The sequence below is a fragment of the Pelophylax lessonae genome, assembly GCF_965119305.1.
Source record: "Pelophylax lessonae genome assembly, chromosome: 11".
Classification (NCBI taxonomy): Eukaryota; Metazoa; Chordata; class Amphibia; order Anura; family Ranidae; genus Pelophylax; species Pelophylax lessonae.
Window position 1 is genome coordinate 157,603,433 of NC_138778.1, and position 72,089 is coordinate 157,675,521.

The 72,089-nt window shown below is 45.2% G+C and overlaps 1 protein-coding gene across 2 annotated transcripts; it reads right to left on the reverse strand.

Annotated features, from left to right (window-relative positions):
• Positions 1-12,599: 12,599 nt before the first annotated feature.
• LRRC3C (leucine rich repeat containing 3C) lies at positions 12,600-51,115 on the reverse strand. 2 transcript variants are annotated; one of them, XM_082271408.1, is made up of 2 exons: positions 50,796-51,115; positions 12,600-13,714 (listed from the first exon to the last, which is right to left on the reverse strand). In XM_082271408.1, the coding sequence occupies exon 2, from the start codon at positions 13,628-13,630 to the stop codon at positions 12,848-12,850; it is 783 nt and encodes a 260-aa protein (XP_082127534.1). In that variant the 5' UTR covers positions 13,631-13,714; positions 50,796-51,115; the 3' UTR covers positions 12,600-12,847. The 2 variants fall into 2 exon arrangements, with proteins under 2 accessions (XP_082127534.1, XP_082127533.1); XM_082271407.1 differs by having other exon boundaries at positions 50,792-51,115.
• Positions 51,116-72,089: the final 20,974 nt, after the last annotated feature.

Below are 72,089 nucleotides of genomic sequence, written 5' to 3' on the forward strand. Positions count from 1 at the left end.
AATCTCAACCAGGGTTCTGTGGTACCAAAGGTTTCTCTAGAGGTTGCTAGGTGTTCCTTGATCTCTGGCTGATTGGCCTCCCATTTGATAATACCTGCACAGTTTTGAGGCCAACACCACTTGGCAGAACCAGCTGCATGACACCAGTGATCTTGGGTCTATAGGTCTTTTTAGCTGCCTGTAAGTGGGTCATTCCCACTGGCAGCCAATGTAAGGGGCATTTTTCCTACTGGTAAATCAATACTTAAACTTAACCCAGGAGACATTCCATTTTTACTAAAGTCAAAAAATAACACTCAATTTATCTTAAACCTTAGTCCTATGGTTTCCACTGACGTTTTCACAGAGCTCCTTACATGGAGCATGGGTTGATCTGCTTTATGAACTGTGTCAGTAGGTCAGTGGATGGTGTCCATAAGTAGGGCAGTGGACTTGTCAGTAGGGCAGAGATTAGTGTCAGTAGAGCAGTGGACAGTGTCAGTAGGGCAGAGATTAGTGTCAGTAGAGCAGTGGACAGTGTCAGTAGGGCAGAGATTAGTGTCAGTAGAGCAGTGGACAGTGTCAGTAGGGCAGAGATTAGTGTCAGTAGAGCAGTGGACAGTGTCAGTAGGGCAGAGATTAGTGTCAGTAGAGCAGTGGACAGTGTCAGTAGGGCAGAGATTAGTGTCAGTAGAGCAGTGGACAGTGTCAGTAGGGCAGAGATTAGTGTCAGTAGAGCAGTGGACAGTGTCAGTAGGGCAGAGATTAGTGTCAGTAGAGCAGTGGACAGTGTCAGTAGGGCAGAGATTGGTTTCAGTAGGGAAGTGGAAGGTGTCAGTGGATTTTTGTTTGTATTTTTTTATGTATTTGTTATTTTTTACAATTGTATTTTTTTATTTTTTACTATTTTTTTTTTTTTTTATTTGTTTACAATTTGGTAGGAGACCCATTAGTCCTGGTTCACACTAGGGCGACCTGTGAGGCGACCTGGTCGCCTCACAGGTCGCCGCAGGTCGCCTCCCATAGGGAAGCTGCGGACCCGTTCTAATAGGAGCGACACTAGTCGCTCCGACCTAGAAAAAGGGTCCGGAGCTTCTTTGGGGCGACCAGGAGGCGACCGCCATAGACTTCAATGTTATGAAGTCTGTGGCGGCCGCTCCGAGGTCGCGGCGCGCTGCTCGCACCGCGATCTCGGAGGTCGCCCCGGGAAGTAGCGTCGCGTGTATGTGAACCGGCGCTTAGGGGGCTTTGGTGAAATAGCAGAGATTCCCCATCCCCAGTTCTTTTCTCTGTAGCCTCAGTTGCCATGGGGCATTCAGCAGGGGAAATCTTTGTCTCACAGGGTGATTAGGGTGTGCCCAGGCACATCTGTCACTCCCCGTGTGCATGCCTATGATTGGAACTGTAGTGTATGTAGTGCAAACTGTTGGCGCTATAAAAACCCGGTGTATATGGGTGGCACAGTGGTGTAGTGGTTAGCACTTTCACCTAGCAGCAAGAGGGTCGCTGGTTCAAATCCCAACCACGACACTACCTGCCTGGAGTTTGCATGTTCTCCCTGTGCCTGCGTGGGTTTCCTCCGGGTACTTTGGTTTCCTCCCACACTCCAAAGACATGCTGGTAGGTTAAATGGATCCTGTATAAAATTGTCCCTACTATGTATGTATGAATGTAAGTTAGGGACCTTAGGTTATAAGCTCCTTGAGGGCAGGGACTGATGTGAATGTGCAATGTATATGTAAAGCGCTGCGTAAATTGACAGCGCTATATAAGAACCTGAAATAAAATAAATAATATGAGGAATTGCTTTTTACTTTAATGCAGCTGCTTTTTCATGTGAAAGGAATATAGAATAGACTTGTTTTGGAAAATCTTTACGGCACTCGGATAAGTAAAACAAGTCACTAAACTGCCAACAAGGCAGATTGGTGTGGTTTAATATACCAAGGCCTGAGCAAAAAAATAGACATATTTCTTGAGCAGGTAGGTTGTGCTCTCTGTGTGTTTTCCAAGGCTTCATTTTCAATTCTGCTTGATGTGTATCTTTAAAGTGATGCCTTTAATCAAATTTCAAGGACATTGTAACTGATATTCAGTACAGGTCAAATTTTCAGCTAAAAAGCCAATAAATGCGTACAATCTTGTTGTCGGGTCAGGGTTGCTCTTTGCAGCCCTCATTCAGAATGGTGTAATGATGTCGGACATTTATTGATGATTTTTACACATCATCGTTATGACTTGAGAAAGCAAAGGCTGTGTCACTGTGATCATCATCCCCTTCATAAGTTCCAACCACTTCTGTGCTCAATGATAAAGCTGAAGGTTGGGCATTACTGTTCACATAAACGCAACTTCTTGTGAAGATCAAGAAAGAAAATGTGTCAAAACTTGCAATCTCTATTGGATGTTCCAGGTGAAAAAGAGACAATGCAGAGGGACAGGAACCAAGTGTTTTATAATCGCCTGAACAAGGACCTCTATGGCAAGATCCCCAGGCATTGTTATAATAAAAGCGGCAGATTAAAAATATTGAAAATTACTTTTAAAATTCCATTAACATATTAAAGCTTATGTTAGGTTTTAATTTTGAGTTTCTGCGAGTCTTAAAATAATTTTGTACTTTAGCTTTTGACCTTTAGAAATAGCTCATTGCCTGGTTGTCTGTGGAGTCATGGTGCCAAGGCAAGCATCCAGATCTGGGTTGCCAAACTGAAAACAGAAGTCCTAATGTCCTCACGTTTCAAGTCAGAGATTACCCCAACACAACAGTCAAAGAATTAATATTTTTTGGAGAAGAAATGAATAATGATAGCCTTTTATTTCTTTCTGTACAGGTTGCCTTTAAGCCCCCTCCTGCTGTTCGTGTTTCTTCTGCCCGCAGTAGGCAGCCACCATGAGTCAACATGCAAGAAATTATGGAAAATGAGAGACCTTCTTTCCAAAAAAATGCTACAACCTAGACATGCGCTGCCTGATAGAGCTGGTTACTATTTTATAAGTTTTACAGACCAATCATTTATGGATAGCTGTGACACCTTATAGCTTTGGGGCAGAATCATGCATTTTCGGCCCAATAGAATGGGGGCACCTGAAAAACGCTTGAAAAACATTTTTCTGCCTTTGTACTCCAAGTCGCGTGTACAAACATGCAAAAAAAAAAATAACACCTCTAACTCACTTGGCTACACCCATGCTCAAGTGTGAATGGGGGCTAAGGACTGATCTCATTCTGCCAGACATGGCCAGGTAAAGGTGAATTGTGCATTTGAGGAAAGCTACAAGGCAGCAGAAAACAATGAAAACAGATCCTTGGTGTTATTTTCTTAAATCATTTTGAAGGGTGGTGTGGTTAAAGTGGTTGTAAACCTTTACATAAATGTATACCCATTGACGTGACTGGCTTCAGGTGATAAATAGAGATGAAAAAAAATCCTCCCACATAAGTTTCTTTCTTTATCTGGGGTCCCCTCTTCTCTAAAGCCTTCTAAATCACACAAATCAAAGGCTTTCTCTGAGCTCCAGCAGGCAAGGGGCAGAGATCTAATGTCACACACTGCACAGCCTTCCAGAGGAAGCTTAGTGTAATTTGAGATCTAAATGCTAAATGGAGGAAAAGGACACACCCCCTCTACACAGTCTCATAGGGAAACATGCACAGCTAAGGCAGTGAATAATCTTCTGTGGAGGTGTGCTGGAGGGGAAGCTGGGCCATCTCCTGAGATTCTGTGATGTCGAGATAACCTGTAAGAAGACAAATACAGACAGGGGAGTGCGGGGAAATCGCACTTGGTGCTTTGGATTGAGGCTGGTACACACTACAGAGGAATATACCCTTCATTTTACATTTCAGAGGTTTACAGTCACTTTAACATACAGCCACATTGGCATTACAATGTACAATATGGTAGGTTTGGCAGCCTTGATGTGAGAAGCATGTGGTATAATCCAGAATGCCCTTTAGAGAACTGTACTCTGCCACAGATCTTGCAGTTATGTAGACTCATTTTCTGGCTATATAAGGAAAATGCTTTCATACCCATTACGATGCCACACAAAAACACAATATACTCAGAACACATTAAAAAACATAAACACCACAATTCCATTTTTAATTTCAATAAAAAATATCTATTTATTAATATATCTAATAATTAAGGCAAGAATCTTTCATTATTAACTGGTTTCGCACATTTTCTTCTACACATAGAACACATCCTCAGCAGAACCTAAAATGTTATGTATACCTAAGAATAGATGCCAACAGAGCTGGGTTTCTATATAATGTACAGTAATCTTGTTACATTAATATGTCCCTAGCAAGTCTTTCCAGGATACGATTAAGTTCAGCCCATAATCTGCTGAAACTGTGACCAGATCCCTCCATTACTTACAAACTTCAAGAGGTTTACCCATTAAAGTTTTGGTGTGTATTGTAAAGATATATAGTACCCATTTCTATTGGTTAATGTATGCTGCTCCCCTCCAATAAAGGGCATAATTCTCCAATGTGGGGGGTGGCTGCTTATTCTTGCCTACTGCGGAAAGTTGACTGGTCTTCAAGGACATTGGTAACTAATGACCAACCCCAGAGTTTGCCTCTCTGCCTCATGTCACTGGCATAACCTAAAGCAGAACTAAACCCTCCTATCCTTTACAGCCAAGGAAGCTGCCATCTTAGACTCTGTTTGATCTGACGTTGCAATGCAATCAGTTATGACACCAACTCTTTGATGGCTTGGCGGTTCGGTTAAAAGCAAAAGCATCCATGACATTATCATTTAGGGCATACCTTGGGAAAGAGATACGTCGATGTGTTTAGTTCTACTTTAAGTTGCAAATATGTTTGCTACATAGATCAGTAACCCAAACCTACCAGACTATGAGGCTGACATTTTTTAGGGCTAACCCAACTGTGCAGCATTAACATGTGCAGTTTGCTTTACCCAAAGAGGAGAGCAGGGTGTCTTTGGGATCTTCAACCGGCATGAGAACAACAACCAATTCAACTTTCCAACAAACAATAGGTAAGGACAGAACAGCCCTAGAACTAGGTTAAGGGCACTCCATTAGGAGGGTACTATTTATCCCATAGCAGAGGGTGCATCTTTATAATACTCAAAAATGTTTCAGTTGAGAACAATCAAAATAAACCCATTCTCTAGAGTCCACCATGGAAGTCTGAGATCAGAACTGTGCTGGAAAAGTGGGGAACGCTGAGAGAACATCTTATATAACCAATTGATATAATCATTTTTCTGAGAGAGAGAGAATCTGTTTCCAGTTACTTGAAGGAGTCAGTCAAGCATTCCTAATGACACCCAATACAGGGTGCTTTGCAGTATACAGCTTCACAGTTTTTGGTCAATATCGGCATTCATTTGATTATAAATTGCTTACAAAATTCTGTAAATGTTGTACAAAGGTTGAATCCCCCGTAACCCAGTGATGTCCATTACCATTCATGCTTAAAGGCTTGGGTTTGTGTCACCATCCATATTAAGCAGTGTATATAACGGGCTGTAAATATTATGTAAATTTTATGTAAATCTATTAGTTCCGTTTAGGGTATAAAAATCTGTTAGGAAAGAAATAGAAATTACTTACTAAATACAAAAAATAGTTTGCAGTACTGACCTCTGGTGCCTGCTGTTTGTATTGCGCATTATGAAAAAGCTGGATAATGATGTTAGCCTGAAGTTAGGGGTTATCTGTATGGTAAAAAGTCAATACTGCAGAGAAAGTGCACTTATGTTTATTTATGATGGCCCGTGTATAATGAAAGAAACTAGGCATGGGAAGACTCAGGTGAATTATCTACTGTGACATGAATAATTCTATTAACAATGATCAGGCTAAGCCACAGGTCATGTATGAATAACAGCCTGTTCTCCAGCCTTTGGCAAGCTATCCTGTGGTTTGTAGATCCCCCTGTTGTCCAATTGCTTACTCCTGACATATACGCTTTTAATTGAATCAAGTTTATTTGTATAGTGATGGTGAGGTACAAAACATATTTAAAGCCAAACTCCTGTCTTGCAGTAAGGCTGCATCTGCACTCAAGGGTTATATGCTCATTAAAGTGTCACTAAACCCACATCATACTAAATAATCAATAAATGGTATATTACATGCTGTTCATACTCACTCTGGGATTTGTTTTCTCTATTCTACAAAAAAACTGGTTGATCCTGCTGCTCTCTATCTCCACCTTCTGTTCATGTCCCCAATTAAGCTAGAGATTTTGCAGCTGAGGTGGCAACTCTGCACATGCTCAGTTTTCAGTGAGTTACTTTGCTGAGCATTTCCTCCCTTTCACATCTGAGCAGCCCATGTGACTATAGAGGGTGTGTATACACAGTGTGTGGGTGTATACACAGTGGTAGAGGACAGCCCACTCCCTCCCTCCTCCTCTATGCCAATTAACCATCTCTCCAATGGGGGTGGGATATTACATGTAGATTGATAAAGGCTTCATCTCCCTCATATTCTAAGACACAGGCTGGAGGGGCATGACACAGCCTGTGACTGGCAGAAATCCACCCACACAATGTTATTTTCACAAAATAATAAAGACTTAATTTCAAATACTGTATTTTCTGGCGTATAAGACTACTTTTGAACCTCAAAAAAATCGCCCAAAAATGGGGGGTCGTCTTATACGCCGAGTATAATATCTCCAAGGTAACCTAAGTATAAGTATTACTGGTAGATGAAAATTAGGGGGGTCGTCTTATACGCCCAGTCGTCTTATACGCCGGAAAATACGGTATATATTTGTATGCCAATTTAAAACTGTTTATTTATAGTACACTGAAGAAAATTATAAAAGCAACACTTTTGTTTTTGCCCCCATTTTTCATGAGCTGAACTCAAAGATCTAAGACTTTTTCTGTGTAAATCACAAACCTGTCTGAATCTGTGTTAGTGATCACTTCTCCTTTGCAGAGATAATCCTTTCACCTCACAGGTGTGGCATATCAAGATGCTGATTGGACAGCATGAGTATTACACAGGTGGGCCTTAGGCTGGCAACAATAAAAGGCCACTCTAAAATGTGCAGTTTCATCACACAGTGCAATGCCACAGATGTCCCAAGTTTTGAGGAAGCGTGCAATTGGCATGCTGACTGCAGGAATGTCCACCAGAGCTGTTGCCCATGAATTGAATGTTCATTTCTCTAGCATAAGCTGTCTTCAAAGGCGTTTCAGAGAATTTGGCAGTACATCCAACCGGCCTCACAACCGCAGACCATGTGTAACCACACCAGCCCAGGACCTCCACATCCAGCATCTTCACCTCCAAGATCGTCTGAGACCAGCCACCCGGACAGCTGTTGCAGCAATCGGTTTGCATAACCAAAGAATTTCTGCACAAATTGTCAGAAACCGTCTCAGGGAAGCTCATCTATATTCTCGTTGTCATCATCGGGGTTTCAACCTGACTGCAGTTGGTTGACGTAACCGACTTGAGTGGATGAATGCTCACATTCGATGGCGTCTGGCACTTTGGAGAGGTGTTCTCTTCACGGATGAATCCCGGTTTTCTTAGATCTTTGAGTTCAGCTCATGAAAAACAGGGGCAAAAACAAGTGTAGCGTTTATAATTTTGTTCATTATATTTATTTATTTTTACTCTAATTTTGATCTTGTGACAAATAGCAGAGGAGTAGAAGTTCCTCCTGCTTATGTTTCACTGCAGACAGGTTGGGAAGGAGCTGGGTCATGTGACAGCTGTATATCGATTAGGAAAAAGGTACTTAGATTTTTTTTTTTTTATTAAAATAATTACAGTTGCATCATCCACATACAGAAATAGAAGGGATGATGTCTAGGGGACATGAAAATCAGTTTTTATTTGCCAATCCTCCCCTCCCCTGGCAGATGATGCTCCCCTATGCTCCAGCAGTGGACTGTTCCTCTGCGTCCTTATGTCCAATGCAGGGCATCTGGCCACCAGAACCCTGCAGAGGGAGGAAAGGCTGTGGGGACCGGTCTTGCAGCTCGGGAGGGTCAGGTAAGTAAAATAGTTTTCCTAGTTTACTAGACATAAAAGACCATTTAACCCTTGCAGCACAGGGGCAGCCTCACAGCCACTGAAAGATTGTATTTGTTTAATTTCCCGGCGATTGGCTTTATGTTTATCTAAAACCTAATTTTTTTTTTCTCGGATGGGGGGGTTGTAACCCCTATCTATTTTACTTTTTGATGTCTACATCCCCACTTGGGTGATTCACACTCTCTTGAGTGAGGATCACTTAAAAATTTGAGTCATCACTAGAACAAGAATGGACAGGAAATCTTCCGTCACAATTGTTTTGCTGACAACTCATCTCATAAATGAGTTCCTTCATTTTGGAGAGATATCCTTTCACTTCTTGTTGTGTCTGGCGGACAGAAAGGAAGGTTCCCAATGGGGATGACAGATATCAAAAAATGTGGCAGGGGTTTTGTCCATTCACCTCTCTATTAAAAATAAGACAACATTTTGGGTTTAGATATACTTTATCCTGTTGTCAACCACCAAACGCTTATGTATGGAATCAGTTTGGGCTTTTATTAAGACCCACCGCACATATGCATCCATGGGCAGCTGAACTTTATGTGCTGAGAGCTTAGAACAGACAGGGACCAGTGATACTGGGAACTTAGCACAGAGCAGGCTGCATCTAAAGAGTAGAAGGTGGCCCTAGTGATGTCAGTAAGCAGATGGCCAATGTAGACCAGTTGATGAGTGAAGGAGAGCCAAGCACTTCACTTAGGGTCACCATACATGTTACAATATGGCCGTACAATCCTTAACTTTAGATCTACCAAAACTATGTAATATAAGAGCCTTCCTAAACTATCCAATCAATCTGTAGCCAATCAGGCAGGCCTTTGCATTACATAGGTGGTAATAAGTTGTATAATCAAAATGTAATGGTGAACTTTAGGAAAATGAAATACACTAAACACCTTTTGGAAATGAAGGACAGTAGACAGATCCCACAATGGCAAGAAGATGTAGACATGTGTAATGGTGCAATAATGAGAGTCTCTGTACCACTCTAAGGATACGTATATTCTGTTTTAGAGAGGCAAAGCTTGTTCACAGGTCAGAGTAACCAGCCGGTTGGACCTCCCATTAGGGTACCCAATGATAGCCCAAAAACAGGGCATTCCAAATGTGACAGAGACAGGAATTAGTAACACATATGGGGATACACCATTTAGCAATGACACTTTCATTAAATGGCATGAAGAACTATATATCTAAATTGACTGAGCTATTACAATCATTTTTTTGCTATAATGACTGTTATTTTCAGCAATGAGAGCAACAAAAGTCACATGGCTGGAAATATTGTTACAGCAAATAATCTATGTATAATAGCTTAGACAATTAAAGCAGTATTAAACCCAAAATCAAATACATTGAAGATATTGTAGCTTAACATTGCATAAACATGGTGGCTCCATGTAGATCCACTATTCTATGCTCAGTGTTTTCATTGTTAGTACCACTAGAATCAATCCAACTGTGTACATGCCACACAAGTAACCACACAAAAGGTAATTTCACTGTTGCAAATAGCCCCAATGTTTTAAACTGACTAATGTCAACTTTGGAGGTGTTTGGTTGGGTTGCTTTACAAATACCAAACAGAATAATATCATGCTGAAGGCATGGGTCCTATCTCTTGAGTAAACAGTGGCAGGCACAAGGATCTAAATGGCCCACTGAATGGCTCTGTGGCCAGATTCACTGAGAAAAAAAATATCGACCCAAGTTAGGGGGTCGATGGCAGCATTAAGCTTATTTATAAAGGCTATAAAGTTAGTTTTTGTACATTTCGTTAATGCCCAATAAAGGATCCCCAAATGAAAACTATTACAGTAAATATAAATATCAGTTTTCATGTAACCCTGGCTTCTACCCCATTTATCAATCAAACAGAAATATGTGTAACACATATGTCAGGTAAGTAACCTACAATAGAGGCAAGACTAGTTTTAGTTAACTGATAGACAGGAGAGAACTTAAGCTGAAGTAAACCCTCCTGTCCTTTACAGCCAAAGAAGCCACCATCTTGAAGAGGTTGTAACCCTAAAAAAAAAAAAAAAAGAGATCCTGTTCTTTTAAAGAAGGTTAAACAGCATAGTGCTTGTGCTGTCTAATCTGTCCCTTTCTATGCTGTAAAAAACCTGGTTGATCCTGTCATGTGCATGTGTCCACCCGTGTAAATTGACCACGGTAATCATGGCTGCTCTTTCATGATACTGTGCTTCTGTCATCCTGCAGTCTCTCCTATCTCCCCCCTCTCCCTCTCCCTTCCTCCTGCCTGTCAGCTCCTGTGTGTGAGTGATCTCCTTCCCGCCTCTCCCTTCCTGCCGCTGTTAGTGGCAGTAAAGTCAGAGTAGGATTGCTGCCAGCCCCTATGTTATACCAAGGTATACTACACTATGTAAATGTTTGTTAAAAATTATGCTGCCTCCATGCGGTCACGTTACCTTCCGCCGCTCTCCTTGCCCGATCTAAGGGCTACAGTGGGAGGGGCTGAGCGGACAGCACAGTGGTCATGTGACCTCCTGGCTGACATCAAAGAGGAATCTCAGCCCCTCCCGCTGTAGCCCTTAGATCGGGGGAGGAGAGCGGTTGGAGGTCATGTGACCGCACAGAGGAAATGTGAAAAAGGGTATTTAGCAACATAATTTTAAACAAACATTTACACCGTGTAGTACACCTTGGTATAAGAGGGGCTGGCAGCAATCCTACCCTGACTTTACAACCACTTTAACCTCTCTTTGATTTGCAGTTGCACATGTGACCAGGTATGACAGCAGCCATATGATGTCTTGACAACTTAGGTGTGACAGTTATCAATCATGGCATGCCTTGAATGTAACTGCTTTAAGGAAACCTTTAAATCAATGGGTTTCGTTAAGCTTTAAGCACACATGTATCAAGCTAGAGGAAGGAAATAAAGATAAGCTATGGGCTCTATTTAATAGCATAGCTCAGTGTGCAGTTGGCTAACTGGCAATTAGAATGTATTGTTTGTTGTTTAAAGCTGAACTAAAGCCACAAAAATATTATTTAGGTATATTCCTCAATAGCCACAAAGGATATAAATCTACTTTGTGTGCACCATCTGCCTTAGCCAACCCAGATATTGCCAAAAAAAAAAAAAATAGCCAAAAGTAGCAGTGACATTATCAATGTACTGCACAAAGCCTGTGCTGAGAGCAGAGCTGTAGAAGGGACCAGGCAGACTCATCCACTACAGACAGAATGCTACAAGAGGGGGTGGAGACAAGACCAATCATCCTGCACAAAGAGAGATATCAGCAATGACTGGTCTTTGCTATAAGAAGTTCCTGCACAGAGGCAGTTTCATGCTAAGTAATTGCACAGATATGGAAAAAGTACACAAAGCACACCAAGATTCAAGTAAGAATACACATGTCTCTTGTATTTAGGCAAAATTTGCTTATCCCAGAGTTTAGCTTTAATGTGGTCAGGTCAGGTCAGTGAAAGATGATTGGTTGTTATATATGTTTTGCGCTTTGGCCTAGAGAAATGCCTATAATTAGCAATATTTATGATTTTAGTGCTTTGCAGTGGGGTAATCTGTTTAATGTACCTGTAGTATGCATCAGTATTAACTTTCGGGGGATTCTAAGGGGATCCATATAATTACAGTTGTATTCTGTTCATAGAGTTCAAGAAGGGAAAAGTGCAGAAGAGGCTTCTTAAGTAAGGCAAAAAGCATCAAGTATTTTGCAGTAACCCAGATAAACTAACCAGTTTTTTCTGTTTTGGAATTTTTAAACCAGTGGTCTCCAAATTGTGGCCCGGGGGCCAGATGCAGCCCTTTGCTTGCCTTTATCCATAATTTGGGGTACTTTTTCTCCCACTAATACTAGACACTACTCCTTCCACTGACACAAACAATGGGACATAATTCCTGCTTTTGACATCAGCAATGGAGCAATATTTCCCCCATTGACAGCAATAATGGGGTACTATTCCATAAACTAACACCAGCAATGGGGCACTATTCCTTCCACTGAAACCAACAATGGGGTACTATTCCTCTCACTAAAACCAAAGATACATTGTTTACTACCACTGGCGCCAGGACAATTTCTCCTCCCAATGGCCACAGTAAGGCCCCCTAAAGCCTGAAGGACAGAAGACTAGCTCTGTGTTTAGAAAGTTTGGAGACCCCTGTTTTAAACTAATCAGTGGTAAAATCTTATTGGTCACTTCTGCTTACTACATACTGCAGATCATAAATGCTCTTTAAACTGCTTAAAACAGGGTTGGACAGATGGACATAGGACTTCAAACGTAATAAAAGGCCTACAGCACTTTATAGCTTCCTTCCATTTTCTCATTAAGTAGGATAGGCCAAGTTGGAAAGTGTGTGCATGATAACAGGTATGGAAATCCAGGTATGGAAATTAATGTACTACTTTCTAAGGTATCCCTAAGCAACCCTAACTTGCCCGAGAGTCGCATTGGGAAGCTTGATGAGAGGGGAATCAGAACATTTATGGCCAGAATTTGCCCAGTAGGGTTTTTTTTTTGTTTTCTTTCTGCTCACTTGAAATTTAACTTCTTTCATGTTATAGATTATACAATTTTTATAAGCTAGGTGTTTATCAAAATATTTACCAGAGTCAAGGAACGTCCTTACCAAAAAATTGTATGGACTGTACAAAGTGATTCATCAATCACTATTCGTTTTTACCACCTGGATATTTCAATAAGAGGATATTTAAGCCAAAATGTATTAAAGTTTTAAAAAGCAAAAGATAAATAAGTTTATACTTTATCTGAGTGACCTGTCCATAAATATAAAGTCCTATGTTCTGTCCCCAGATCAAACCACAGTGCTAAGTGTTGAGGGCTCCTCTGTGTGCCTCTGCTTGCTAGGCAGTGATTTGAGGTACTCCAGATGACGTCGGGCATCCTCCTGGTTCTGACGTACATAATACACCAAGTAGGAAATGACCATGGCGAACCAACCAAACATCGTAACAAGCATTGCCACATCCGTGGTTTTCTTATAAACATTGCACATGTCAATTTCTTTGACCACTTGATGGAAGGGCTTGCCAGCATATTCCTCCAGTACAGAACTAGCACACACAATTCCACTGGAAGAACCAGGGTCCAACTCTATTATCCTTATGAGTTCTTGAAGATCACAGTCACACATCCAAGGGTTGCCAGAAAGATTTGTTCTTGCTTTCAGGTTAGCAAAGACCTCCTTGTTGACAGACACTAGTTTGTTGGAAGACAGGTCTAAGGAGGATAAATGGTCACTTAAGCTCCTGAAAGCTGTAACATCCAAACGACCCAGGAAATTGTGGGACAGGTCTAACTCTATAAGAACAGGGAGATTGCGGAAAGCATCTGAAGGGAGGTAGGTGATCTGATTGAAGTCTAGGTACAGTCTGTTGGTGTCATTGGGAACGTCTTTGGGTACTTCTGTAAGCTGAGCATTGCTGCAACGTAAAGTCTTGTAGCCATCCTCCTGAGAGGCATGACAGCCCTTGGGGAAAGTCGTAGCTGACTGGAAGCAGAGGGACATAAGGACCAAGCTGTGTAACAATAGCCATGTTGCTAATGAGCGCTGGAGGTACCAGTCCAAGAAAGGCATGGCCGGCCAGCAGCATACTCAAGAGAGAGGTGGTCGGAAAGATGAGGATCTGGACTTTTGGATTATTGGGTGTTTATATGATGCCTGAAAAAAAAGGAACCAAAGAATAAGTATAATAGCATGCATGATATGATAAAGCTTGCACAAAACAGGGACCCAAACCTCCTCCTACTACACAGGCTAATGACATTACGAGATATCAGGACACATACTTCTCCCATCCTTTCAATGCAATGGTATTCAGTACGGACATGTACCTCTCCTAATGCATTGATATCAGAGAACATACTGTATGTCTCCCCTCCTCCTAATGCACTGATATAAGGACACATACCTCTCCCATTCTTCTAATGCATTGATATCAGAACAAATACTTCTCCACTATTCCTAATGCACTAATAAAAGGACACATACTTCTCCCATCCTTCTAATGCAAGGATATGAGGACATTAAACTCCCCACTCTTCATAATGTATTATTATATGAACATATACCTGTTTTACTCTTCCTAAGATATTGATATCAAGACACATACATTTCCCTCCTTCCATTGATTTTAGGACACGTACAGTGGGTACGTAAAGTATTCAGACCCCCTTAAATTTTTCACTCTTTGTTATATTGCAGCCATTTGCTAAAATCATTTAGGTTCATTCTTCTTCCTCATGAATGTACACATAGCACCCCATACTGACAGAAAAACACAGAATTGTTGACATTGTTGCAGATTTATTAAAAAAGAAAAACTGAAATATCACATGGTCCTAAGTATTCAGACCCTTTGCTCAGTATTTAGTAGAAGCCCCCTTTTGATCTAATACAGCCAGGAGTCTTTTTGGGAAAGATGCAACAAGTCTTTCACACCTGGATTTGGGGATCCTCTGCCATTCCTCCTTGCAGATCCTCTCCAGTTCTGTCAGGTTGGATGGTAAACGTTGGTGGACAGCCATTTTTAGGTCTCTCCAGAGATGCTCAATTGGGTTTAAGTCAGGGCTCTGGCTGGGCCATTCAAGAACAGTCACTGAGTAGTTGTGAAGCCACTCCTTCGTTATTTTAGCTGTGTGCTTAGGGTCATTGTCTTGTTGGAAGGTAAACCTTCGGCCCAGTCTGAGGTCCAGAGCACTCTGGAGAAGGTTTTTGTCCAGGATATCCCTGTACTTGGCCGCATTCATCTTTCCCTCGATTGCAACCAGTCGTCCTGTCCCTGCAGCTGAAAAACACCCCCACAGCATGATGCTGCCACCACCATGCTTCACTGTTGGAACTGTATTGAACAGGTGATGAGCAGTGCCTGGTTTTCTCCACACATACCACTTAGAATTAAGGCCAAAAAGTTCTATTTTGGTCTCATCAGACCAGGGAATCTTATTTCTCACCATCTTGGAGTCCTTCAGGTGTTTTTTAGCAAACTCCATGCGGGCTTTCATGTGTCTTACACTGAGGAGAGGCTTTCGTCGGGCCACTCTGCCATAAAGCCCCAACTGGTGGAGGGCTGCAGTGATGGTTGACTTTCTACAACTTTCTCCCATCTCCTGACTGCATCTCTGGAGCTCAGCCACAGTGATCTTTGGGTTCTTCTTTACCTCTCTCACCAAGGCTCTTCTCCCCCGATAGCTCAGTTTGGCTGGACGGCCAGCTCTAGGAAGGGTTCTGGTCGTCCCAAACGTCTTCCATTTGAGGATTATGGAGGCCACTGTGCTCTTAGGAACCTTAAGTGCAGCAGAAATCTTTTTGTAACCTTGGCCAGATCTGTGCCTTGCCACAATTCTGTCTCTGAGCTCTTCAGGCAGTTCCTTTGACCTCATGATTCTCATTTGCTCTGACATGCATTGTGATCTGGAAGGTCTTATATAGACAGGTGTGTGGCTTTACTAATCAAGTCCAATCAGTATAATCAAACACAGCTGGACTCAAATGAAGGTGTAGAACCATCTCAAGGATGATCAGAAGAAATGGAAAGCACCTGAGTTAAATATATGAGTGTCACAGCAAAGGGTCTGAATACTTAGGACCATGTGATATTTCAGTTTTTCTTTTTTAATAAATCTGCAACAATGTCAACAATTCTGTGTTTTTCTGTCAGTATGGGGTGCTATGTGTACATTCATGAGGAAGAAGAATGAACCTAAATGATTTTAGCAAATGGCTGCAATATAACAAAGAGTGAAAAATTTAAGGGGGTCTGAATACTTTCCGTACCCACTGTATGTCTCCCTTCCCACTGATACTCAGATGTCAGGACACGTATCTCTCCCTATCGCCTAATGCAGATATCATGACAAGTACCTTTCCTCTCATACTAGTATACAGATACCCAGACATATACCCTTGTTTTCCCCATAATACACAGATGTCAGGATAGTTACTTCCCCCTTCTCCTAATACACATATTAGGTAGGTGCAGTGTGGTATGGTAGACAGTAAACACACAGAGTCTCCATTTGCAAAGAACGTTTTATTGAAACAGCAGGTTAACAGTACAAAACAGGCCAGGTGGGGAAGCCCACTCATCCGGTGCCACTTACATCTCTGCAGCAGAATGACAGCAGTCTGAAGCCAAGGGATGCCGACAGAATCTGTCCCGAGGAGCGAACTGCGGCCTGGCCTTCCTAGAGGGGAAGCTTCCTAGAAGGTAGACGCGGTTCCTACTCTCTCCCTACTCCTCCGGAACCTCTCGCTATCGCTGGCACTGTCTATTAGAATATAGCACGCCAAACCCAGGAGTCAGAGTCTTAAATAGACTCTGCTTGACCCAATATGGCCTCCAGGGTCTATTGGGGCATGTGCATCCAACCGGATCACTGCCCCTGATGACCGAGGAAGTCAGAGAATTTCTTCTCTCAACTTTCTCTCCAATTTGCATTGCCGCTGTGGCGGAGTCCTCCCGCCGACTCCACCTTCAGTGGAGAATACAGACTGCACCTGCCTACACACAGATGTCAGGACACTTACCTCTAACCGCCTCCTAATAAACAAACTTTAGGAACGTATTTCTTAATTTCTCCTAATACACAGCCCAGATAGCAAGAATAAGTTGCCACAATTTTGTGGCAGTGTTGAATTGTAAGTCTGTTAACTTGCTGCACATTTTCACTGGCAAGTTATACACTTAGGCTTCATTCACATGTCAGCGTATTGATCGCGGGCAGAATCACCGCAATTCTGCCCGCGATCCGGAAATCATTGCAAATCGCAGGACGATTTGCGCCTGCCGAATGGCGGTAACATCGCACAAAAAAAAACGCGGGACGCATGACGCCCAAAAAAGGTACAAGAGCTTCTTTGGGGCAATTTTTTTTGCGCGATGTTACCGCGATTCGGCAGGCGCAAATCGTGGCAACATCGCACAGTGTTTGGGGTGCTATTGCAAATCACGGGCAACGCACAGGCGTTCCCACGATTTGCAATGATTTCCCGCGATCACTACGCTGACATGTGAATGTAGCCTTACAGAGGATTTGAAGCACAAGTTCTAGTTGACACTTTTCCAATTTGTAGCAAATTTGTGTGGCAAGTCTCTACAAAGAGCAACGTTGCAATGGGGAGTCTACAGCAAGAGCTCTGCAAGTCTACAGCATGAAAATTCAGCCACAGTGACCCCTGTGGTGGGATGACTATTGCACAACATAACTAAACCAGAACTTGCAGCAGACTTTCAGAATATTTGCAAAGAAAGTTGATCTGGAGTCATGCAATGCGGACTTGCTGCAATTGTGCAACAAACGTGTGAAGCCTGTCAAGTCTAGCAATAGCTTAGCAAGTCATTTTCAAACTTGCAGCCCAATTGCTTGCTATCTGGGGGATACAGGTATCAGGCCACCTCTCTCCTCCCAATACACAGATTTCAGGAAACCTTTCTTCTGTAAATACACAGGTCCCTTTCACTTCCTCCTAATACACAAAGATCAGAACATATGCTTTTTCACCTCCTCTGAGCACATCCAGTTACGTGTGTGTCCCTTTTTTCATCTGCCATATGGATGAGATACAAGTATTTTCCTATACTATGATTAGATTAGACATTTATTTTCCAAGAGGGGAAATATTTATTAAGTATTTTCAAGCACCAGCGGCAACTGACAACATGATTATGTAGAGGTAGATTTTATATTACATAACCATAACAAAGCCTTGGTTCACCCCTCAGAAGATTTACTAACCGATTTGTATCTCAGGTGATTAGCAAAGGCAGTTTGGTATACAGAAAAAACATATTGCATCCATTGCACAGTTCCTCAACAGAAGCAAATTAGATATACCGCAACTCACTAGCAGAGCTGGATATAAGGTGGGCATTATTAGTTAGGAAATGTATTTCTATGTACTCTGATATTCGATTCTGTTCTCGGGCAAGCTGTGACTGAATGTCAGCTACATTTATCCATCAAAATAAAAGAAGCCTGTCATTCATGAGGAGAAAGTAAAGCAGCTAGCTGCTTTAGCTCCCATGTTGCCTCAACAAGCCCTTGGAGCCCATACATGGGCCAATTATTGCCAAAGACTGGATCAGTGGTCTCCAAACTGTAGCCCAGAGGCCAGATGCGGCGCTTTCCTTGCCTTTATCCGGCCCTTGAGACACTTTTCCTCCAACTGCCACCAATAATGGGATACTATTCTTCCCACTGGCACCATCAATGGGTCGTTTTTTTCCTCCCACTTATACCCACAATTCATCCTACTAAAACCAATGATGGGTTATTGTTTACTCCCACTGACACTGGCAATTTCTACTCCTATATGCCACAGTCTGGCCTTCCTAAAGCTTGAAGGACACTAAACTGGCTCTTTGTTTAGAAAGTTTCTGTTCTTGGGCAAGCTGTGACTGAATATCAGCTCCATTTATCCATCAAGACAAATTAAGCCTGTCATTCATGAGGAAAAAGCAAAGCCATAAAGCAGTTAATTGCTTAAGCTCCCATGTTGCCCCAACAAGCCCTTGGAGCCCATACCTTATCTGGCCCTTGGGATACTTTTCCTCAAACTGCCACCAATAATGGGATACTATTCTTCCCACTGACACCATCGATGGGGCTTTATTCCTCCCACTTATACCCACAATTCATCCTATTAAAACCAATGATGGGGCATTGTTTACTCCCACTGACACTGGCAATTTCTCCTCCTACTGGCCACAGTCTGGCCCTCCTAAAGCCTGAAGGACACCAAACTGGCCCTTTGGTTAGAAAGGGTGAAAACCCCTGGATTAGAAAATAATAAATCAGATAGGGTGCTTACTTTTTTTTGTTGCCATCATCCCTATACAGTACATTTATGACAATAAACCACTCTTGTTTGTGGGACTTTACAGCAATGCAAATATATAAACAAATTTACAAAAATCTCTGCAATCTTTGCAATAATCTTTGCAATAAAATGGTTGTTCATTCATATAAAGTACAACATCACAGTATAAACCAATAAAGTGAGATATTCCTACATCTGTTGTCAACACTGGACCTAATAGGCCCTCCAGTTGTTCAGGAACTACAATTCCCATCATGCCTAGTCATGTCTGTGAATCTCAGAATTTTACAATGTCTCATGGGATGTGTATTTTCACAACAGCTAGAGGGCCGTAGTTTGAGGATCCCTAGCGTAAACTAGGGATCGACCGATTATCAGCAAAGCCGATATACCGAGGGCCGATATGCACTTTTCCCGATATATCAGAATCGGCCACCAAGGCGGCCGATATTACCGATATTTTGGAAAGTGCTTTTACCGGAGTGATGCCTGCAGCTAGAAGCATCACCCCAGTACCAACGTCCATAGCCGACTGTCGGCTGTCTTCTAATGACAACCAATGCGGCTGAGACCCGGGCAAGAGACCCGGGCATCTTACCTGCACGGCCGCCGGAGACCCAATCAAAGCCGCATTCGGCTCTGATCGGGTCTCCATGCAAAAACCCGGAAGTGATGTCATGACATCACTTCTGGGTACTGGCGTCAGATTTTAAAAAGTGACAGCATTCAAAACAGTCAAACTTGGCATTTTGAATGCTTTTAAGTGGTGAGGAGGGGTTTGGGGTCTTTTAGACCCCCCAGATCCCTCCACAAGAGTACCTCTCAAGTAAAAAAATTAAAAATATTTTTTTTTTTAAATGTACGAAAATATCGGCCCATATCGGCCGATACCGATATGTGATGACCAAAATATCGGTATTGGTATCGGCAATGAAAAAAAGATATCGGTCGATCACTAGCGTAAACCAATCAATATACGCATATTGGGATTTCTTTTACCAAAAACATGTAGCAGAATACATACTGGGCAAAATTTCTGAAGAAATTTGATTTTTAAAACTTTTTTATGGGATATGTTTTATAGTAGAATGTAAAAAATATAGTTTTTTCCCTCAAAACTGTTATTTTGTTAATAGCGCAAAAAATAAAAAATTTAGTGGTGAGCAAATACCACCAAAAGAAAGCTCAGTTTGTGGGGAAGATTTATATAAATTTTATTTGGGTACAGCGTTGCATGATCACGCTATTGTCAGTTAAAGTAACGCAGTGCCGTATAGCAAAAAATAGCATGGTCATGAAGGGGGGTAACTATTCCAGAGGTCAAGTGGTTAATACAGTTCTCAAACAAGAGAAATATGTATTTCTGCAGCTAGGGGGCACTGCAGAGGAAAGGCTCCAGTTTAGATTGCTTGTGGGCTTTATCATGTAGCTCCTACAGTTGGGTGATTGTTGGGATACAGTAGATGATAGTTTCTGTCCTCTTAGGCCTTAGCTGACAGGTAAGAGGGTACATTTTACTGACAAATTCGTTTATCTTATTTAACCTTTAAATGATTCCTAAAAAGCGGTTGTAAACAAAAAAAAAAAGTGGCCGGAGTTGTGATGACATCACTCCCGTGCATGCGTACGAGAGCTGTGAAGATCTGGCACAGTATGCTGGACTTTCAGAGTGCATGGGCCGCTGATGTCAGTGGCTGTATGCAGGGTGAATATCTCCTAAACGGTGCACATTTAAGAGATATTAATTTTACCTACAGGTAAGCCTTATTATAGGCTTACCTGTAGTTAAAAACAGCAAAGCAGGGTTTACAACTGCCTTAATGTTCTCATTCATCACCGTCAGTAAATTGGATTCTCTTTTCTGATAGAAAAGCTTCAATTTGAAAATATTGTGAGAAGAAATATTCTTTTCCAAATGCTACAAAGATGACAAAAGTTGCCCTAAAGACACTATAAAATACATTATGTAATGAAATGATGAGGACCAGAATAAAAGTGCGAGTAACCTTTCCCTCCAGATTTCCCATTTCAGAAACACTCTTTCTGCTGCTTCTGGATCATCACAAAGGGCTTGATTTACTAAAGCTAGAGAGAGAAAAATCTGGTGCTGCCATGCATAGAAACCAATCAGCTTCCAGTTTTTTTTTTTTGTCAAAAGATTAATTGAACAAGCTGAAGTTAGAAGCTGATTGGCTGCCATGCACAGCTGCATCAGATTTTGCACTCTCCGTTTTTAGTAAATCAACCCCAAAATGTTTAATCACAAGCATCTTCAAGTAAGGAAGTGTTGCAAATCACGTCCTTCCAAAAGAACACACTCCCAATATATGCTTCAATAACTGAAAATGCATATTGGCAGGAAGCTTTTAAATTAATATGTGAGAAAAGGGGTGGTTACCTGTTCTCCTGTATAGTTGAGATGTTCCTAACATATACAACCCTTTTTATTCTATTCGTAATAAAAAATAAAAGTTTAAAAATTAAGTTTAGTTTATTTACTGAATAAGCTATACTTTTATTTTAAGCATAATACTTTTAAACATATTACAGTTCACCTTCCCAATGTAACAAAAGGACTTTCAATTTGTAAAACTACTCCACATTGAATTTGTTTTTCAATTTTTCCCAAAAATTTCATTTTGTTTACAGGAAAAAAAAAAAAAGAACATTTTTTTTTCCCCATGACTTAAAAATGTCTGTGAATTTTACAACTCTATTGACAACAGATTTAGGAATATCTCAGTTTATTGGTTCATACTGTGATTTTGTACTGTATATGAAAAATCTGTATGGTTTTATTAAATAAATATATACAAGCTGCGCTAGATGATAAATAATGGATATCGAAATACGTGCAAATATAAACACAATAATGTGAATAAAATAATCAAAAAATGACCAATGACTTCAAAATGAGTGAATAAATAAATAATATAGTGACAGTCCATAAAAAGTCCTAGTAAAGGTGACACAATGTGCACATTATAAGTAAACTAATGAATGGTGCTGTGTGATGATAACCAATGCCAGTGCTCAATCCGCCACCAATTGCTTACCAGAAGCAAAATAAATTGAGGCTTGTCAATCACCAGACGAAATGGCTATCAAAAAACGGCAGGGCTAGACCAATGAAACCTGTGGGATGTCCACAACCGGAAATATGCAGACCGTGTCACCAATAGCAACACTAATCCAACCTCAGACCAGCGGGTGAATATAGCAACCATCATGGAAGACGCAACATAGAAGGCTCCATAGTGTATACCGTTGCACCGTTTTATTAAAATAGAGTAGAGAAACTTAGATAAAAGCAGAGTGTTCGCGCTAAAAATCAAAACAGCCAACCGGCTGGAATGTCCGCCCATCCTTCCACGTTACGTGGGTGGTTTTATTAGCTTATAAAATTGTGTACAATAAAAGATTGCAGACATTTTTGTAAATGTGTTCATATATTTTGCGCTGCAGTAAAGTCCCACTGGGGTTTATTGTCCTATATTGCCAAAGACTAGGTCATTTTGGCCCTAAATGGATATGTCATTTAAAACTGGTATCTCTGGAGGGTTACGCCACCCACAACATATATCTGTTGAGATTGCAGCACAGATCACTCATTTTTTGTCGTCCTATTGGGCACAGGTAAGTGGCAACGGGGCTTTTGGGTATGGGTTCCAATATTTTTGTGGCAAGGGAAATATGGCACCAAAAATTTAAGTGATGCCAGCTTTTGGGTCTAAGCTAACTAGTTAAGGCTTAGTGTCACAATTTAGGAGATTGTGTTAGAGCAACTTTTCTTAACCTTTTATAAAACAGGGGAACCCTTGAAATAACGTTCAGGGAATCCCTTGTTAAAATTCACTATATCTAAAGCTTATGGTACATTAGTGTAATGGTCACTGGGAAGAATGTTCCTTACATTTGAGATTTTTGGGAATAATCTCCCCTTACAGATAGCTAAAAAGATCAGCGGTGTCAGTGGTTACAAATCCAAGAAGCAGGAATTACTAGAAAGGTGCGGAACGATAAAATTAGTTTTGTTTCATTTCGATCTGTTATTTAAATAATTTAATTTACGTAAACCCCTAAATTAGTTTTCGGAATTAGTTTTGTTTATTCATTTTCAAATTTGATTTAATTATATTAATTGTATTCTTTTCAATTATTTTGTATTTTATTTTCAATTCTATTCCATTCTATTCTTTATATTCTATTCCTTTTTTTCCATTACATTTGATTCTATGCTTTTTTTTCTATTCTATTCTGTTCTTTTACTGTATTCTATTCTTTTCTATTTTATTCCTTCATTTTCTATTCTATTTTATTCTATTCTTGGTAAAGGGTTAGTTTACTTTTACAAAAAAACTGCCTATGCAGATAAGGGGGCATCTGTATATAAAAGCAAACAGTGCAGCAATAACGTTGAATAATGCCCTTGCCATAGGTGTAGGTAATTTACATACCTCCTAAAGCCTGAATGAAATACTCCCAGGATGTTGCTAAGTGAGGCCTAGTCCTTATTGCTCACCTCCACCATCACAGGACTGAGTTTCTTCTCTGATTCAACACCCCTCCCATGCTCTTTCTCTCCCCTGACGCAGTAGTTTTGAGCTGCGTGTTTGAGAGCTCACTCCTGTGATTGTTGGGAGGAGCATAGTTACATAGTTACATACAGTGGGTACGGAAAGTATTCAGACCCCCTTAAATTTTTCACTCTTTGTTATATTGCAGCCATTTGCTAAAATCATTTAAGTTCATTCTTCTTCCTCATGAATGTACACATAGCACCCCATACTGACAGAAAAACACAGAATTGTTGACATTGTTGCAGATTTATTAAAAAAGAAAAACTGAAATATCACATGGTCCTAAGTATTCAGACCCTTTGCTCAGTATTTAGAAGAAGCCCCCTTTTGATCTAATACAGCCAGGAGTCTTTTTGGGAAAGATGCAACAAGTCTTTCACACCTGGATTTGGGGATCCTCTGCCATTCCTCCTTGCAGATCCTCTCCAGTTCTGTCAGGTTGGATGGTAAACGTTGGTGGACAGCCATTTTTAGGTCTCTCCAGAGATGCTCAATTGGGTTTAAGTCAGGGCTCTGGCTGGGCCATTCAAGAACAGTCATGGAGTTGTTGTGAAGCCACTCCTTCGTTATTTTAGCTGTGTGCTTAGGGTCATTGTCTTGTTGGAAGGTAAACCTTCGGCCCAGTCTGAGGTCCAGAGCACTCTGGAGAAGGTTTTTGTCCAGGATATCCCTGTACTTGGCCGCATTCATCTTTCCCTCGATTGCAACCAGTCGTCCTGTCCCTGCAGCTGAAAAACACCCCCACAGCATGATGCTGCCACCACCATGCTTCACTGTTGGGACTGTATTGAACAGGTGATGAGCAGTGCCTGGTTTTCTCCACACATACCGCTTAGAATTAAGGCCAAAAAGTTCTATTTTGGTCTCATCAGACCAGAGAATCTTATTTCTCACCATCTTGGAGTCCTTCAGGTGTTTTTTAGCAAACTCCATGCGGGCTTTCATGTGTCTTACACTGAGGAGAGGCTTCCGTCGGGCCACTCTGCCATAAAGCCCCGACTGGTGGAGGGCTGCAGTGATGGTTTGCTTTCTACAACTTTCTCCCATCTCCTGACTGCATCTCTGGAGCTCAGCCACAGTGATCTTTGGGTTCATCTTTACCTCTCTCACCAAGGCTCTTCTCCCCCGATAGCTCAGTTTGGCCGGACGGCCAGCTCTAGGAAGGGTTCTGGTCGTCCCAAACGTCTTCCATTTGAGGATTATGGAGGCCACTGTGCTCTTAGGAACCTTAAGTGCAGCAGAAATCTTTTTGTAACCTTGGCCAGATCTGTGCCTTGCCACAATTCTGTCTCTGAGCTCTTCAGGCAGTTCCTTTGACCTCATGATTCTCATTTGCTCTGACATGCATTGTGATCTGGAAGGTCTTATATAGACAGGTGTGTGGCTTTCCTAATCAAGTCCAATCAGTATAATCAAACACAGCTGGACTCAAATGAAGGTGTAGAACCATCTCAAGGATTATCAGAAGAAATGGAAAGCACCTGAGTTAAATATATGAGTGTCACAGCAAAGGGTCTGAATACTTAGGACCATGTGATATTTCAGTTTTTCTTTTTTAATAAATCTGCAACAATGTCAACAATTCTGTGTTTTTCTGTCAGTATGGGGTGCTATGTGTACATTCATGAGGAAGAAGAATGAACTTAAATGATTTTAGCAAATGGCTGCAATATAACAAAGAGTGAAAAATTTAAGGGGGTCTGAATACTTTCCGTACCCACTGTACATAGTTACATAGTTTGTGAGGTTGAAAAAAAACATCAGTTCAACCTATGATGTGTGTGTGTGTTTGCTGTTAACCGTACATTGTATATCCCTTTATGTTGTGGTCTTTAAGGTGCCCATCTAATAGTTTTTTGAAACTATAGATGCTCCCCGCTGATACCACTGCTTGTGGAAGAGAATTCCACATCCTTACTGCTCCGACAGTAAAGAACCCCTTACGTATAGAAGCAGTAATGACAACACTACACTTGACTTAACAATGACCTGGGAGTTTTACAGTTACGCTGTACTGGGAGGTATATAAATGGCCTACACCTATAGCATGGGCATTATTTAACTTTAGCCAGAGCTTCCCAGTTTATTTTTATCTACAGATGCCCACTTATCCGCCTAGGCAAATTTTTGGTAAAGATCTAACCCTTTAAGCAAACTATGCACACTGCCATTTGATACAATCACCCAACAACATCCCCCCAAAACAGTACCATACAGTAGGGATGCACTGATACCGATATCGGTGCCAATACCAAGTATTTTCATTAGTACTTGTACCCATGAAAATGCTCCTGATACCAATACTTTATGGTGCGATTTGCATCCATACAAAATGAATGGGCGTAAGTTGCACCACAAAGAATCACATGCAATTTGAACAGGAATGTGGTGGGATTCCTGTCTGAATCGAATGCGGTTTCCCGCACTGCTCCTGTGTGAACCCAGGCTGAAATCACTATGACAAGCCTGAGTTCACACAGTAGGGGTGGGGAAACGTTATTTCTGTTCTTTTAAAGTCTTCTTGGCAAACCAGTTTTTTTACATCCCCCTTTGTCTTTGTTCCTTCCCCTTTCCTCCTTCTTCCCTCCCTTCCCCTTCCCACCTGGCTCCCATTCCCCTCCCCTCCCCCCTCTTCCACTTTCTTTTTAATTCCCCCCCCTCCCTTTTTATTCTCCTTTCTTTCCCCGTTCCCTAGCTCTCTTTTATTCCCTTCCTTCTCCCTCTTCTTCCCCTCCCCTTCTCCCCCTTCCTCTCTTTCCCCCCTTTTCCCCTCCTGCCCCCCCCCCCCCCTTTCTGTTGTCTTCAGTCTGACAACACTGAAGAAATTACTCTTTGCTACAATGTAAAGTAGTGAGTGTACAGCTTGTATAACAGTGTAAATTTGCTGTCCCCTCAAAATAACTCAACACACAGCCATTAATGTCTAAACCACTGGCAACAAAAGTGAGTACACCCCTAAGTGAAAATGTCCAAATTGGGCCCAAAGTGTCAACATTTGGTGTGGTCACCATTATTTTTCAGCACTGCCTTTTGGTGCCCCCTGCTTCCTACTGTTTCAACTTACTCTGGTTTATATCAGTGAGCTAACAGTCCCTACAGTATATCTTTGTTATAGCCCTGAGGGCACTGCACCCTTGTGGGTTCGTCTGTCTTTGCCACTCCATGTCCGCCGTGGGGGAGATTGGGCTGTGCCCTTGCACCCACCTCTCAGGTACACAAGTCCACAAGGGTAAGCAGCTATTTTGATATGATGATACTTCTATTATAAGCATTTCTAATATATTTTCTTGTGTTTGACTGTCATTATATCTTGTTGCAGAGATTTTTTGCCTTTTTCTCCTGAAGAAGCAGATCTATCAGCGAAACATGTGCTGGAGCATTTGGACAACCTCATGTGGTTTACCACTTTTAGGGGGGCTATACTATTGGTGACCACTGTATATTGTATATTTAAACCAGTCACTAATTGATTGATGTGATTTTATCATGTAGCTATGTAAATGAATTTAAAATATATATATTATATATAATATATATATATATATGACAAAGTTAAAGGTAGGTGGAGGATCCTTAAGAACGATTTCAGGGACTTAGGTAATAGATTGAGGAAAAGGACCTCCAAGGTGGTTTTCTCTGAAATACTGCCTGTACCTCGAGCCACACAGGAGAGGCAGAAGGAGATTAGGGAACTTAACAAGTGGCTGAGGAATTGGTGTAGGAAGGAGGGGTTTGGGTTCCTGGAGAACTGGGCTGACTTCTCAGTCGGCTACCGGCTCTTTAGTAAGGATGGGCTGCACCTTAATGGGGACGGTACAGCTCTTTTGGGGAGAAAGATGGCCACCGAGTTGGAGGGGCTTTTAAACTAGGAGACGGGGGGGAGGGCTCAGAAATAGAATCAGTCAGGAGGGAGCAGAGGACTGAAGGCAGTTGTAGGGTCAATAGCGACAGTAGGTCAACAACATCAATTGGCGGGTCTGTGCGGGAGAACAGCAGACCAAACAGAAATAAACAAAACCGCCAATCACGTTTAACTTCCGTAAAACTAAGAGGGGTATATGCTAATGCCAGGAGCCTAGCTAATAAGATGGATGAGTTGGACATGTTAGTACATGAGGAGGACATAGACCTTGTGGGAATAACGGAGACTTGGTTCGACCCCTCACATGACTGGCTGGCCAATATCCAAGGGTATTCGGTGTACCGGAAGGACAGGGTTGGTAAAAGAGGGGGAGGGGTATGTCTCTATGTCAAGAACAATATAAAGGTGCTAGAAAGGAGTGACATTACGGATGGGATGAGCATGGATTTAGAATCTGTGTGGGTTGAACTCGATAGGGAAGAAGATAAGGGAAAAGTAGTTGTGGGGGTTTGCTATAGGCCACCTAACCAAGGGGAGGAGGTAGAGCTGGAATTTTTAGCACTAATAGGTAAAGCGGCAAAACTAGGATCAGTCATCATATTGGGGGACTTCAATTATCCCGACATTGACTGGGAAGAGGGGACTGCACACTCGCATAAGGCCCGGCTATTCACGGAAACCTTACAGGATAACTACATGTCGCAGTTGGTGGATTCCCCTACTAGAGAGAATGCTATCCTGGATCTATTGATCACTAATGACCCAGACATAATCTCGGAGGTAGGAGTCCAGGACAACCTGGGCTCTAGCGATCACAGGATGATCACATTTAGTATAAATAACAATATAAAAAGGCAAGTGGGGAACATAAGAACCCTAAACTTCAGAAGGGCAGACTTTCCAAAATTGTACTCATTGATGGAAAGGGTAAACTGGGACCAAACCCTGGGATCACTGACCACAGAGGAAAAATGGGAATGCTTTAGAACAATATTAAGCAAAGGCATCTTGCAGTGCATTCCTATGGGGAATAAATTTAGAAGAGACAAAGCCAAACCTGGCTGGCTAAACCGTAGCGTTAAAAAACTTATTAGGGGAAAAAAATTGGCCTTCAAGAAATATAAATCAGAGGGCACCGTATCGGCCTTCCAGCAATACAAGGAGGAAAATAAGAAGTGTAAACACGAAATCAAGATGGCTAAAATCAACTTTGAGAGACAAATAGCGGAGGATAGTAAAAAAAACCCAAAGAAATTCTTTAAATATATCAACAGCAAAAAAACTAGGGCAGAGCATATTGCACACATAATTAGCGATGATGGGAGGATGGTTACAGAGGACACTGAAAAAGCAACCGTGCTGAATTCTTTTTTCTCGTCAGTCTTTACGCAGGAAAAGGAAGGGTACACTGACCATGACTGTATGGTTAGTAGTAATACACAGGACTTGCCACTATGGCTAACAGAGGGGGAAATCAGGGAAAGACTGGATAAACTTAACACAAACAAATCACCAGGCCCGGATGGCGTACATCCGAGAGTGCTCAAGGAACTCAGTATGGTTATATCTAGACCACTGTTCCTGATCTTTGCTGACAGTATTAGGACAGGAGATGTACCAGGGGATTGGAGGAAGGCTAACGTGATTCCGATATTCAAAAAGGGCCAGAGACATATCCCGGGAAATTATAGGCCTGTCAGTCTGACATCAATAATATGTAAACTTTTGGAGGGGATGATAAGGGACTATATCGTAGAGTATGCTAAAGACAAAAACATCATCAGTAGTAACCAGCACGGGTTTACAAATGGGCGATCTTGTCAAACCAATCTCTTAGCATTCTACGAGGAGGTAAGCTGTGAGCTAGATAGGGGGAGACCAGTGGATGTGGTGTACTTGGATTTCGCTAAGGCGTTTGATACAGTTCCCCACAAGCGCTTAATTTATAAAATAAGGTCTGCAGGTATCGACAGCAGGGTTTGCTCTTGGATACGGAATTGGCTAAAAGGCCGTGTCCAAAGGGTAGTAATAAACAGCGCATACTCAGACTGGTCTGAGGTAGTAAGCGGGGTGCCCCAGGGCTCAGTCCTGGGACCAACCTTGTTCAATTTATTCATAAACAGCATTGAGGACGGGATCAGTAGTTCGTTATCAGTTTTTGCAGATGACACAAAATTGGCCAGGGCAATAACTGCACAGCATGAAGCAGATATCCTACAGAATGACCTGGACAAAATTACCGAGTGGGCAACGACATGGCAAATGAGGTTTAATGTGGAGAAGTGTAAGGTTTTGCACTTGGGGACCAAAAACATAAAAACACAATACACGTTAGGAGGGGAACCCTTGGGGGAATCAAAAATGGAGAAGGATCTGGGAGTCTTAGTTGATGATAGATTAGGCAACAGCATGCAATGCCAAGCGGCAGCTTCCAAAGCCAACAGAATATTAGCATGCATAAAGAAAGGGATGTATTCCAGAGATAAGACTATAATCCTTCCACTTTATAAAACTCTGGTCCGACCGCATCTGGAGTATTCTGTCCAGTTCTGGTCGCCAGTCCTCAGGAGGGATGTGTTGGAGCTGGAGAAAGTCCAGAGAAGGGCAACTAAACTGATTAGGGGGTTGGAGGACCTTACCTATGAAGAGCGGCTGCAATCGCTCGATTTATTTTCCCTGGAGAAAAGACGTCTGAGAGGGGACATGATAGCAATTTATAAATATCTTAATGGGGATCTCAGCTTAGAAGAAAAGCTGTTCATTCGAAGGAATTGCATGAGGACTCGAGGACATACAATGCGATTAGAGGAGAAGCGTTTTAACCTCAGGCAACGTGGGGGGTTCTTTACTGTTAGGGCTACAAGATTGTGGAATTGTCTACCACAAGAGGTGGTTTCTGCGGGTAGTATGGTGACTTTCAAAAGACTCTTAGACTTACATCTCAAGGATCAGGAGATTGAGGGCTATGTTAGATGATTACAGTCACACACACCTACACAGGTTGAACTGGATGGACTATTGTCTTTATTCAACCTCACCTACTATGTAACTATGTAACTATGCATATATTTTTTAACCCATGTAGTTAATAAACCTTTGTAATTTCATAACTTAAATGTGTTGTTAATTGGCACTGAGTTAGTCCATTTATTTTCATAGAGGACCCCTCCTTTTTGCTGGGGCTTTCTGGGGGTTGATGCCCTAAACCTTTAAAGCGTTTGTTACCCCCAACACTTCATATTCCTGATATGTGCCTTGTTACAAGAATGTATCCTGTTCTCTTTGTATTGCTTCCTTTATGTGAAGTCCCTGGTGTCCCTGCCAGCCCCTTTGTTTTCCTTTAACCAACTGACCACACTAAGCAGCAGAGCACACTGTGGTCAGTTCTTTAGCTATACTGGGAACTCAGCCTGCTCTCCTGCAATGATCAGACTTGTCCTGACACGCCCATGCTGCACAGCCTTTTACTGGGAAGCTCAGTGTATTTTTGTTTCTCCCCCCCCCCCCCCCCCCCAGCTTTTATGCAGCTGAGAACAGAGGGAATGTAATCTCTTAAAAGAAAGGTAAAAAAAGGTATTTATAATATTTTTTATATCTATATACAAATTTTTGCCTTTTATTTAAATTTTAAACTGAATGGGTTGTTTTACAAGGTGATCGTTTACAAACACTTTAAGCGTTAGTGTATTACCATTCTACAACAGTTCACAGAAAATACACCACAGGCATATATAAGCCTCACCTACGGCCATTGACTTATACTACAATAAGAATAAACCCTTTGCTTCCTTTATGGGGAACCCCTGGACCTGGTGTCCATGCCAGTCCCTCTGATTTCCTAATAAAAACTGACCACACTTAGCAGCAGAGCACACTGTGGTCAGTTCTCTAGCTATAATGGGAACTCAGTGTGCTGTACTTCAATGATCAGACTTGACCTGACCCCACTGCACAGCCATTCACTGGGAAGCTCAGTGTGCTGCTGCTTCTCCTCCCCCCAGCTCTTTTGCAGCTGAGAACAGAAGGAATGTGATCATCTATAAAAAAAGGGAAAAAAGGTGTTTTTTTTATAACTATACAAAAATGTTTTTCATTTATATTTTAAACGGAAGTAGTTGTTTTATAAGGTGACTGTTTACAATCACTTTAATAAAGTATTGGTACTTGGTATCAGCGAGTACTTGACCAAAAGTATCAGTACTTGTACTCAACGATAGAAAATGGGTATCGGTGCATTCCTACCATACAGATTGGGGTGAACTGGCCACTTTTATTAACGGCCATTAACCAATACCCTGCCCACCTGAATAAAATGATGAATGGATAACTCTCTCAGTTAGAATTAATAGACTGTAACAGTGCCATTCCACACCATCAAGAAATTGGCACATTCATAAATCAAACTTAAAGCCACATCATAAATCAGTCCCATTTCCACTCGTTTAAACAGGCAGCCAAGATTCCCATGTGGCCCAAAATATACCATGGCAGAAAACACCGTCCCAGTGTTTCTATAGATAGATATTTTACTCCTGATTTTCCAAAATAAGATACTACCAAACTAGATGACATTGGACTATATTGGTACTGAGAGAAGGACAGCCACATATTATAATAAAATAACAATGTTTATTACAAAAATACAAGAAAAATAAAAAACATCAATAAAACCATGTTAACGTGGGCCAATATACGCCATATTAAAGTCATTTTAATTGGGCACATTTGAGTATTGTTTCCATTTGTGCACATTATAGGGGGTCTGGCTGGTCCCTTCCTAGCGACTATAGATGAGAATGTGGTAATACTGGTAAATTATGCTTTTTTGCTTACAGTTTCATACCATCAATTGCTGGGTGTTGTAGGGCGTCTAAATAAATGTCCTTACCATTATAGGTCTATTCACTTGTTCTATGTATGGACATTAAAGTGTCAGCTTTTTACTTCTTGCTTGTTACTGATTGCATGCCATCTATTGATATGTAAGTATGATAAACAATGGAGGCATACTACCACTTATATATAGTTGTCTTGTTAGCTATTGGGTGCTCACCCTCTCTCATTTCTTTAAAAAATAGGGTCATGCCTGTTATACCTCATATGCTAATTCACAGCCCTATACATATATATGTTGTCCGCATGATCCTTTTCCTACCACCTTTGTACAACGCTCCTGGGATGATATGTGAGTTGATATTTGAGACACAGCATGATACCTAGATCTCTAACATATGCTAATGTATTGACTATTGTAATGTAATGTTTTCTTTTGGATAGGCCAAATTTCTTTGCTGCCAGGATATTGAGGTCCTGAAGAAGCGACTAAGCGAAACACGTCAACTTCATGGAGCATTCAGCAAAGACACGTTGGTTTCTTTACATATGACGTATATTGTCCCACGCTAATATAAATACTTGGTTTTATTGATTTTTTTTGATATTCCTTGTATTTTTGGTAATAAACACTGTTATTTTATTATAGTATGTGGCTGTCCTTCTTTCGGTACCGGTAAAGTCCAATATCTTCTAGTTTGGTAGTATATGTTTCACATGGATGAGGCACCTTATATATATAGACTGACTTTCTTTTTAAATCTTTTTCCAAAATAAGAGATAAAGATTTCTAGGCCTGTAAGTGTTTTTTCTTGCCATTGCTTCCTGTACACATAACCTCCTTCGGTTTTTTTTTTGTACAAATGTTTTATTGATTTCAGGTCAAACAACGTAAAGTACAATGTGTCAGAGATCCAAAAATCAGCTCTCACTTTTAAAGAGATTGTTACATATTTTTTCTGGCTGAAAAAAAAGACAGAAGTCCATCTAGTTCAACCAATAGAAAAAATAAATACGTAGAAAACCTCCATATACACAATCTTATAACCACAGTTGATCCAGAAGAAGGCAAAAACCCCAATAAAGCATTATCCAATTTTCTGCAGTGGGGGGAAAAAAAAATGTCTTCCTGATACCCCTGGAGGTAATTGGATATTTCTGGGATCAACAATCTCTAGTGTTATTTCCTATAAATATTAATATCACGTTAAGTAGGTTTTGTGCATTTAGGAATGTAGCCAGCCTTTTTAATGGTTACATACTGTAGATGAATTACAATGTGGGAATAAATACTTAACATGAACGCTTTCATTTCTCAAACATCTAACTATAGTAGTACCTTCATAATTAGCTGTTTCAAATTCACTCCTTTCCCCAAGACATGTAGTCTAAGCAGAATAAAGAGCACTGTTAAAGTCCATCTCCAGCCGACTTCTAATGCTATTCCTTATCACTTCAGTCTTATTTCTACAATGGTTTTATGGCCCCTAGATATCTCCACAAACTTTATTTTGACCTGCTGAGACATTGCCCAATACTGAACCAAGATGCTCTTGCCGTAAAGCTTTTGATATGCTCTTTATACTCTGACCCTATAGCTTCAGGATCTTGAATGTTGTCCTACTCTAGCCATAGGTATGCTCTGGTCTGATTTTGATTATTTACCAAAAGTCCCTTCTTGGTTCCCATTGGTAGCCGCAGCTTGGAAGTGAAATGAGATTGAAAGAGGTTTTGTTTTATAAGGCTTTGCCTTCTGCTTTATGCATTTTTTGGGGGAGATGATGTACCATTGGCACTGTTGTACAATGTCTGTCTGCAACTTGGCCGGAGCCCTGCGAGGCTACCGCCCTGCAATGCTACCTACGATGAAGAGCTCTTATTTCATAAATTACAGACCATGATTTTTGTTATTTTTGACCTTTTACTTACTATTTTGATTATTGTAATCTCAGGGTCGCCAACCCTATTTTTGCAACTTGTCTATGTTAACCGGTTGCCGACCGCCGCACGACTATATACTGCGGCGGTCAGCCCCGGCCAGGCAGAGTGACGTAGGGGTACGTCACTCGCCTGTTACTGACTTGTGAGCCAATTGCGGGCAGGCACGCGCCCGCCGAGGCACGCGCCCGCCCCAGCTCGTTCACTGACAAGTCAGTGCGTATGACCGGCGGACCCGATCGTCCGCCGGTCACTCATGATCGCTCCGGTGAAGGGAGAAAGGCGGACGGCTTATGTAAACAAGCCGCCTGTCATTCTCCCTGGTGTAAAAATGAAGATCAGACGGTTCTACTATGTAGGACTGTTGATCTCTGTTTTTACACCAATAGCCATGTCCCTTTACAGTTAGAAACACGCCCCTAGGACACACTTAACCCCTCCCTCTCCAATACAGTTAACCCCTTCCCTGCCAGTGTAATTTTTGCAGTAACAGTGCATATGTATAGCACTGATTACTGCAGTAATGTCACTGGTACCCCCAAAAGTGTCAAAAATGTCAGTCAAGGGTCCGATCTGTCCGCCGCAATGTCGCAGTCCCGCAAAAAAATCGCAGATCGCCGCCATTACGCGTTAAAAAAACCCACCAAAAATGACAAAAATCTTTCCCTTTGTTAGTAAACGCGATAACTTTTGCGCAAACCAATCAAAATACGCTTTTTGCAATTTATTTTACCAAACATATGTAGCATAAAACAAATTGGCCGAAAATGTTAAAAAATATTGATTTTTACATTTTTTTGGGGGGGGGAATTTCATATAAAAAAATGTGAAAAATATTGTTATTTTTGTAAAATTGACGCTCTTTTTATGTTTATAGCGCATGATCAAAAAATCGCACAGGTGATCGATTACCACCAAAAGAAAGCTGTGTTTGTGGGAAAAAAAGGGCGTCAAATTTGTTTAGGTACAGCGTCGCACGACCGTGCAATTGTCCGTTAAAGTCACGCAGTAAAAAATCGCAAAAAAACCCTGGTCTTTTAGCAGCCAAATCCTCCGGGGCTTAAGTGGTTAAAAAAAGGTCCATCTCCAGGAAAAGGAAAATTGCTTCTTTGCTGCGCTGTAAAAGTAGAAATGGGTGCTTAGTTCCAAGAGCCACAAAAAGCAGTTCTACTTAACAGATCCTTGACTGCCATGACAGCTGGCAGCCTCCTCATCTTCCCTATGCTCCAGTAGTGGATTGTCCCTCTGCATTCACCTATCCAATGAAGGAATATGGTCAATGCATTGTAGTTGATGACGTTGGAGGACCTGTGACCACTGTAGTATCGGGGAGAAGAGGCTTCAGAGACCGGTCTAGCAGAGTGGAGGGAGCTGAGGATCAGTTAAGTAAAACTACTTTTTCTAGTACCCTAGACCAGTGGTCCTCAAACTGCAGCCCGGGGCCAAATGTGGCTCTTTGCCTGCTTTTATCCGGCCCTTGGGGCACTATTTTCATCCACTGATACCAACAATGGATTATAACTTCATTATAACTAGCATTTTACACCAACATTGGGGCACAATTTCTCCATATGACACCAAAGATGGGACACAATTTTTTCTAATAACACCAACAATGGGGCCAAATGACCCCAATTTTAGAGCACAATTCCTCCCAATGATCCCAACAATGGGGCACAATTCATCCCACTGATAGCAATGATAGGGCACTATTCCTCCCACTGACACCAATGATGGGGCACTATTCCTCCCACTGATACCAATAGGACATTGTTTATTCCCACTGACATCAGGACCTTTTCTACTCCCACTGGCCACAGTCTGACCCCCCTTATCTCTGAAGGACAGTAAACTGGCACTTTATTTAGAAAGTTTGGAGACTTCTGCCCTAGACCAAAGAGAGCATAAAGGCAACAATTGTTTCTTCTCCTAGATTTCAGCTTTAAGGATATGAAAATGAAACAGTTTTCAAATAAACCATTGTCTTGTGGCCACTGTCCCTGGCCACTGAGATATACAACGGCAGTGACACATGATAATCACAGAAAGGGCAGATGTGACATGCAGACTATGATTGACAACCTGGCTTCACCGCCGATGTGCAAGAGGCAAGCTTGTGATGCCCAATTACTGGGTCTCTGGGGAAAGGCTTAACCAGAGACCATGTTCACTGATTGTGCACTGCAATTTATAACCCTAATGTTTTTTTTTTATTTTTTTTCCAGTCGTTACTGTGAATAATAATAAAGGAAGGGGTTGATGTATGGATTTAGTTGCCAAGTAAAAATATTACAAGACTATAATAAAAAAATTTGCAAGATGCTCACTATACAAATAGGTCTGTCTAGTTAGATTGGCCTCCCCTCAAATCTAAAAGGTTTGGAACTGGGCCTTAATAGAGCCAATATTTATCCATCGCAATAAAATGTTTATTATACATAGGCTTGATGTAAGTTTAAGTGCCTACTTAGAATTTTCCAAAGCACGAGGGAAGGTAAAGAATAAAAATAAGATATTCAGGAAGAATTGGCAGCTGGAGAGAGAGAATAAGAGTGTAAGAACAAACAAGAAAAGGGAGAAGGGGAAAGGAGAGTTAAAAAAATGAGAAAGAGGGAGAGAATACTAAAGAGAATGAGAGCGTAAAGTGAAAAGGAATACACAAAAAAGGAGGGTGGGACATTGTATCCTATCCGATTTCACAATGATATAATGGAATAGGTAAATGAATGGCGTTCTGCAGCTTTGAGGAAGAATTCAGGTGTGGCATAGGGAGAGTATTGTTTCGTACAAATGCCAAGAGGACTGTATTGCCACCCAAATGGTCATGATCAAGCGATCCAAGCTGGCCATGCTCCTAAAAAATGGGTATCCCTAAGGTATAATAAGAGCTTTTTTGGGGGGGGGGTTGGATAAAGTGGAGGGGTATTGCAATACCTTTCTGGTTTGTATTGCTGTCTGTGTCCCAATTAGGACTATTTGTCTTGTTTAAAGTCGCTTCACACTGGGGCGACACGACTCCTTACTACTTCGGGGGCGACTTGTGCATTACAATGCACCACGACTTCAGAGCGACTTGCAGGGACTTCCCATAATGGAAGTCTATGCAAGTCGCTCCGAGGTCGCCCCGAAGTAGTACATGACCCTTTTTCTAAGTCGGAGCGACTTGTGTCGCTCCTATTAGAACGGGTCCTGTAGCGGTCAATGGACCGCGACGGTGCGCGACTTGTCAGGCTGACAAGTCGCCTGACAAGTCGCGCTAATGTGAACCGGCTCTTACTGTTATTATCGAATGTGAAAGTAAATCCCAAATTCCCAAATCACCAGAACAGGAATAGAGGTAAAATCTTCCAACAGGGACACTAATTCTGATAATAACCAGGGACTACCTCATTTTGGAGAGGTTTCATCTCACTTGTTTTGGCTAAGGAACAGGAAGTAGAGAGAAATCTTACTATAAGGACACAAATGGAAAAGTAAAAACTGAAAGGGGTTAATACCCTCCTTTACTCTATCCAAAAAAATTCTTTAGTTCTACTTTAAAAATAGAAGTCAATATTGTATTGATCATAAAAGTTCCTCTTTACTAGGAATGCCAGGGATCAGTTTATTGAGAAGTGCCTCTGACTTCTCAAAAAAGAATCACATTCATAAGGTAGTTTGATCAAGAACTGCTGAACTTTCAGGCAAGGTCACCACATGTGTTATGGTATCTAGTTCGATACATCCTCTAAAAAAGTTAGGAGATATGTTGGCATACATTTTGCTAAATGAAGTGGAGTGTAATACCATCTAAATAGAAATTATATGAATTTTCTAATGCTAAGATGTTCAAAAATGTTTTTGTCATAGAGGTCCAAATATCCAACCAATCCTCATCAAGTGGCCTATCCCTTAATTCTTCTTTTCAGCAAATTCGGTATGGGGTGTTCAAGCTAGCCAATATGACTAAGAAAAAGGATCAGTGATATTTATTGTGGAGAACAGGGATCCCTTCTGAGCCTGTTTTCAAACATTGTGAGGGTTGGTGGGGTTTTGGGATTTTGTAATAGCATATTATTATACAGGATTTAAATAGCACCAACAGTTTGCACAGCGTTTTACAACATATTCAAACAATGTTATAGTTGCATGTAGCGCATAGGGGTAACTAGAACCTTCAGGGCCCCGGTACAAGATACCATAAATGGCCTTCCCTTCAAGCCTGGGGCTCTTCCCACTGATCCTGGGGCATTCTACTCTCGTTGCGGGAACCTTTCACAAGTTCTGCAGTGGGCTCCCTTTCTGCCATGTTGGGGCCTCCCCACGGTGGTAGAATGCCAGGGCCTGGTCGCAAGTGTGACCTTTGCGATCCTGAAAGTTCACCCACTGGTGTCAGTAGTTTTTATTTTTTGTTATTTTAATTGTATTCTTTTTTATCATTTTATTTTATTTTTTTACAATGTCACTGACTATGACTCTGTCCATTCAGAAAAGGAAGGAGCTGGTAAATTACACATTTACCAACCCTTCCTGGTTCTCTATTGTGACACATCCTCTGCAGCAGCCGGCAGGAGAGGGAAGGGAGCACAGTAGGGGTGGGGGCAACACAGTAGGGGGGGGACCAGGGGAGCACACAGGGACCCAGAGACAGCAGGACACAAGTGAACTGGATAGGAGGAGTGGTGGGGCAGCATACAGAGGAACCAATCTCCGCCTTTTTCCTCCTGCAGCTACAGGAGAAGAAAGGAGGACAATGATATCTCTACATGTTGCAACCGCTCCCCCTCCTATCCAGGTGTACCCCCTTGGAGCATGTGGCCCGGATGCAATTGCAACCCTTGTAGTTACGCCCCTGATGTAGCGAAATAGCTCCTGGGAAGCCTATTCATTTTAAAGGGCTGCTGTACCCACAAGAAATGCAAGTCCCAAAACCTTTTTTTAAAACATGTCGCATGGAATGGCATGGTGCTGCGGCACCATACAGTTTTTCTCCATGTGAAAATGCACTGCACACAAATTCCTGACCCACACATATATGAACCTAGGCTTAGACAGTTGTCACCAGAATATTTATACCCATTAGGAGATTTCCCCTTACCTCTTTCTCCCATTACAACTCCAAGCCTTAGGATTTCTCAGAAAGACTAGTCTCCAGGGATAAATTTTCCCAGTAGGGACACAAACAACAAAAAAATGTCTATGCCATCTAAAATTTTAAAAAACTTTTCCAAATAACTATTTACCCACTTGACCTCAAGAGGATTTACCCTTCTTCATGGCTAGGCCAGTTTTTTGCGATACGGCACTGCGTTATTTTATTTGCGCAGTCATGCGACACACTGTACCCAAACAACATTGACGTTCTTTTTTCCCCACATATAGAGCTTTCCTTTAGTGGTATTTGATTACCTTTGCATTTTTTATTTTATGCAATATAAACAAAAAAAGACCGACAATTTTGAAAAAAATATATATATTTTTTACTTTCTGCTATAAAACATATCCAATAAGAAATTTGAAAAAAATCGAATTTCTTCATAAATGTAGGTTAATACGTATTTTGTTACATAATTTTGGTAAAAAAAAAAAAAATCCCAATAAGCGTATATTTATTGGGTTGAATCCATTGAATGGTTTGTGCAACAGGTATAGCGTCAACAAACTATGGGATATTTTTTTTACTACTAATGGCAGTGATCAGCGACTTATAGCAGGACTGTGATATTGCGGTGGACATTCTGGCAATGATCCTGATGACTTCAGTTACGCGCTGACGAAACGCGTCGGGAAGTAGGATCGTGATCGCGCTACCTCGTCACTTCCGGCTCCCGGTGGAACGCAGGTGGAACGCGAAAGCATCGTTCCATACCCGGAGACCGCGGTTGTTTTTCATGTAATGCCCTTTGTAAGCCTTTACCATGTAAGTGCATCAAATTAATTTTATTAAATTACACTTCTTGAACGTACTTCACCATTTGAGTTCTCTTGTTTCTTCCTGGGTACGATATATGGGAGTCCATCCCCAGCTTCAGTGAATCATACAGGAGGATTTGTTTGGAGTATACTGGAAGTGCTGCCTATCCTTGTATCGGGTGTTTATACCATTGGTGTCCTGAGTTTGCTTTTACTGACCCCCTGTAATTTAAGGGGTCCACTTCATCCGGTAAGCCTTGAGTGCACACCGGGTGTTCCTGTTTATTTGGTGGAGGTGTTTATAGCATATCAAGTGCTGAAGTCACTACCATCAACAAATAGTTTATTTATTCACATTGGACATTCATTGGGATTTATTGTGGACTATTTATTAATTTATTTATTCATTGCATTATATATATGTTCAATTCACTTATTTATGGATTAATGATTGTCCAAATATAATTAATAATTTTTAAATTCATTGATTATTTATTCACCTATGCACTATATTATGCACTTTATTATGCAAATATCATAAGGTCTTTGTTTTGCACAAGTGTTATTTAGTTGAGCGCAACTTTTATTTAGCAATATCTAATTTCTTCCTACATTCTGACACCATCTGACACTTTTCTGGAACCAGAGACACTAATATAGTGATCAGTGCTAAAAATATGCTCTGTCACTGTACTAATGACACTGGCTGGGAAGGGGGTTAAACATCTAGGGTGATCAAAGGGTTAAATGTGTGCCTATCCAGTGCTTAAGTGTGCACAGTGAGGGCCTTTTATTAGGGGAAGTTATTGATTTCGTTCCCTGCTTTGCGGGGAAAGTAAATCCATTACTCCTCCACTGACAGGACAAGGCTCTGCCTTGTTTACTTAGACAGAGCCCTGTCCTGTGTGTTTTTTCTGGATGATCAGCGGGTGCTAGCAGTAATCTATTGGCAGCAGACCCATTGATCTGCAATTGTTTGTAAAATCACAGCAGAGCCAAGTCGCTAGCGGCCCGCTTGCGCACCCCCTAAGCGGAGGTTCTAGTTCCTATACTTGGTACATGATCTGGCACAGCTGGGCTGCCTTGCCACCATATATCTATGTTATATGTCAGCACGTGCTTTATACATGGTATTTCCACTATATTCAGTGCTGAAGAGCAAATTGCAAACATGTGGCAACGTTTTATGGGAATTTATGAACAATTTGTGTGTACATGCACACAAAATCGTCTCCCAATGGAGCTGTGTTGTGAACTGCTGTGTATGTGCTTCAGAAGCTACATTCAGTATAGTAGTATATATTTATAGTAGTAAGCATAATGGCAGACAAATGGGGAAGTGCACATAATGGCACACTTCAGATTTTGTAGCACCAAACAGAAGGACTGCACTTTTTTGTTCAATTGATTTTAAAGCATAGCTCCCAAATGTCCCTGATTTCGAGAGACCGTGCTTAATTCAGAACAAAGTCCCTCTGTCCCTCTTTCCTACTCCTTTGTCTCTCAATTTGCTCTGATCTATACACTTGTATATAAATACACTTTTTAGCTTTCAAAAAATGTTTCCCAGTGCTAAACCTTTCTTTCATTTTCTAAATTGCTGCATTTGTAAATGTCAAAAGCCAGTATAAAGGAAAAGTAGTGGTGTTTGTGGGTTTAGCTAATGTTTTTTTTTTTGTATAACTCTCCTTTAACCACTTACTGCCCACCCACCGTCAAATGACGGTGGAGCAGTGCAGCTTTTGTTCTCATATGACGGTGCACCAGAATGGCCTCTCTCGCGCGCGGCGATCGTGGCCGCACCATGTTGCTAGGACAGGGTGCGACCCTGATCTTGGTAAAGAGCCAATGACATGGCTCTTTACCCATGTGATCGGCTGTTTCCAATCACAGCTGGTCACATGTAAATGAGGAAGTGCCGTTTATCGGCTCTCCTAGCCTAACACTGTCAGAGTGTGTGGCGAGGAGAGCCGATCAGTGGCTCTTCCTCAAAGGGGAGACTAGGACAGGTAATCAGGGCACTTATATCAAATCAGTGTCCACCATCAGTGCCCACCATCAGTGTCTGCTCATCTGTGCGGCCCATCAGTGTCCATCAGTGCAGTCCATCAGTGCCCATCAGTGCCACCTATCAGTGCCCATAAGTGTGGCATATTGGTACCACCTCATCAGTGCCCATCAGCGCCGCCTCATCAGCACACATCAGTGAAGGAGAAAAATTATTTATTTTCAAAATTTATTCACAGAAAATAAGAAAAACTTTTTTTTTCTTCAAAATTTTCTAATTTTTTCTGTTTTTTTGTAAGAAATAAAAAACCCAGCGGTGATTAAAAACCACCAAAAGAAAGTTCTATTTGTGTGAAAAAAATGATAACATTTTTTATATGGGTAGAGTGTAGCATGATCGCGCAATTGTCATTCAAAGTGTGACAATGCTGAAAGCTGAAAATTGGCCTGGACAGGAAGGGGGTGAAAGTGCACTGTATGGAAGTGGTTTAGGGGTGTGGCAGGGGGTGTGTCCTATGCCTACATATTTTTTCTAATATGTGCCCCTCGTTCCTATCTCAAAAAGTTGGGAGGTATGCTTAAAGTGAATGTATGCTTGCAATAGGTACACTGAAGTACTTACATTTTCCAAACAAGCAGTACATGCACTTTAAAATAAGTCCTCATTTGCCTCTGTAGCTGTAGACATTGTAGAGAAATTAATTTTCAATGATCACAACAAAGGCAAGGAAATCTCAACTGTTTTCAATGAGAACAGAACTCGGCAACCTTCCAGCCTTCTAATGTACACAACCAGCAGGTGTTTCTAAGCTGTTACACATGATCTGAACTTGAAAATGAATTACTTTACAGTATGAGCAGCTAGAGAGGTAAGTGTGGGGAAATTGTAAAGCTCTTTTGGTGCTCGTTAAAATATGTAATTAGTTTAGGGTATTTTTTTCTTTTTTTCTTTTTAAAGCCCGTAGCGTGTGAAACACACTCAAAAGACTTCACCCGGTGCATAAAAAAGTGCACACACACAAACGTGAGGAACACAAAAAGTGCACAGGGTGTGCGAACACAAATGGTCTTCCCTCCGAAGAGGTAGGACCCGAACCTCGATCCCCCGGGGCGCAAGACTCCTGACAGGGATTTAAGGTACTCATGGTCTGTCTGGCCGAAACCAGACTGAACCCGTTCTTCAGGGGGACTGCCAAAACAGTCCCCACCGAGTACTAAGTGGGGTTCCCCCGAAGGGAGACCCCATGAGAGAGGGCGGACTAAGCCAAAAGGCCATATCCACCCCCTCCCAAGACTCAAGGTAGGGCCCGAGGACCCACACCCTACAAGTCGTGCAGTGAAAAAAGGTGATAGAAAGTGACAAACTACAAAGAAAAAGCACACACAAACAAAAAGGTGGGGAAGGGGAAGTGGAGAGGTGAATTAGTGCCCTTGTGAAAATACAAGGGCAGGCCTTCCGGCCGGAATAAGAATTCCTCTGGTCGAAGCCAAAAGGCCTTGCCCAAGAGGCAGGTGCTTAAAAAAGTGTGTAGGTGCAGTGACCATGGTGCCGAAAAACTCAAGGCGAGCTGCCCCTCACCAGTGAGAATTAAGGCACCCCTGGGCTGCCACCCCAGGGGCACATACACTACGGGCTTTTTCTACCCCGGCCCAAAGGCCAGACCCAGTGTAGCCCTTGCCTACCAGGAGGTTTGGAACATGTATAGCTTAGGGAGAGCCTGCCTACAACTGGGGACAAGCCTTTTGCAAGGCCAGATTCAACCCAGGAGGAAAGGCCCACCCACCGCCATCCACATTCCTCACCAATTACATCCGGGAGCAATACTAACCGTCTTTCCCCAGCTTTCTTGCTACCTTCAAACTGGTAGGGGCGGACCCATTCAAATCAGGAAGGCATTGGAACCATCCGGCTTTCTCTGGTTTGGCCTACTCCGGTCCTCCAGTTACGCCCAGAGCGCCCCGGTTAACTTCGGCCACCACCGATACTAACCTTCAGGTTCCATTCCAACACTGATAAGAATAGATACTACACTTGATCTTAGCCAAAAGGCCGAGAAGCGATTTAGGGTATTATTAAATAAAAACTTTTTATATTTTGGACAGAGAGTGAAGAGGGATTAGAACACCTGCCAGGTTTTTATTGTTGAATGTGTCTATGTTAGGGAGACTCACCCTCTTTGTTTGTCCTGGTGACCGCTATCTCCAACAATGAAAGTGAAAGAAAACCCCCAAATTTTGACTTGTCACCAGAATAAAAATAAAGGGAAACTCTAATGGGAACGCTAATTCCAGTTACCCTGGTCAGTGGCAGCAACAGTGGCTTAGAGGTTAGCAGTTATGCCTTGTAGCACCAGAACCCTCAGCTTGAATCCCAAGCAGGACATGACCTGCATGGAGTTTATATATTCTCACTTTGCACGCATGGATTTCTGCCAGATACCCCAAACTCCCAAAACATGCTGGTAAGTAAATTGCCCCTAACATGTGTATGTGAGACCTTAAATTGTGAGGGCAGGGGGTAAATGTCCAACATGTAAAGTGTTGTGTAAATTATTTTCTCTATATAACTACATATAATAATAACCAGGGATGTCCTTTAACTCGCGTTGTTGCTTTGGGACAGGAAGTGGAGGGAAATCTCCCCAATGGGCCACAGGTAACAAAAGAAACTTATAGATATAAAAACCCACAATTGTATCCAGTTGTGTAGCCACTGAAAAAATAGTACATGCATTTTTAAAAACAAAAGGCTTAAAGAGGAACCTCACCATCCCAATGAAAATTTCACTGTCTGCACATGTATGAGATCTGGTGTCCCCCCTGTTTACAAGAATGGAAAGTAATGCAGGGAACAGAAGTACATAATGCACAGAGTGCAGGGGTCTGGGATGTGTAAAGCACAGAGTGCAGGAGTCAGAGGTACATAATGCACAGAGTTCTGGGGTCAGGAGTATGCAATGCACAGAATGCTGGGGTCCGGAGTACATAACACAGAGAGTGCAAGGGTCAGGAGTGCTTAACACACAGAGTGTAGGGGTCAGAAGTACATAATGCACAGAATGCAGGGGTCAGGAGTGTGCAATGCAGAGAGTACAGCAGTTGTGTGTAAAAAATACACAGCGTTTAGAAGTTAGGGGTGTATAACACAGAAAGTGCAAGGGTCAATAGCATGTTAAGCTCCCAGTGCAGCAGTAAGAAGTATGTAATGCACAGAATGCAGGGGTCAGAAGTACCTAATGCAAAAAGGTGTGGGCTCAGGGAGAGACATGGAGAGTGCTGGGTTTAGGAGTGCATAATGCACAGAGTGTAGTGGTCAGGAGTGTGTAATGCAGAGAGCACAGGGATTGGACTTACATAATGCACAGAGTGCAGAGGGCAGGAATTTTTTAACACAGAAAGTCCAGGGGCCAGGAGCATGTTACACACCAAGTGTAGTGGTCAGGAGTAAGAAATACACAAAATGTAGGGGTCATAAAGCAATGAAAGCAATAATATTCCCCATTTTGAGTAAAAATGCCCCTTTTCCGCCAAACAAAATCCAGCACTAATTTGCACACTCACCCCTCCAGCACAAAATGCTTCTGCAAGCCAAAATTTTCCCCAAACAAAAGTGCTAAATGTCCCTCCTTCTCCAAGTACAAATCCCTTCCTTTGCTGAAATCACCCTCCCAGTACACATCTCCCCTCAAAAGTTTCCTTCCAGTAAGCTGCAGCACATGTTCACTCCCCCAAATCTCTTTCCAGCACAAGTCTTTACCCTTCCCCCCAATCTCTCCTCCCAGCACAAGTCCCCATTCTCATCTTCCCCTCCAATCTCTCCTTCCAGAACAAGTCTTTGCTCCCACTCCCCAGTCCCAGATCATTATGTCCCCCAGCACAGTTCCCCCCTTCCTCCCAGAACTTACCAGACCTCCGATGCAGAGGGACTAGAAAGGGGGATTCCTGTGATGCTCCACCCCCCCCCCCCACTTGTGTCATGTGATACATCAGAGAAAAAGAAGAGTCTCTGGAAGCTTTCCTTGGAAGCTTTCTATCTGGCAGCACAGTGGGGAGAGATGCCAGCTGCCGCAGAGGCAGGGAGTTGCATCATTAGGATGCAGGGCATTCTGCAAGTGGTGCTGGGCTCATCCCAACTTTGGACATTTCCTATGGTCTGTCCATCAATTGATTCCTAACAACTTTTCAAGACATCAGTGATGCCATAACAACTTCATAACAATGTAGGGCAATAAGACCTGTGGCCAGGGGACCCAGACTTCAGTGCTGGAGTACCACCCCTACTAGCTAAAGAAGCACTAGCTAGGGACATGTTATGATGATGGGGTCAGGTAAATATAAAAAGTCTTTAGAGGGCTTCAAATGTAGCACCTTCCTAGTTAGGTTGCTAGGATGTTAGGCAAAAGTAGTTCTTTCTGGCTCCTTTGAAATCAATGGAGCAGTTGTTGATTGCTTTGGTCTGTTGTGTTTCACAGGGTGCAGGTTTGATTGTTCCCCCTGTATTCTACAGGATTCTAGAATCATAGTGGGGTGGAACAACAAATAGGCAGTCTGAATATTTTTGATGTGCACATAAATAGTCTGAAGCCTGGAGCAGCCGGGAGGGAGATAGTTCTTGGTCTAATTCTACAGAAGTCCCCAACCTGAAAGGCTATGTCCCTCTGGGCAAATTGCTGGAGTCTGCTGCATGTCCATCGAGATCCTAGCTGTGGCATAGCTTGGGGGGGTCCTACTTCTAAAATCCTTTTTCAGAATCTAATCAAGGGAATTTCACCTAAGGACTTGGTCTGGATAGCGTGCCCAGTGGAAGTTGGAAAGGGTCTGGCTGTCCTGTGGAATTGAGGGCATTAGCCTTCTCCCACTGAAGAGTTTGAGGTTAGTACTGGACGGAGGCATCCAGTGACCCTGTGACATTGAAAGTACTGACCTGAAATCAGGGTCCTAGTGACTGTGTGCTGTTTTTCTTTGAGTGGAAGTGCTAGTGGTAGCTCTAACTGAGATAGATTTTATGAGGACTCAGCTCTGGCCATCTTTATTTGCTCTTGCATAAAGACTGTTCAGGGAGGGAGCAAAGTGAATTGTTCTCCTGCTAGTGTTTAGTAGTTCTGGAATATCCTATATCATCCTACACCCTCTCCAAGTTCTTCAGCAATATCAATTAAAAAAATACATTCCCTAGACCAGGGGTCTCCAAACTTTTAAAATAAAGGGCCAGTTTACTATCCTTCAGACTTTAGGGGGCAAGATTGTGGCCAGTTGGGGTAGAAAATGTCCTGCACCCAGCATAAGTGAGAATAAACATGACTGCAGGGTTGGTGGTCAGCAGGAGGAGTAGTGCCCTCATCACTGGTATTAGTGGGAGGAATAGCACACCAACAGTGATATCAGTGGAACAAATAGTGCCTCATTGTAGGTGTCACTGGGAGGAATAGTGTCTCATATCATCGGGAGGAATAGTACCCCAAGGGCCAGATAAAGGCTAGCAAAGGGACAACATTTGGAGGCCCTAGACTGATTAATGAGCTGGAGTGAGTGAACTGCTATGTGCCTGGCTGCACTTATCTTGGAAAATAACAAGTTAAATTACAGTGGATCCTTTGGGGGTAGCACTACATGATGAATATGTGAGAGGGATCGAGGGGGTTATGGGGCTTTAACCGCTTGCCGACCGCCGCACGACTATTTACTGCGGCGGTCAGCCCCTCACAATCAGAGCGTCGTAGTACTACGTCGCTAGCCTGTGAGGGTCTAGGGAGCGAGCGCGCGCCCCCGGAGGCACACTCCCGCGCGGTCACGGAACCCCCCCCCACGCGTGTGACTGGCGGACCCGATGTCCGCCGGTCACTCGGCGATCGTCGGTGCAGAGGGAGAAAGGCAGGCAGCTAATGTAAACAAGCCGCCTGTCATTCTCCCCTGTGTAGAAACAGTGATCATATGGTTCTACTATGTAGGACCGTTGATCACTGTTCCTACAGTTCAAGCCACAGCCAATCACAGTTAGAATCACGCCCCTAGGGACACACACCACCCCTCCCTCTCAAAAAAAGTTAAACCCTTCGCTGCCAGTGCAATTTTACAGTAACAGTGCATATGTATAGCACTGATTACTGTAGAAATGTCACTGGTAACCCCAAAAGTGTCAAAAATGTTCGTCAAGGGTCCGATCTGTCCGCTGCAATGTCACAGTACCGCAAAAAAATCGCAGATCGCCGCCATTACGCGTTAAAAAAAACAACAAAAATGACAAAAATCTTTCCCTTTGTTAGTAAACGCGATAACTTTTGCGCAAACCAATCAAAATACGCTTTTTGCGATTTTTTTTACCAAACATATGTAGCATAAAACAAATTGGCCGAAAATTTAAAAAAATTTTGATTTCTACATTTTTTTTTGAGGAATTTCATATAAATAAATCTGAAAAATCTTGTTATTTTTGCAAAATTGACGCTCTTTTTTTGTTTAAAGCGCATGATCCAAAAAAATCGCACAGGTGATCAAATACCACCAAAAGAAAGCTCTGTTTGTGGGGAAAAAAGTACGTCAAATTTGTTTAGGTGCACGACCGCGCAATTGTCCGTTAAAGTCACGCAGTGCCGAATCGCAGAAAAAACCCTGGTCGGAATGGGGGTAAAATCTTCCGGGGCTTAAGTGGTTAAAAGCATTTATTATAGAAACAGTCTTCCCCCGATAATACCTTCAAATGCCTTTCTTTCCAGAAAGGCAATGCCATGTTTGTTCAGTCATCACTCAGGGTCAGCACCTAATGATGTGCTGGCTCAGAGAAGATGCAATCATACAAATCCTGGTGTCTATGCAGTTATTGGCTTGTTCACAACTGTGTGATAACAGATCATTCTCTCTGCACCTTGTGCAAAGTTACCATGTTACCATCTGATGACTAGGGATAGGGAAGAGAAGATTGAGGAAATGCTAACTCCTACCTGCAGCAGACTTATGATATTATCTCAGCCTAGACAAAGTCAAGGCATGCTTTTGAATGATAAAAAGTAGAGCTTGTTTGAAAAAAAGTATGCTGTTACTGTACATTGCGAAATGTCATGATATCATGAATCTATTCATGCAGACTTGTCAAAATGTAGGAAGGTCTACTTTAAGAAAGTGGTTTAAGGAGTCAATGCATATGGATTTAAAAAGAATCTAGATGAATGAATGGACGAAACATGTACGAAAGGAGTAATTGGAGAAGTTTTACCACCAACTGTCACTGTGAGTAGCCCAGGAAGAATCTGCAATTAGCAGGGAATGGTAGCCGAATTATAAGGAACGTGTTAAAGCATTTTAAAGACAGGCCCTCTTTGATTAGTTTGCAAATTCTAAATTAAGCCCTCAACTGCAATGTCATGGATCCAGATATTTTCGCCCTTTCCTTATTCCATTTTTTAGTACACATGGGTATAGCCTTCCTGCTATGGTTCATCACTGTGATTTGTAATAGCCAGGAACCACTGACAGGTTGATGGATTCATTAATGTATAATTGGATATTTAGTGGTTCGATGGCTGCTTGCTTTTTTTCCTGACTTGGCTGTAGGATTAACTCTCACCGTTCCACAGAACAATGGTTCCAGGGTAGGACATTAAAGGGCCATACACACTATAAGATTTTCTGAAGACTTTTTCCTTCAGATTTACCTTTTCTATGTAGTGCAAGGGCCTGCCAGATTGCATACAAATTGAAAGTGTTTAGGTTTGACCTCCTATTATATGGTTTTGGTAAATCTAAAGGAAAAAGTCTTCAGAAAATCTTATAGTGTGTATGGCCCTTTAGAAGCAGACCCTTTGTAAATTGGAAAGCCTTCTTTAAATTTGCCTCTGCTCCTTCTAGAAAGTCTAAAAAGTCTAAGTGTAGAATCCACGGCTGAAGGCACACCCTGGGAGGATGAAAACGGGAGGAAAATGAGGAGCTAACCATAGCAGCCATTTATATTTCTTGTTTCATTTTCATAGCAAATGAAAGGGAACACCTTATCGGACATAAATCCACCTCCTCTGATTCATGCCGACTCTTATTTTTATGTGTGTGAATGTGGGAGGGGGGTAATAGTTTGCATCAGAGATATAAACAGAGATATCATTATACCAATCTGATTTATGAACCCTGGTGCAAAAGGCAATTTGCCATTTACAGGAACAGAAGCAAAACTGTCATTCCTTGTAGCCAATCAAGGGTTTTCCACTTTGAGCTCTTGTTTATATAAATTAGACTTCACTGGGGTTATAGGGAAATCTAGTACCGAAATGATGCGCAAAGTGTGATAACGGATGGGAAATCTAGTACCGAAATGATGCACAAAGTGTGATAACGGATGGGAAATCTAGTACCGAAATGATGCGCAAAGTGTGATAACGGATGGGAAATCTAGTACCGAAATGATGCGCAAAGTGTGATAACGGATGGGAAATCTAGTACCGAAATGATGCACAAAGTGTGATAACGGATGGGAAATCTAGTACCGAAATGATGCGCAAAGTGTGATAAAGGATCAATCAAAATCTTTTAACTGATTTTACTATAATAACTTGGATTGGGAGTGATCAGTATTGGTGGTTCACATCCTCATTGTGAAAGGCTCAAGTCTGTTGAAACAATCCCTTAGGGAATTCCCTTCACTAGGAATAACATCTACGAGACAGCCCATCAAGCAATAGATTATATTGTGCTCCATGGGAACTGTTGCATGAAAAATGATTTACTTATGTCTACATTTCATGCCCTATTTATTAAATCTGTATAAGTGGACCGACTTGATACACAAAATACCAATAAGTAAAAAAACAAGCGCATTACCTACATCTTCGCTTGTGGTGCTGCTTATAAGACCAGGAAAGCAGAGTAGAGCGGAGGTCTTCAAGATCTTGGCCCCCACTGATCGACTCATAAGCAACAGGCGGTTTGTTCCCTACAAGCGTTGAGTAGATAGAAAGTTGGAATCATGATCACGGAGCATCCATCTGACACAACCAAGGAGATGGTGCGAGAGCAGAAGCTTTGCCTGTTCCTCCCAGGTCCTGCTGGGAATATTAGAGTGTTGAGGGGAAGTCACAGATCTCTCCACTGTGGCCCATCCTCACCTCTTCCTAACAAGCTGTGTGTGTGTTTTCCTGCACGAGAATGAGGTCTCTCAGCTGGGGATTGGAAACTCCGCCTGATGCTAGAGAAGGAAGGAGGGAGGGAGCGAGGTGGATAAGGAAAAGGACGGGAGACACTGGATAGGAGTCTATTGGGGGAAGGAAAGCAGAAACACGGAGAATAGAGCTTTTTAAGGATTAAAACTGATGGGAATATGTAAATGATTTATCTGCAGTCACATCAGGCGAGAACTGGGAATGGGAATGATGAGCCTTGAATAATAGCACTGGCAATGGTCACTTATGCAGCATCTCAGGGTACCACAAAGACTCCCACAGTCCAATGTTACGCCTCGTACCCTTTCTGCTCTACTGTTGAGTAAAATACAATAAGTGTAATAGTAAGAATCAATGTATGCGTGGTTGATGACTTTGTGTGTGCAATCCTCTGTATACAGAAATGCAGTTCTTGACATCTCTTGTCTGTTTTGTAGGAATTGTGCTTTAGATTTTTGAAGCAGAGAAGTTGTATTGTAACAGTCGCACCTCTTACTGGCTCGCCCACAATTTGTGTAGGGTACAGTAGTGAATTGGAGGATAGCACCACTATGCAATTACCAGGGCTTTTTTTTCAGTGGGAACGCGGGGGAACGCAGTTCCGGCACCTCCGGCACTGACTGTTTGTAGTCGTAAGGGGTACTGGGGTATGCTGCAGGGTCTATTGATTGATCTTTTTTTGCAGGTGGGTCTATTGTTGCTGAGGAGGTCTATTATTGCTGGTGGGGGACCTACTGTTGCTGGGGGTGGGTCTTATATTGCGGATCAGTTTTTGCTGGGAGAGATCTACTTTTGCAGAGTTGTATAAAGCAGTGTTTCTCAACTCCGGTCCTCAGGGCACACTAACAGGCCAGATTTGCAAGAAAACTGAAATACATCGCAGGTGATATCATTGCTGCTCAGTGATTGCAGAATTCTAGTCTGCATCTCCCCAAGGTAATACTTAAAATCTGGCCTGTTAGTGTGCCCTGAGGACCGGAGTTGAGAAACACTGGTATAAAGTACTCGAAACCCGTACTTGAGTAAAAGTACAAGTGCTCGATCAAAAAGTGACTTAAGCAGAAGTGGAAGTGCTCGATCAAAAAGTGACTTGGGTAGAAGTACTAAAGTATTCAACTTTTTTTGTACTTAAGTATTGCAAGTAGTTTTTTAAAAAATGTTGCTACTCAAGTACTGAAAGTAAAAGTACCAGTAGTTATGAAAAAAAAATTGCTACTCAAGTAATGAAAGTAAAAGTACAAGTACTGTGTTATGTAGTTATTAAAGAAAGAAGTCAAAAGCTTGAACATCATATTGTTTTTTATTATTTCAAATGCAGCTTTTATTTATACATACAGTAGCATTTATTTTCGCATAAGCTGATAATACACATGTTTTGAGCTTCGTGAAACCTGTCATCTACTGTTCTGGCAGTGGTCATTTTTATAATTGTAACGAGTAACTATGCAGCACAAAAAAAAAAAATATCGGAGTAGAAGTATTGAAATCATTGAAAAAATGTAGTGAAGTAAAAGTGGAAGTAGGAGAAAAAAAATCTACTCTAGGAAAGTACAGATACCGCCTTTCGGTACTTAAGTACAGTAGTGAAGTAGTTCTACTTAGTTACTATACATCTCTGTACTTTTGAGAGAGGGGTCTATTGTTGATGACTAACAGAGAGTCTATTGATGCTAGGGGGAAAATATTGTTGCGGGTTGTTTTTTGTTGTTTGGGGGATCTATTGTTGCTGACAGGGGCCCTATTGTTACTGGCTGCAGGGGATCTATTTTACTGCTTTTCTTGTTATCATTACCAAATTCTATACAAATTACTTAGCAAAACTAAATGATACGTAGTTCTGTATCTAAAAGGGCAGTACTGGGAGGTGGGGAGGGGGATTGGACCCAAGGAATGGTGCTCAGAGGTGGGTGGGGGCAGAGAAAAGGGGTGAATCGGAAAGGGGGAGTTCCTGCACCTATTCTCCTTGAGAAAAAAAGCCCTGGCAATTACTGTATAGGAAAAAAGGGATATTTACCAGCCCACTTTGGTATAGCGCTAACCTTGTCCTTTACTCACGTAAACTTAAACTTTCCGGAGCTGAAGTGGGTAATGGCATCCCATTCTTAGTCCGTAGGGTTCAATATTGAGTTGGCCCACCCTTTGCAGCTATAATAGCTTCAACTCTTCTGGGAAGGCTGTCCACAAGGTTTAGGAGTGTGTCTATGGGAATGTTTGACTATTCTTCCAGAAGCCCTCTAACTCTAATCTGCTCTAATTCATCCCAAAGTTGTTCTATCGGGTTGAGGTCAGGACTCCATGCAGGCCAGTCAACTTCCTCCACCCCAAACTCGCTCATGTCTTTATGGACCTTGCTTTGTGCACTGGTACGCAGTCATGTTGGAACAGGAAGGAGCCATCCCCAAACTGTTCCCACAAAGTTGGGAGCATGAAATTGTCCAAAATGTCTTGGTATGCGGATGCTTTAAGAGATCCCTTCACTGGAACTAAGGGGCCAAGCCCAACCCCTGAAAAACAACCCCCCTCCACAAAATTTTTTGGACCAGTGCAAAAAGCAAGGTCCACACAGACATTGATGAGTGAGTTTGGGGTGGAGAAACTTGACTGGCCTGCACAGAGTCCTGACGTCAACCCGACTGAACACATTTGGTATGAATTAGACAGGAGACTGCGAGCCAGGCCTTCTCATCCACCATCAGTGCCTGACCTCACAAATACGCTTCTGGAAGAATGGTCAAACATTCCCATAGACACACTCCTAAACCTTGTGGACAGCCTTCCCAGAAGAGTTGAAGCTGTTATAGCTGCAAAGGGTGGACCAACTCAATATTGAACCCTACGGACTAAGACTGGGATGCCATAAAAGTTATAAACTTTTATAAATATAATATGCAAACGAACATTTTTTAATAGACTCATATCAATGCAAACAAACACTTTCATTTCTTTAACTTATCAAAAATCCTGTGGGGACAGCCAGTCAGTGAGCAGTGTGCGGTGAGGATAGCCAGTCAGTCAGCAGTGTGTGGTGAGGACAGACAGTAAGTCAGCAGTGTGCGGTGAGGACCGCCAGTCAGTGAGCAGTGTGCGGCGAGGACAGACAGTCAGTGAGCAGTGTGCGGTGAAGACAGACAGTCAGTGAGCAGTGTGGTGAGGAGAGTCAGTGAGCAGGGTGGTGAGGACAGACAGTCAGTGAGCAGGGTGGTAAGGACAGACAGTCAGTGAGCAGTGTGCGGTGAGCACAGTCAGTCAGTGAGCAGTGTGGTGAGGACAGTCAGTCAGTGAGCCATGTGCGGTGAGGACAGTCAGTCAGTGAGCAGTGTGCGATGAGGACAGCCAGTCAGTGAGCAGTGTGCGATGAGGACAGAAAGTCAGTAAGCCATGTGGTGAGGACAGACAGTCAGTGAGCAGTGTGTGGTGAGGACAGACAGTCAGTGAGCAGTGTGCGGTGAGGACAGACAGTCAGTGAGCAGTGTGCGGTGAGGACAGACAGTCAGTGAGCCATGTGGTGAGGACAGACAGTCAGTGAGCAGTGTGGTGAGGACAGACAGTGAGCAGTGTGCGGTGAGGACAATCAGTCAGTGAGCCATGTGCGGTGAGGACAATCAGTCAGTGAGCCATGTGCGGTGAGGACAATCAGTCAGTGAGATATGTGCGGTGAGGACAGCCAGTCAGTGAGCAGTGCGGTGAGGACAGACAGTCAGTGAGCAGTGTGGTGAGGACAGACAGTGAGCAGTGTGTGGTGAGGACAGACAGTCTGTGAGCCATGTGCGGTGAGGACAGCCAGTCAGTGAGCAGTGTGTGGTGAGGACAGCCAGTCAGTCAGCAGTGTGGTGAGGACCGTCAGTCAGTGAGCCATGTGCAGTGAGGACAGACAGTCAGTGAGCAGTGTGGTGAAGACAGTCAGTGAGCAGTGTGGTGAGGACAGTCAGTGAGCAGTGTGGTGAGGACAGTCAGTGAGCAGTGTGTGGTGAGGACAGCCAGTCAGTGAGCAGTGTGGTGAGGACAGACAGTCAGTGAGCCGTGTGGTGAGGACAGACAGTCAGTGAGCCATGTGCGGTGAGGACAGACAGTCAGTGAGCAGTGTGGTGTGGACAGACAGTCCATGAGCAGTGTGGTGAGGACAATCAGTCAGTGAGCCATGTGCGGTGAGGAAAACCAGTCAGTGAGCAGTGTGCGATGAGGACAGACAGTCAGTGAGCCGTGTGGTGAGGACAGACAGTCAGTGAGCAGGGTGTGGTGAGGATAGACAGTCAGTGAGCAGTGTGCGGTGAGGGCAGCCAGTCAGTGAGCAGTGTGCGGTGAGGACAAACAGTGAGCAGTGTGGTGAGGACAGTCAGTGAGCAGTGTGGTAAGGACAGTCAGTGAGCAGTGTGGTGAGGATAGACAGTTAGTGAGCAGTGTGCGTTGAGGATAGACAGTGAGCGAGCAGTGTGCGTTGAGGACAGACAGTCAGTGAGCAGTGTGCGGTGAGGACAGACAGTCAGTGAGCAGTGTGGTGAGGACAGACAGTCAGTGAGCAGTGTGGTGTGTACAGACAGTCCGTGAGCAGTGTGGTGTGTACAGACAGTCTGTGAGCAGTGTGCGGTAAGGACAGTCAGTCAGTGAGCCAAGTGCGGTGAGGACAATCAGTCAGTGAGCAGTGTGCGGTGAGAACAATCAGTCAGTGAGCCATGTGCGGTGAGGACAGCCACTCAGTGAGCAGTGTGGTGAGGACAGACAGTCAGTGAGCAGTGTGGTGAGGAGAGACAGTCAGTGAACAGTGTGGTGAGGACAGTCAGTCAGTGAGCAGTGTGCGGTGAGGACAGACAGTGAGCAGTGTGGTGAGGACAGTCAGTGAGCAGTGTGCGGTGAGGACAGCCAGTCAGTGAGCAGTGTGCGGTGAGGACAGACAGTGAGCAGTGTGGTGAGGACAGTCAGTGAGCAGTGTGCGGTGAGGACAGCCAGTCAGTGAGCAGTGTGCGGTGAGGACAGTCAGTGAGCAGTGTGGTGAGGACAGTCAGTGAGCAGTGTGGTGAGGACAGACTGTCAGTGAGCAGTGTGCGGTGAGGACAGACAGTCAGTGAGCAGTGTGCGGTGAGGACAGACAGTCAGTGAGCAGTGTGGTGAGGACAGACAGTCAGTGAGCAGTGTGGTGAGGACAGACAGTCAGTGAGCAGTGTGCGGTGAGGACAGACAGTCAGTGAGCAGTGTGCGGTGAAGACAGACAGTCAGTGAGCAGTGTGGTGAGGACAGACAGTCAGTGAGCAGTGTGCAGTGAGTACAGACAGTCAGTGAGCAGTGTGGTGAGTACAGTCAGTCAGTGAGCAGTGTGGTGAGGACAGACAGTCAGTGAGCAGTGTGGTGAGGACAGACAGTCCGTGAGCAGTGTGGTGTGTACAGACAGTCAGTGAGCAGTTTGCGGTGAGGACAGTCAGTCAATGAGCAGTGTGCGGTGAGGACAGTCAGTCAATGAGCAGTGTGCGGTGAGGACAATCAGTCAGTGAGCAGTGTGCGGTGAGAACAATCAGTCAGTGAGCAGTGTGCGGTGAGGACAGCCACTCAGTGAGCAGTGTGGTGAGGACAGACAGTCAGTGAGCAGTGTGGTGAGGACAGTCAGTCAGTGAGCCAAGTGCAGTGAGGACAGACAGTCAGTGAGCAGTGTGGTGAGGAGAGTAAGTGAGCAGTGTGCGGTGAGGACAGACAGTCAGTGAGCAGTGTGGTGAGTACAGTCAGTCAGTGAGCAGTGTGCGGTGAGGACAGACAGTCAGTGAGCAGTGTGGTGAGGACAGACAGTCAGTGAGCAGTGTGCAGTGAGTACAGACAGTCAGTGAGCAGTGCGGTGAGGACAGACAGTTACTGAGCAGTGTGCAGTGAGTACAGACAGTCAGTGAGCAGTGTGGTGAGGACAGACAGTCAGTGAGCAGTGTGCGGTGAGGACAGTCAGTGAGCAGTGTGGTGAGGACAGACAGTCAGTGAGCAGTGTGGTGAGGACAGACAGTCAGTGAGCAGTGTGTTGAGGACAGCCAGTCAGTGAGGCATGTGCAGTGAGTACAGACAGTCAGTGAGCAGTGCGGTGAGGACAGACAGTTAGTGAGCAGTGTGTGGTGAGGACAGCCAGTCAGTGAGCAGTGTGCAGTGAGTACAGACAGTCAGTGAGCAGTGTGGTGAGGACAGACAGTCAGTGAGCAGTGTGTGGTGAGGACAGCCTGTCAGTGAGCAGTGTGGTGAGGACACACAGTCAGTGAGCAGTGTGGTGAGGACAGCCAGTCAGTGAGCAGTGTGGTGAGGACAGCCAGTCAGTGAGCAGTGTGTTGAGGACAGCCAGTCAGTGAGCAGTGTGTGGTGAGGACAGCCAGTCAGTGAGCAGTGAGGTGAGGACAGCCAGTCAGTGAGCAGTGTGGTGAGGACAGACAGTCAGTGAGCAGTGTGGTGAGGACAGACAGTCAGTGAGCAGTGTGCGGTGAGGATTGAAAGTCAGTGAGCAGTGTGCGGTGAGGACAGCCACTCAGTGAGCAGTGTGGTGAGGACAGACAGTCAGTGAGCAGTGTGGTGAGGAGAGACAGTCAGTGAGCAGTGTGGTGAGGACAGTCAGTCAGTGAGCAGTGTGGTGTGGACAGACAGTCCATGAGCAGTGTGGTGAGGACAATCAGTCAGTGAGCAGTGTGCGGTGAGGAAAATCAGTCAGTGAGCAGTGTGCGATGAGGACAGACAGTCAGTGAGCCGTGTGGTGAGGACAGACAGTCAGTGAGCAGTGTGTGGTGAGGATAGACAGTCAATGAGCAGTGTGCGGTGAGGACAGCCAGTCAGTGAGCAGTGTGCGGTGAGGACAGCCAGTCAGTGAGCAGTGTGCGGTGAGGACAGTCAGTGAGCAGTGTGGTGAGGACAGTCAGTGAGCAGTGTGGTGAGGACAGACAGTCAGTGAGCAGTGTGCGGTGAGGACAGACAGTCAGTGAGCAGTGTGCGGTGAGGACAGACAGTCAGTGAGCAGTGCGGTGAGGACAGACAGTCAGTGAGCAGTGTGGTGAGGACAGCAAGTCAGTGAGCAGTATGTGGTGAGTACAGTCAGTCAGTGAGCAGTGTGCGGTGAGGACAGACAGTCAGTGAGCAGTGTGGTGTGTACAGACAGTACGTGAGCAGTGTGGTGTGTACAGACAGTCAGTGAGCAGTGTGCGGTGAGGACAGTCAGTCAGTGAGCAGTGTGCGGTGAGGAGAGTCAGTCAGTGAGCCATGTGCGGTGAGGACAATCAGTCAGTGAGCCATGTGCGGTGAGGACAGCCACTCAGTGAGCAGTGTGGTGAGGACAGACAGTCAGTGAGCAGTGTGGTGAGGACAGTCAGTGAGCAGTGTGCGGTGAGGACAATCAGTCAGTGAGCCATGTGCAGTGAGGACAGACAGTCAGTGAGCAGTGTGGTGAGGAGAGTCAGTGAGCAGTGTGCGGTGAGGACAGACAGTCAGTGAGCAGTGTGGTGAGGGCAGACAGTCAGTGAGCAGTGTGGTGAGTACAGTCAGTCAGTGAGCAGTGTGGTGAGGACAGACAGTCAGTGAGCAGTGTGCGGTGAGGACAGACAGTCAGTGAGCAGTGTGGTGAGGATAGACAGTCAATGAGCAGTGTGCGGTGAGGACAGCCAGTCAGTGAGCAGTGTGCGGTGAGGACAGCCAGTCAGTGAGCAGTGTGCGGTGAGGACAGCCAGTCAGTGAGCAGTGTGCGGTGAGGACAGCCAGTCAGTGAGCAGTGTGCGGTGAGGACAGTCAGTGAGCAGTGTGGTGAGGACAGTCAGTGAGCAGTGTGCGGTGAGGACAGACAGTCAGTGAGCAGTGCGGTGAGGACAGACAGTCAGTGAGCAGTGTGGTGAGGACAGCAAGTCAGTGAGCAGTATGTGGTGAGTACAGTCAGTCAGTGAGCAGTGTGCGGTGAGGACAGACAGTCAGTGAGCAGTGTGGTGTGTACAGACAGTACGTGAGCAGTGTGGTGTGTACAGACAGTCAGTGAGCAGTGTGCGGTGAGGACAGTCATTCAGTGAGCAGTGTGCGGTGAGGAGAGTCAGTCAGTGAGCCATGTGCGGTGAGGACAATCAGTCAGTGAGCCATGTGCGGTGAGGACAGCCACTCAGTGAGCAGTGTGGTGAGGACAGACAGTCAGTGAGCAGTGTGGTGAGGACAGTCAGTGAGCAGTGTGCGGTGAGGACAATCAGTCAGTGAGCCATGTGCAGTGAGGACAGACAGTCAGTGAGCAGTGTGGTGAGGAGAGTCAGTGAGCAGTGTGCGGTGAGGACAGACAGTCAGTGAGCAGTGTGGTGAGGGCAGACAGTCAGTGAGCAGTGTGGTGAGTACAGTCAGTCAGTGAGCAGTGTGGTGAGGACAGACAGTCAGTGAGCAGTGTGCGGTGAGGACAGACAGTCAGTGAGCAGTGTGGTGAGGACAGACAGTCAGTGAGCAGTGTGGTGAGGACAGACAGTCAGTGAGCAGTGTGCAGTGAGTACAGACAGTCAGTGAGCAGTGCGGTGAGGACAGACAGTTAGTGAGCAGTGTGCAGTGAGTACAGCCAGTCAGTGAGCAGTGTGGTGAGGACAGACAGTCAGTGAGCAGTGTGTGGTGAGGACAGCCAGTCAGTGAGCCATGTGGTGAGGACAGACAGTTAGTGAGCAGTGTGGTGAGGACAGACAGCCAGTGAGCAGTGTGTTGAGGACAGACAGTCAGTGAGGCATGTGCGGTGAGGACAGCCAGTCAGTGAGCAGTGTGGTGAGGACAGCCAGTCAGTGAGCAGTGTGTGGTGAGTACAGTCAGTCAGTGAGCAGTGTGGTGAGGACAAACAGTCAGTGAGCAGTGTGGTGAAGACAGACAGTCAGTGAGCAGTGTGGTGAGGACAGCCAGTCAGTGAGCAGTGTGGTGAAGACAGCCAGTCAGTGAGCAGTGTGGTGAAGACAGACAGTAAAGGCCCGTACACACACGCAGATCGTCGTCATACAAACGTCGGCGGACGAAAGATCTGCCGATTGTATGCGTGTTAGTATGGTGCCTCCGACAGATGTCTGCACACAATCTGCGGACAAGAGTCTTTCTTGCAAACATGAAAATTTTTGTCTGCAGACACCAGAACGGACGATTGTTCGCCTGTCAGTACAGAAATCAGCCGACAGACCGCAGATTTGCAAGACTGGGCATGCTCAGAAAATAAAAAACACAGGGAAAGTTAACCATTACATGACATCACTTCTGCAGTCAGCTGAAGTCTGCGGACAAAATTCTTGTGCTGTCCTTGTGCTGTCTTTGCACTTTTCAACAGACACCGACATCCCGGGGAGAAAAGACGAACATTTGTATGACGACGATCTGCGTGTGTGTACGGGGCTTCAGTGATCAGTGTGTGGTGAGGACAGCCAGTCAGTGAGCAGTGTGCGGTGAGGAGAGTCAGTCAGTGAGCCATGTGCGGTGAGGACAATCAGTCAGTGAGCAGTGTGGTGAGGACAGACAGTCAGTGAGCAGTGTGGTGAGGACAGTCAGTGAGCAGTGTGCGGTCAGGACAATCAGTCAGTGAGCCATGTGCAGTGAGGACAGACAGTCAGTGAGCAGTGTGGTGAGGAGAGTCAGTGAGCAGTGTGCGGTGAGGACAGACAGTCAGTGAGCAGTGTGGTGAGGGCAGACAGTCAGTGAGCAGTGTGGTAAGTACAGTCAGTCAGTGAGCAATGTGGTGAGGACAGACAGTCAGTGAGCAGTGTGCGGTGAGGACAGACAGTCAGTGAGCAGTGTGGAGAGGACAGACAGTCAGTGAGCAGTGTGGTGAGGACAGACAGTCAGTGAGCAGTGTGCAGTGAGTACAGACAGTCAGTGAGCAGTGCGGTGAGGACAGACAGTTAGTGAGCAATCTGCAGTGAGTACAGGCAGTCAGTGAGCAGTGTGGTGAGGAGAGACAGTCAGTGAGCAGTGTGTGGTGAGGACAGCCAGTCAGTGAGCCATGTGGTGAGGACAGACAGTCAGTGAGCAGTGTGGTGAGGACAGACAGCCAGTGAGCAGTGTGTTGAGGACAGACAGTCAGTGAGGCATGTGCGATGAGGACAGCCAGTCAGTGAGCAGTGTGGTGAGGACAGCCAGTCAGTGAGCAGTGTGTGGTGAGGACAGCCAGTCAGTGAGCAGTGTGGTGAGGACAGCCAGTCAGTGAGCAGTGTGGTGAGGACAGACAGTCAGTGAGCAGTGTGGTGAGGACAGTCAGTGAGCAGTGTGGTGAGGACAGACAGTCAGTGAGCAGTGTGCGGTGAGGATAGACAGTCAGTGAGCAGTGTGCGGTGAGGACAGACAGTCAGTGAGCAGTGTGGTGAGGACAGACAGTCAGTGAGCAGTGTGGTGTGTACAGACAGTCCGTGAGCAGTGTGGTGTGTACAGACAGTCAGTGAGCAGTGTGCGGTGAGGACAGTCAGTCAGTGAGCAGTGTGCGGTGAGGACAGTCAGTCAGTGAGCCATGTGCGGTGAGGACAATCAGTCAGGGAGCCATGTGCGGTGAGGACAGCCACTCAGTGAGCAGTGTGGTGAAGACAGACAGAGAGTGAGCAGTGTGATGAGGAAAGACAGTCAGTGAGCAGTGTGGTGAGGAGAGACAGTCAGTGAGCAGTGTGGTGAGGACAGTCAGTCAGTGAGCAGTGTGGTGTGGACAGACAGTTCATGAGCAGTGTGCGGTGAGGACAGTCAGTGAGCAGTGTGGTGAGGACAGACAGTCAGTGAGCAGTGTGCAGTGAGGATAGACAGTCAGTGAGCAGTGTGGTGAGGACAGTCAGTGAGCAGTGTGGTGAGGACAGCCAGTCAGTGAGCAGTGTGCGGTGAGGATAGACAGTCAGTGAGCAGTGTGCGGTGAGGACAGACAGTCAGTGAGCAGTGTGGTAAAGACAGACAGTCAGTGAGCAGTGTGGTGTGTACAGACAGTCCGTGAGCAGTGTGGTGTGTACAGACAGTCAGTGAGCAGTGTGCGGTGAGGACAGTCAGTCAGTGAGCAGTGTGCGGCGAGGACAGACAGTCAGTGAGCCATGTGCGGTGAGGACAATCAGTCAGTGAGCAGTGTGCGGTGAGAACAATCAGTCAGTGAGCCATGTGCGGTGAGGACAGCCACTCAGTGAGCAGTGTGGTGAGGCCAGACAGTCAGTGAGCAGTGTGGTGAGGCCAGACAGTCAGGGAGCAGTGTGGTGAGGACAGTCAGTGAGCAGTGTGCGGTGAGGACAATCAGTCAGTGAGCCATGTGCAGTGAGGACAGACAGTCAGTGAGCAGTGTGGTGAGGAGAGTCAGTGAGCAGTGTGCGGTGAGGATAGACAGTAAGTGAGCAGTGTGCGTTGAGGACAGACAGTCAGTGAGCAGTGTGATGAGATAAGACAGTCAGTGAGCAGTGTGGTGAGGAGAGACAGTCAGTGAGCAGTGTGGTGAGGACAGTCAGTCAGTGAGCAGTGTGGTGTGGACAGACAGTTCATGAGCAGTGTGCGGTGAGGACAGTCAGTGAGCAGTGTGGTGAGGACAGTCAGTGAGCAGTGTGGTGAGGACAGACAGTCAGTGAGCAGTGTGCGGTGAGGATAGACAGTCAGTGAGCAGTGTGGTGAGGACAGTCAGTGAGCAGTGTGGTGAGGACAGCCAGTCAGTGAGCAGTGTGCGGTGAGGATAGACAGTCAGTGAGCAGTGTGCGGTGAGGACAGACAGTCAGTGAGCAGTGTGGTAAAGACAGACAGTCAGTGAGCAGTGTGGTGTGTACAGACAGTCCGTGAGCAGTGTGGTGTGTACAGACAGTCAGTGAGCAGTGTGCGGTGAGGACAGTCAGTCAGTGAGCAGTGTGCGGCGAGGACAGACAGTCAGTGAGCCATGTGCGGTGAGGACAATCAGTCAGTGAGCAGTGTGCGGTGAGAACAATCAGTCAGTGAGCCATGTGCGGTGAGGACAGCCACTCAGTGAGCAGTGTGGTGAGGCCAGACAGTCAGTGAGCAGTGTGGTGAGGCCAGACAGTCAGTGAGCAGTGTGGTGAGGACAGTCAGTGAGCAGTGTGCGGTGAGGACAATCAGTCAGTGAGCCATGTGCAGTGAGGACAGACAGTCAGTGAGCAGTGTGGTGAGGAGAGTCAGTGAGCAGTGTGCGGTGAGGATAGACAGTAAGTGAGCAGTGTGCGTTGAGGACAGACAGTCAGTGAGCAGTGTGGTGAGGACAGACAGTCAGTGAGCAATGTGGTGAGGGCAGACAGTCAGTGAGCAGGGTGGTGAGGACAAACAGTCAGTGAGCAGTGTGGTGAGGACAGACAGTCAGTGAGCAGTGTGCGGTGAGGACAGTCAGTCAGTGAGCAGTGTGCGGTGAGGACAGTCAGTCAGTGAGCCATGTGCGGTGAGGACAATCAGTCAGTGAGCCATGTGCGGTGAGGACAGCCACTCAGTGAGCAGTGTGGTGAAGACAGACAGACAGTGAGCAGTGTGGTGAGGAAAGACAGTCAGTGAGCAGTGTGGTGAGGAGAGACAGTCAGTGAGCAGTGTGGTGAGGACAGTCAGTCAGTGAGCAGTGTGGTGAGGACAGTCAGTGAGCAGTGTGGTGAGGACAGACAGTCAGTGAGCAGTGTGCGGTGAGGATAGACAGTCAGTGAGCAGTGTGGTGAGGACAGTCAGTGAGCAGTGTGGTGAGGACAGCCAGTCAGTGAGCAGTGTGCGGTGAGGATAGACAGTCAGTGAGCAGTGTGCGGTGAGGACAGACAGTCAGTGAGCAGTGTGCGGTGAGGACAGACAGTCAGTGAGCCATGTGCGGTGAGGACAATCAGTCAGTGAGCAGTGTGCGGTGAGAACAATCAGTCAGTGAGCCATGTGCGGTGAGGACAGCCACTCAGTGAGCAGTGTGGTGAGGCCAGACAGTCAGTGAGCAGTGTGGTGAGGACAGTCAGTGAGCAGTGTGCGGTGAGGACAATCAGTCAGTGAGCCATGTGCAGTGAGGACAGACAGTCAGTGAGCAGTGTGGTGAGGAGAGTCAGTGAGCAGTGTGCGGTGAGGATAGACAGTAAGTGAGCAGTGTGCGGTGAGGACAGACAGTCAGTGAGCAGTGTGGTGAGGACAGACAGTCAGTGAGCAGTGTGGTGAGGGCAGACAGTCAGTGAGCAGGGTGGTGAGGACAAACAGTCAGTGAGCAGTGTGGTGAGGACAGACAGTCAGTGAGCAGTGTGGTGAGGACAGACAGTCAGTGAGCAGTGTGGTGAGGACAGACAGTCAGTGAGCAGTGTGTTGAGGACAGCCAGTCAGTGAGGCATGTTCAGTGAGTACAGACAGTCAGTGAGCAGTGTGGTGAGGACAGCCAGTCAGTGAGCAGTGTGTGGTGAGTACAGTCAGTCAGTGAGCACTGTGGTGAGGACAAACAGTCAGTGAGCAGTGTGGTGAAGACAGACAGTCAGTGAGCAGTGTGGTGTGTACAGACAGTCAGTGAGCAGTGTGCGGTGAGGACAGTCAGTCAGTGAGCAGTGTGCGGTGAGGACAGACAGTCAGTGAGCCATGTGCGGTGAGGACAATCAGTCAGTGAGCAGTGTGCGGTGAGAACAATCAGTCAGTGAGCCATGTGCGGTGAGGACAGCCACTCAGTGAGCAGTGTGGTGAGGACAGACAGTCAGTGAGCAGTGTGGTGAGGAGAGTCAGTGAGCAGTGTGCGGTGAGGATAGACAGTAAGTGAGCAGTGTGCGGTGAGAACAGACAGTCAGTGAGCAGTGTGGTGAGGACAGACAGTCAGTGAGCAGTGTGGTGAGGGCAGACAGTCAGTGAGCAGGGTGGTGAGGACAGACAGTCAGTGAGCAGTGTGTTGAGGACAGCCAGTCAGTGAGGCATGTGCAGTGAATGCAGACAGTCAGTGAGCAGTGTGGTGAGGACAGCCAGTCAGTGAGCAGTGTGTGGTGAGTACAGTCAGTCAGTGAGCAGTGTGGTGAGGACAAACAGTCAGTGAGCAGTGTGGTGAAGACAGACAGTCAGTGAGCAGTGTGGTGAGGACAGCCAGTCAGTGAGCAGTGTGGTGAAGACAGCCAGTCAGTGAGCAGTGTGGTGAGGACAGCCAGTCAGTGAGCAGTGTGGTGAGGACAGCCAGTCAGTGAGCAGTGTGTGGTGAGGACAGCCAGTCAGTGAGCAGTGTGGTGAGGACAGCCAGTCAGTGAGCAGTGTGTGGTGAGGACAGCCAGTCAGTGAGCCATGTGTGGTAAGGACAGCCAGTCAGTGAGCAGTGTGGTGAGGACAGCCAGTCAGTGAGCAGTGTGTGGTGAGAACAGCCAGTCAGTGAGCAGTGTGTGGTGAGGACAGCCAGTCAGTGAGCAGTGTGTGGTGAGGACAGCCAATCAGTGAGCAGTGTGGTGAGGACAGCCAGTCAGTGAGCAGTGTGGTGAGGACAGCCAATCAGTGAGCAGTGTGTGGTGAGGACAGCCAGTCAGTGAGCAGTGTGGTGAGGACAGCCAGTCAGTGAGCAGTGTGTGGTGAGGACAGCCAGTCAGTGAGCAGTGTGTGGTGAGGACAGCCAGTCAGTGAGCAGTGTGGTGAGGACAGCCAGTCAGTGAGCATTGTGGTGAGGACAGCCAGTCAGTGAGCATTGTGGTGAGGACAGGCAGTCAGTGAGCAGTGTGCAGTGAGTACAGCCAGTCAGTGAGCAGTGTGGTGAGGACAGACAGTCAGTGAGCAGTGTGTGGTGAGGACAGCCAGTCAGTGAGCAGTGTGTGGTGAGGACAGCCAGTTAGTGAGCAGTGTGGTGAGGACAGCCAGTCAGTGAGCAGTGTGGTGAGGACAGCCAGTCAGTGAGCAGTGTGTGGTGAGGACAGCCAGTCAGTGAGCAGTGTGGTGAGGACAGCCAGTCAGTGAGCAGTGTGTGGTGAGAACAGCCAGTCAGTGAGCAGTGTGTGGTGAGGACAGCCAGTCAGTGAACAGTGTGGTGAGGACAGACAGTCAGTGAGCAGTGTGTGGTGAGGACAGCCAGTCAGTGAACAGTGTGGTGAGGACAGACAGTCAGTGAGCAGTGTGTGGTGAGGACAGCCAGTCAGTGAACAGTGTGGTGAGGACAGACAGTCAGTGAGCAGTGTGTGGTGAGGACAGCCAGTCAGTGAGCCATGTGTGGTGAGGACAGCCAGTCAGTGAGCAGTGTGGTGAGGACAGACAGTCAGTGAGCCGTGTGCGATGAGGACAGACAGTCAGTGAGCAGTGTGGTGAGGACAGGCAGTCAGTGAGCAGTGTGGTGAGGACAGACAGTCAGTGAGCCGTGTGTGGTGAGGACAGCCAGTCAGTGAGCAGTGTGGTGAGGACAGCCAGTCAGTGAGCAGTGTGTGGTGAGGACAGCCAGTCAGTGAGCAGTGTGGTGAGGACAGCCAGTCAGTGAGCAGTGTGGTGAGGACAGCCAGTCAGTGAGCAGTGTGTGGTGAGGACAGCCAGTCAGTGAGCAGTGTGGTGAGGACAGCCAGTCAGTGAGCAGTGTGTGGTGAGGGCAGCCAGTCAGTGAGCAGTGTGTGGTGAGGACAGCCAGTCAGTGAGCAGTGTGGTGAGGACAGCCAGTCAGTGAGCATTGTGGTGTGGACAGCCAGTCAGTGAGCAGTGTGGTGAGGACAACCAGTCAGTGAGCATTGTGGTGAGGACAGCCAGTCAGTGGGCATTGTGGTGAGGACAGCCAGTCAGTGAGCAGTGTGCGGTGAGGACAGCCAGTCAGTGAGCCGTGTGCGATGAGGACAGCTAGTCAGTGAGCAGTGTGGTGAGGACAGACAGTCAGTGAGCAGTGTGGTGAGGACAGCAAGTCAGTGAGCAGTGTGTGGTGAGTACAGTCAGTCAGTGAGCAGTGTGCGGTGAGGACAGACAGTCAGTGAGCAGTGTGGTGTGTACAGACAGTCCGTGAGCAGTGTGGTGTGTACAGACAGTCAGTGAGCAGTGTGCGGTGAGGACAGTCAGTCAGTGAGCAGTGTGCGGTGAGGAGAGTCAGTCAGTGAGCCATGTGCGGTGAGGACAATCAGTCAGTGAGCCATGTGCGGTGAGGACAGCCACTCAGTGAGCAGTGTGGTGAGGACAGACCGTCAGTGAGCAGTGTGGTGAGGACAGTCAGTGAGCAGTGTGCGGTGAGGACAATCAGTCAGTGAGCCATGTGCAGTGAGGACAGACAGTCAGTGAGCAGTGTGTGGTGAGGAGAGTCAGTGAGCAGTGTGCGGTGAGGACAGACAGTCAGTGAGCAGTGTGGTGAGGGAAGACAGTCAGTGAGCAGTGTGGTGAGTACAGTCAGTCAGTGAGCAGTGTGGTGAGGACAGACAGTCAGTGAGCAGTGTGCGGTGAGGACAGACAGTCAGTGAGCAGTGTGGTGAGGACAGACAGTCAGTGAGCAGTGTGGTGAGGACAGACAGTCAGTGAGCAGTGTGCAGTGAGTACAGACAGTCAGTGAGCAGTGCGGTGAGGACAGACAGTTAGTGAGCAGTCTGCAGTGAGTACAGGCAGTCAGTGAGCAGTGTGGTGAGGACAGACAGTCAGTGAGCAGTGTGTGGTGAGGACAGCCAGTCAGTGAGCAGTGTGGTGAGGACAGACAGTCAGTGAGCAGTGTGGTGAGGACAGACAGCCAGTGAGCAGTGTGTTGAGGACAGACAGTCAGTGAGGCATGTGCGGTGAGGACAGCCAGTCAGTGAGCAGTGTGGTGAGGACAGCCAGTCAGTGAGCAGTGTGTGGTGAGGACAGCCAGTCAGTGAGCAGTGTGGTGAGGACAGCCAGTCAGTGAGCAGTGTGGTGAGGACAGACAGTCAGTGAGCAGTGTGGTGAGGACAGTCAGTGAGCAGTGTGGTGAGGACAGACAGTCAGTGAGCAGTGTGCGGTGAGGATAGACAGTCAGTGAGCAGTGTGCGGTGAGGACAGACAGTCAGTGAGCAGTGTGCAGTGAGGACAGACAGTCAGTGAGCAGTGTGGTGAGGACAGACAGTCAGTGAGCAGTGTGGTGTGTACAGACAGTCCGTGAGCAGTGTGGTGTGTACAGACAGTCAGTGAGCAGTGTGCGGTGAGGACAGTCAGTCAGTGAGCCATGTGCGGTGAGGACAATCAGTCAGTGAGCCATGTGCGGTGAGGACAGCCACTCAGTGAGCAGTATGGTGAAGACAGACAGACAGTGAGCAGTGTGGTGAGGAAAGACAGTCAGTGAGCAGTGTGGTGAGGAGAGACAGTCAGTGAGCAGTGTGGTGAGGACAGTCAGTCAGTGAGCAGTGTGGTGTGGACAGACAGTCCATGAGCAGTGTGCGGTGAGGACAGTCAGTGAGCAGTGTGGTGAGGACAGACAGTCAGTGAGCAGTGTGCGGTGAGGATAGACAGTCAGTGAGCAGTGTGGTGAGGACAGTCAGTGAGCAGTGTGGTGAGGACAGCCAGTCAGTGAGCAGTGTGCGTTGAGGATAGACAGTCAGTGAGCAGTGTGCGGTGAGGACAGACAGTCAGTGAGCAGTGTGGTGAGGACAGACAGTCAGTGAGCAGTGTGGTGTGTACAGACAGTCAGTGAGCAGTGTGCGGCTAGGACAGTCAGTCAGTGAGCAGTGTGCGGTGAGGACAGACAGTCAGTGAGCCATGTGCGGTGACGACAATCAGTCAGTGAGCAGTGTGCGGTGAGAACAATCAGTCAGTGAGCCATGTGCGGTGAGGACAGCCACTCAGTGAGCAGTGTGGTGAGGACAGACAGTCAGTGAGCAGTGTGGTGAGGAGAGTCAGTGAGCAGTGTGCGGTGAGGATAGACAGTAAGTGAGCAGTGTGCGGTGAGAACAGACAGTCAGTGAGCAGTGTGGTGAGGACAGACAGTCAGTGAGCAGTGTGGTGAGGGCAGACAGTCAGTGAGCAGGGTGGTGAGGACAGACAGTCAGTGAGCAGTGTGTTGAGGACAGCCAGTCAGTGAGGCATGTGCAGTGAATGCAGACAGTCAGTGAGCAGTGTGGTGAGGACAGCCAGTCAGTGAGCAGTGTGTGGTGAGTACAGTCAGTCAGTGAGCAGTGTGGTGAGGACAAACAGTCAGTGAGCAGTGTGGTGAAGACAGACAGTCAGTGAGCAGTGTGGTGAGGACAGCCAGTCAGTGAGCAGTGTGGTGAAGACAGCCAGTCAGTGAGCAGTGTGGTGAGGACAGCCAGTCAGTGAGCAGTGTGGTGAGGACAGCCAGTCAGTGAGCAGTGTGTGGTGAGGACAGCCAGTCAGTGAGCAGTGTGGTGAGGACAGCCAGTCAGTGAGCAGTGTGTGGTGAGGACAGCCAGTCAGTGAGCCATGTGTGGTAAGGACAGCCAGTCAGTGAGCAGTGTGGTGAGGACAGCCAGTCAGTGAGCAGTGTGTGGTGAGAACAGCCAGTCAGTGAGCAGTGTGTGGTGAGGACAGCCAGTCAGTGAGCAGTGTGTGGTGAGGACAGCCAATCAGTGAGCAGTGTGGTGAGGACAGCCAGTCAGTGAGCAGTGTGGTGAGGACAGCCAATCAGTGAGCAGTGTGTGGTGAGGACAGCCAGTCAGTGAGCAGTGTGGTGAGGACAGCCAGTCAGTGAGCAGTGTGTGGTGAGGACAGCCAGTCAGTGAGCAGTGTGTGGTGAGGACAGCCAGTCAGTGAGCAGTGTGGTGAGGACAGCCAGTCAGTGAGCATTGTGGTGAGGACAGCCAGTCAGTGAGCATTGTGGTGAGGACAGGCAGTCAGTGAGCAGTGTGCAGTGAGTACAGCCAGTCAGTGAGCAGTGTGGTGAGGACAGACAGTCAGTGAGCAGTGTGTGGTGAGGACAGCCAGTCAGTGAGCCATGTGTGGTGAGGACAGCCAGTTAGTGAGCAGTGTGGTGAGGACAGCCAGTCAGTGAGCAGTGTGGTGAGGACAGCCAGTCAGTGAGCAGTGTGTGGTGAGGACAGCCAGTCAGTGAGCAGTGTGGTGAGGACAGCCAGTCAGTGAGCAGTGTGTGGTGAGAACAGCCAGTCAGTGAGCAGTGTGTGGTGAGGACAGCCAGTCAGTGAACAGTGTGGTGAGGACAGACAGTCAGTGAGCCGTGTGTGGTGAGGACAGCCAGTCAGTGAGCAGTGTGGTGAGGACAGCCAGTCAGTGAGCCGTGTGCGGTGAGGACAGACAGTTAGTGAGCAGTGTGGTGAGGACAGGCAGTCAGTGAGCAGTGTGGTGAGGACAGACAATCAGTGGGTAGTTTGTAGTGGGAGGGCTGGGAGAAGATCCCCAGTTCTTTATGAGCAGTGTAAGGCTTGAAGCAGCACAGATGGCGCATAGAGAAACTGAAGGTAGACCTCCCTCCTTCAGCCACTTATCCCATTACTGGAAGTAGAAGTCTCCCAGGCTGCCTTCTCTAGGCTGCCTTCTTCCCAGGTAGAGCAGCAACACATAAGTGTATAGGAGGAAGAATTTGGCCACACCCCTACCCCACCCACCACCTCAGCAGCCTGGGGAGATGCTGCACAGCTGAGAGTCCCCACTGGCTACAAGATTCGGAATGTGTGGGGCAATAAATGGAACAAGCAGCCAGTGTATTAAGTCAAAGGTTGACCATGCCGACCTGGTGACAGAGATGGTGGCACATCCGGCACACCCCCTGTGCACATGCCTATGGACCCTATGAGGACACATTTAAACACACGTCCACTTTCTGTTATCTCAACCTTACCCTCAAAAACTTTTTTTTTTACCTTTTTTGGGGATCCTTCCCCGCAGTGCAAGGATTCCCGCCTAAGCCAGAATGGCATATAGAGTATCCTGCGGCCTCCTGGGATACTCACACTATGAATCTCAGGAGATCTCACAGTACTCCTCTAAGCATGCACCATAGCACCTCATCAGGGAGCCAGATTCTTCACTGTCTCCAAGGGGACAGCTGCAAAAATACGGAAGATGCAGCTGCATACTGATGACGTCAGAGAAAAAGATGGCAGCGTGGGACTGGGTGTAAAGCAGCAGAGCATCATATTATCATATTCACATTCCAGAACACTGCTGGATCACTGGACATGGGAAATTTTATTTTGTGGATAACCCCGTTACCAGCAGTTGGAGCCTAGAGAAGCAAAGGATCCTCTACGTATGGCAAAAGTGGTCAGCAATCAGTGCAAAGATTCTTGATCTGGCTAATGACAGGTAGAGATGGTCTTGCGGTTCGCCCGGCGATCGGTTCATGGCAAATTTTGCTTATTCTCAAATTTGCAAAAAGTCGGACTTTTGCCGATGTTCGCGAATATGTCCGCACCGCCATTTTCTTTTTCATTCAGAAGAACTTTGACCCATGACACAGCCGTCAGGTGGAACGGGACAGCCAATTGAAACATTCCAGCACTTGGACATGCCCCCTACCTTATAAATAGACCCGATCTGGCGGCCATTTCACATTCCGCTTTCTGCCAGTGTAGGGAGAGGTCTGCTGTGCTCATTAGGGAGAGTTTGCTAGAAACATATAGTGCTGTGAAGATCCACAAAAGTCCTGTTCAGGGCTGGTATTTCACTATAGGCCTTCTACAGTCTCTTTTCAGGTTAGGGAGAGGTATCCTGTGGTTGCTTTAGGGGCAGTTAGAGATCGGCTGCAGTCACAAATCGATCTGTCAATGTCCACAAAAGTCCTTTCCAGGGCTGGTATTTCGGTATAGGTCTAGTATCTTTTGAGCTTAGGGAGAGGTCTCCTGTGGTTGCTTTAGGGGCAGTTAGAGATCGGCTGCAGTCGCACAGAAATCGCTTTTTCAATGTCCACAAAAGTCATTTAAAATGCTCCAATGTAGTTTTAGGGTCTATTACAGTCTCTTTAACATTAGGGCCAGGTATCCTGTGGTTGCTTTAGGCCCAGTTAGAGATTGGCTGCAGGCACACACAAATCGCTAATTTTGATCTCACACAAATCACTATGTCAATGTCCACAAAAGTCATTTAAGGTGCTCCAATGTCGTTATAGGGTCTATTACAGTCTCTTTACTATAGGGGCCATGTATCCTGTGGTTGCTTTAGGGGCAGTTAGAGATCGGCTGCAGTCACACACAAATCGCTAATTTTGATCTCACACAAATCGCTATGTCAATGTCCACAAA

What these genes read in the sequence shown, in the direction of transcription:
- LRRC3C (XM_082271408.1), bottom strand. Translation starts at nt 13,630, where the DNA reads ATGCCTTTCTTGGACTGGTACCTCCAGCGCTCATTAGCAACATGGCTA.